We start from the raw sequence: 72,089 nt of genomic DNA on the forward strand, positions 1-72,089 counted from the left end.
TGTGCTCCAAGCACACCATACTTGTGATGAGTATACTACAATGAACTAAAAGCTATATGCTTATGGTAATAGACCCTGAAAGACCAAGAATAAGGTGCTCATAGATATAATATCTGATAAGAATTCCTTTTCCCTTCCAAAATGACTAGTTAAAAACTCTTATCCTCCAAGAAGAGGGAACACTGAACTGTGGATGGGAGATAGTAGGGAGAGATAGACATCCATACAGAGAGATATGTCATTTCCTATCCCTACTGTGTTCTGCATGGAGTATTGACTCTGTGACTGAAAGGGGCATTTTCCAACATAGCATGGAAATCTGAAGCACATGAAGTTTATTGAATTTGCTTGTCACTTCTTAATATGAGAAAAATGTTCAATTTCAATCCCAAGAAATCCAATTTGTCAAGTTTGTAATTAAATCACAACTATTACTTTATTTGAAATCAACCCAAGTTGAAGGATCGATATTATAATATGAAAAGTTAAAACATTTCAAGTTGTTTTCATGAGCTTTGGTAGTGTCTTCCTGGCTAAAGAACAGCGTGGTGAACTAAAACAAGCTGGCTTTTCACTCCAAAATTTTAAATAGTTAACATTTAAAGACAGAGTTCTTCATTCTTTACAGTTTAGTATATTTTACAGATCCTTAAAGCTTTGTCCTTTCTTTGATATAACCCCAGAAACAAGCCACATTTTATTGTGGACAAATTAGTTCCAATACCTTGAGACAATTATTTTTAACATTAAATCAGATGATTGTAAAGTTGAAACAAATTTTTGACTTCTAGGAAAAGTTATATGGTAGAAATATCATTTTGAAATATTGTACACCTAAAATTCTGATCAGTATGAATGATAGAAATGTATAAATTGAAGGTCACAAATTTGTAGGAAATAAACACACTGTACATGGAATAGTGTGGGAGCCTGTTTTTGGGTGCCTCTTGGCTTTACTCAGCATGTCCGCATAGAGGATGATTAGGACCACGAGCCTGCGTGCAGGTGTCTGAGATGGTCTGCACTTGACTGTTCTGGGGGAGGAGGTCTTTTGCTCCACCCCTTGGCGTTTCTATAAATACCCTGGGGCAGAGACAGTCGGGGCCATTGGAAAAGGTTCCAGGCCCTCTCAAGGCTTATCCTTTATTTTCTATCTGTTTATACCCACAATATTCTTTGCAATAAATCCTTCTATCTAATATTTCCTGCTACTCATACTCAAGAAAACTCTGGGGAACTGTGGAGTTGGTGGGTAAACACCCCACAGAGAATAGGGATAGAACGTTTTCAGGTTAAGCTTTTTTTGTTGTTTCCTTTGTTTCATGGAGAATTCCAGATGGTGAAGTTCACTTATGAGACCTACTATAATTTTGTATCATAGATGAGGGAGATGCAGAGACACTGGGGGCTTTCCAAGGTCATTTGGGGAATCATTATTAAATTCAGAGAGAGAGAGAGAGAGAGAGAGAGAGAGAGAGAGAGAGAGAGAGAGAGAGAGAGAGAGAGAGAGAGAGAGAGAGAGAGAGAGAGAGAGAGAGAATAGAATGGAAACGCAGAAAAAAGTGTGGGGGTCCATGTCTGACTTTTTAAGGTGGAGATTGCTCAACCAAGCGGTTGTATACAGTCGCCTGTGCCTATTAGATGTTAAGATGTTAGACACAAGACCCGGAGCTGCGCAGGTACAGAATTTTAGCAGTTTCCTATTCATACCTAGAGCAGGATACTCTTGGAGTTGGAGGTATGATGGGAAGACAACATCTTGCAAATAGAATACAGTAAGGCAGAGAACTGTCTGGAGAGAGAGGGATTGGAAAGCTGGAGCGCCCTGGGTCTGAACCAAGATTTGGAGTCCCTAGTGAATGGAGTTGAGGTGGGAGAAGAGATGCCTTTTAGAAGTTTGTTAATGGGTTGAGGTTAAGGATGGAGATGTCACAATGGAGACCAGAAATTATAGTGTGATACACTTACCCGAGTCCCTGTAGGATGTGGCTGCTTGGGGACCAGGGTATAAAATATTTCTAAGTATTAGGGGCAGACTCTGTGGAACTGGGAGGATCGACAAGGAGAAGCAAAACCGGATCCACAACAAGACTTGGCAGAATCCCTGAGATATAAAGTCTGAGTGAGAGGATAGCCCCCTACAAGCAATGTACTACAGATCTGGGGACGAGACTGGAGAAATAGGGCAGAAAGTAGCTCTGTGTGGCCACTGGGGGTCCCACGTAGTAATTCTCCTTAATTTTATCTGGCACAAAGAGATGACGGAGAAAAAATGGGTCCATTGCAAAGTTTGTTGAGGTTCCCCGGGAAATCAATGAAGGGAGGGAGAGAGGGGGAGCCCCTGAAAGCTGTCTGCTACAGGGCTTTGGAGTAGACTGGGGAGATTACATTGGAGGACAGAAAGAAGAGTACACATTGTCTACCTAAGTCCCAGTCCAGTGTGATCACTGAATTCCACATAGTGTTTCAAGATACCAGCAGCTAATACACCCAAGTTCTTAATCAATTTATCCTTTGATTATTTCTGGTTGTCTATTTGCACCATAAATGATTGCAAAGTTTAAGAAAACTGAAAAGATTGGAACTAATAGCAGTAATGGTAATGGTCTTAAATTTCTCATATAAAGTTATTAGTATTAGTAGACTTTGGAAACTAAGGAAACACACATTACATTAGTTGTTTGAAGCTATTTTTTTATTTTCTCCTTGTTTTAGAGAGCCATTTTTTAATTGCTCAAGCAATATTTCATCCCAAACGCCAAAACATTATAGCAATATTTTATTAAAGAATTGGGGTTTTGTTTACTTTTACACAAAGCAAAAATATTAGGAGTCTTTCTCACTAACAGTGAAGCATGCTGAGAAATCCTTCAAGAGAGGGAAATTCTTGTGTAAAATGCTGCAACATTTTTTCTTCTCTGAAAAAAATCATTCTACAAAACTTACTAGGAACATAACCTTTCTCCAAGAGAAAATAAATTCCACTGATCAGATATATGTATTGCATACTGAGTTTAAAAGAATCAAAAGATTCGGTATCAAGAGGACCTTCTGGGGGGTACAAGGATTCCTGTTGTTTCTAAATCTCCAGTGCATCTGACTAAGCTTCCTAGGCTTTTTACTTCACTTGTTTTAGACTTAAAATGAAAAATTATGGGAATTGTTAATTTTATTCATAGCTTTTATCTATTATGTTTTCTTGATTACAAGGAGACTAAAATTCCATTGAAGGTTAGGTTAAATGTTCTTAGAGGGGAACCTGACAAAGAGAAGAATAGGAAAGTTATCAGAAAAATGAAGGAAACATTGAAAATGTCTTCGATTAAAAGACAGTAAAAATTCCCAGTACCCATTATTTAGTATTTTATATGGAACATTCCTATGTAAGTGAATATACTTGAAAAATTCTAAATATGAAAGCAAAATCTTTAGTAGCCTAACTTAAAGTACAAGGCACAAGCTGCAGAATGACCCCATCCTCACCCCCCAAAACACAATTCCATTCTCTTTTCCTTAAGTCATTTCCTAACTATATTATAGTTTCTGTACATTCTATAGAATCACAATCAAAATATAAGCAGGTTCTTTTATGCACAAAATATAACAGAAAATCACTAAATTATGTGCATATGCAAATGGACTAGAGAAGCATATTAACACTATCAAGAAGATAAGTGCAGGATTGTACATATCGTCTCAAAACTAGAGATGAAGTTATATAAAAAGTAATAGCAGGAAGTTCCAAAATGGAAAAATAAATAATGATTTATTTTCAAGAGACTACACAGAAAGTTCTCTAGCAAAAAGAAGACAAGTGAATTTTTCTTATATTTAGCATAAAACAACTGCACAAAATAAGTTTTCGTCATGACACGTCTATGAAATACATGCTAACGCACTTTTATCATGTTCAGTCATCTGTTCCTCTCAGGGTTGCCCTCCTCTTTATCATCCCATTCTCTTTCCACAGCCATTCTCCATTTTATTCCTTGGCCTTCATTCTTTGATGGTCTAGATTCCATGTATGTGAGTCAGGACATGATAGCATCATTTTGGGACAGGCTGCTTTCCTGCTATGAGATAATTTTATTTTTTAGGTGGCATAACACTCTGTTGTGTATGTATATCATATTTTCTTTATCAGTTCATCAGTTGACAAGAACCTCTTTTAATTCTGTACCTTGTCTACTGAAAAAATAGTGCTGCAGTGAGTATGGATGTGCAAGCATTTCTGTGGCACACTGACTTTTATTCTTTTGGGTCTGTGCTCAAAAGTTCTCTAGGGGATAATATTGTGGTTTTGCTTTAAATATTTTGAGGAATTTCCTTATTAATTCCCAAAGCAGCTGAACTAATTTAAATTCTTCATATTTAACATATGCCAATCATTCTAAAATATGTGTTTGATCTATTTCTAAAAGTTAAAAATATAAAATAAACTCCACATAAAAGTGAGTCATAAATATCTTAAGGAGTAAGATGAGCAAGTATCTCATACATAGAAGAGAAAGAAAATGATATGAATACAGTGTTGTGTCATATGTATACCACAAACATATTCACATGTATTTTCACATGTATATGTGGTATAAGAGGAAGAGAAATGAGGAAGGAACTAAAGTCATCTGAGAGAAGGGAGCCTAAACTGAGAAAACGCCTGCGTGAGATTGGGGTGTGGTACATTTTTATTTAGTTATTGATGTGAGATCACCTAGTACATTGTGGATACCACTGGAATGGTGGAGCTGGCTTCTCTAAGAAAGCAAGCTGAGCAATCCATAGGAGCAAGCTAGTGAGTAGCATTCTTCCACAGCCTTTGCATCAGCTCCTCTCTCCTCCATACTCTTGCCATGTGTAAATTCTTGTCATTACTTTTGCAGCAATGTACTGCAGTCTAAGTCTAAGGCAAACAAACCCCTTTCCTCCCCAACTTGCTTTTGGTCATGATGATTCATTATAGGAATAGTAATCCTAATGAGAACAGGTGCCTATATCCAATGGACACATTCACAATACAAGACCTCAATCTCAGGCTCAGGAAACATCTATGAATGGGGACAACAAGTTTGTAACTGCAAGTACATCAAGAAATATGCTGTGAGATTATATCTCCTAAAAATTGCTGAGACACCATACCTAGCTTACCTAAATTATAAAGTTGTTGAAACAAAACCTGAAAAATTACACCACCATGCTGAAGGGGAAAAGAGACCAGAAGGGAAGGTGGTAGTATAACACATGTTACATACAAGCAGAGAGGGTGAATACTGGACTTGTAAACCTTTCAGTAGGATGGATGGATAGAGGAGAGGAAGATTAGAGATAAGGTTTAAATAAAACTAAACATTTATGAAAAGTCCATATGAAGACTGTGCCATCTAGTTTTTATGTCAACTTCACGCAAGCTAGAGTCATCTGATAGGACATAATCCTAATCAAGTAAATTCGTCCATAAGATGAGGCTAGAGCAATTCTGTAAGGGGTCCTTTATTACTGATTGATCCTGGATAGTGCCACTCCATGGTTGCTGATCTTAGGTTCTATAAGAAAGAAAGCAATCTGACCAAGTCATAGGGACTAAGTCAGTGGGAAGCAATTCTCCATGGCTTTTGCATCAGCTCCTACCTGTAGGTCCCTAACCAGTCTGAGTTCCTTCAGAAATTATCTCCAGTAACTAACTGTGATATGGAAGAATAAGTGGAACAAAACTCTTCCTCCTTCAATTTCTTTTGTTTGGTGCTGTTTCAGCAATAGCTATATAATCCCCAAGGAAGACAGAATTTAGTACCAGAAGTGGAATATTGCTATGAAACAGACTTGACCATGTTTTCATGAGAATGGTGGGGAGGACTTTGGAAATTTGGGCTAGAAAACTCAATGAGCATTAAAATCTTGTTGAGCTCTTGTGAGGACTTAGATGACAAACAGGAAGTTTGCAGGTGATAGAAGCCTGGTTGTTGGAATTTCAGAGAGAAGCAAAGACTCTATAGGGGTCATTTGATATTTCAAATTAAGAAATTTGGTTTGGGTCAGCTGAGGCTGATGAAAAAGCCACTATTAACAAAAGACTAGAACTGTGGAGCAATTGAAACCTTTGCTTTATGGGGACAGCAGAAGCTAGTTAGCAGGAGCTGAGAAATTAGCAGTGAGTAAGAAAAGTCGAGTGAGAGTTGGGGATAGAGCTCAGTGGTAGAGAACTTGCCTAGCAAGTGCAAGACACTGGATTCAGTCCTCAACTCTGGGAAAAAAAAGGGAAAAGTCGAGTGTCAATAAGGATCATAAACCTGGGATTACTTCCTCACACTCAGCACATGGAAGCTGTGGGCTAGAGGCAGCTGTCGCTTTTGCACTTCTAACAGTCACACTTCGAAGCCTAAGAGTCACCAGGTAGCATTGGTTTTCAAGACATGAAGGCATTGTGGAGAGCACCCGAGTCTTGGAACTGTGAGGCAGACTTGATATTTGGAAGAGAGCCCAGAAGAGGCTACTGATGAAAGTTCAGCCCATTTGTAACAGAAGGTTTAAACATTTGTAGATGCCAGTACCATAGGATGACCTCCAAGGACAATATCATGGAATGGAGCTTGCCTGAGCCTAGGAAACAAGCCATGTGTGCTGCAGAAGGTGGAGCCAAAGAACTGATTGATCCAAGATCATTCAAAGAGTTGAAAGAGCACAGGTAAATCCCAGACAACATAGTGTGCTGCTTACACTGATAATTTGGGTTTTGTTTTGATTGTCACTTTGCTCTGGTTCTTCCCTCTTGGAATAAGAAAGTATTATTTTGAATTTACAGAAATCTAGGATTGAGAGAGTTTTAACTTTTAAAGAGATTTTGCATTTTCAAGAAGACTCGACTTTTATATAGTTTTTTTGCATTGAAAATTATTTTTACATATAATATTCTGATTATGGTTTCCTATACCTCATCTCTTCCCAGAACCTCCCCACCTACCCAATTCCAGTTCTTCTTTCTCTCTTTCTTTAGAAAACAAACAGGCAAACAAATAAATCATAATAAAAACAAAACAAAACAAAGAATTAGCACAAGAAACACACACATACATACCAAAGACACACACACACACACACACACACACACACACACACACACAAATAAACATGTACAAAGAAAACAAAACACATACAAAACATAATCATAATATACAAGCTAAATAAAGATGAATAAGATAAAGTATGGCCAAACAAAGCAATATTAGATGAAGTTTCTTCAAAAATGACATTGAGTTCATTTGGCATTGACCATCTACTGCTTGACATGGAGTTTGTCGTTCGGTGTAGTTAATATATACAGTAAGATTTCACTGGAGAAAACTAATTTTTCCATAGCAGGAGACGTCAATTACAAATAGCTTCTTGGTTAAGGTTGCCTTCATCACACTCCTCACATCAGGATTCAGGAAGATATAGGGAAGAGGAGGCAGAAAGTTTGTAAGAGCTAGAAGATATGTGTGGCACCAAGGAAACTGTCTTGGAGGAACAACAGTACTGATGCACATTTAAACTCACAAGGACCATGTCAACATGCACAGGACCTGCACAAGCTCTAGTTCGGCCTGCTATCGAGCCAGCTATCAATGCAGAGAAGGTTAAATGGACATGAGCTTCTATCCCTAACTCAGTGAGATTTTGGATATTTAAAGAGACTAAATATTAAAGTGTTTTAATTTGTAAAGACTAGGATTTTTAAGTTTCTAGTATGTTTTGTCTTGTGATATTAATTTTAATATGAGATCCTGAGGACAGCAAGAAAAGACAGTTTCTGCTTTTAAGTGATATATTTGTGTGACAAGTTGACAAGAGGTCAATTTGCTAGCTAGTTTTTATGTTAACTTTGCAGAAGCTGGAGTATTCTGAGAGAAGAGACATCAACTGAGTATATGTTTAAGATGGGACTGCAGACAAGTCTGTAGGGCATTTTCTAAATTAGTGATGGATGCAGGAGAGTTCAGCCCATTATGGGTGGTGTCACCCCTGGGCCAGTGGTCTTGGATTCCATCTGAAAACAGTCTGAACAAGCCATCAGGAGCAAACTGGCAAGCAGCACTTCTCAATGGCCACTGCATCAACTCCTGCCTCCAGGTCCTTCCTCTGTTTGGGTTCCTGCCCTGAATGCCTTCAACAATGAACTTCAATAAGGAAGAGTCTGTGAAATGATGCCTTTCCTCTGCTAGTTTAATTTGTTTCATCTACAGAAATAGAAGCCCTCACTAAGACAGAGACCAACTGTTTTGTAAGCTTATTAAAAATATAATTTTTAAAGATTTCTAACAATGGTATTCAGTGTGCTCCATTAATGTTTCCCTTAGAAGCTCCTGGTTACTGAGCAAAAATTACAAAATCAATTGCAAAGTATTTCCCTATGAGTCTTCCACGGCGGGTATCGAGGCCTTTACAGCTTTCAATGTATTGACACCACATTTTATTTCCCACCAGAGCCAAGTGGCACAACCCTGTTAATGAAGATACTGTATATGATAGATGCAGAATGGAAAGACATCAGGCTGGGATAGAACTAAGATTTTCCTCCATGACAGGCAGTTTTCAAAGTTCTGGAAGGTGCTACACATGCTTCCAGGAAGGAAAAGACATTGGCAGTCTTATGCAGAAATGAGCTCTGCGAGCTGCAATAGTTACCTACCAGATAGTGTGTGCCTACTGGTGAAAAATTATCGTGGGTATTCTGGGAGCAACCAACTGTTTTCTAATTGGATTTGAGGCCTCCTTCTCAGAAGGGAACTCATGCCTGTTCCTCTGTTCCATCAAAAGAGCTCAGGGCTGGGGATTTAAGATGGCCCACAGGAATCTTATTACTGTTCTGTTCTTAAGTAAATATGTCTCCTAGTTATCACCTAAATAGTTACAAGTTACATTTACAGACGCAAGTGAGTGTTTCTTTTTGCCTCCATCAGTGAACTTTCTTTTGGAGGTGAGAGTGTTTAATGCAGAGATTATCAACTTCTCAAAATAATAGAATAAGTGCCATGAATGTTCAGCCATGCTTTGTATATTTGTGTAAAACCTCCTTGATGCTCATAGAATATCACAGAAGAAAGTACAGCATAAGAATATACGACAGAAAGAGTAGAGGGAGAGTATTAAGTGTTGTCTGTTTCACATAACAACTCATTACAGGCACGTAATCACAGAGATGTGTTTACCTGAACAAGTGCTGAGGAACTTTGGACCCATAAATATCTCAACACGGATAGGGGTTGATAATGAAGCCATACACTTCCCTAAAGACTATGTCTAATTACGAGCTGTTGATCGTACAATGCTGTTTTCTTCAATGGTGTACCCACTAATAAGTAACCAGTAAATAACCTCTAACTCATACTCATACTAGTGACACTAATAAAACTCAAGAAGGTGAGTCAAAATTACACACACACACACACACACACACACACACACACACACACACACATACACACACGCACTGTTTTGGAACAGTTTTCTCTGAGATAAAACATTTCGTATTGGAAGTTCTTTAAAACACAGGGTTTCTTAAAGTGATAAGAAAAATTTTACCCTCTAAGAAAGCTCCTTAAATTCAAGAAGTAAATAGCTCAAAAAGAGTCAGGAGGTCCATGATATAGACCGGGTTCTCTTGACCCTCTCCTTCTCCAAGCATATATAAGCAGTAAGGCATGCTGAGAGAGACGCTCTTCTGACAAGCCTAGAGGCCTCGAAAGGGTCAGACAAATGAGCTGCTGGAAGAGAGATTCTCAGACCTGTTGAGGGGCCTGCAAGTTGTGCAGTGTGTTCTGGATTTCCAGCTTCTGTGAACCATTCCTGGTGCAGAGGACTTTGGGACACAGCTGCTTCTGAGGGACTTCTGGTTCTTTAAGGAACCCCTCCCCCACACTCCTGCAAGCAGTATTAATAAACTCTTCTGTTCACCAGGAAGACTCCAGTGGTAACCTTATTTGGCCAATCACGGTTCCCCACCTGGAGAAGCAGGTTTTTTTTTTTTTTTTTTTTTTTTGTTTGTTTGTTTTAATGTCTCCCGAATAGTTAGCATAAGCCATGAAAGGAAGAGGGGGTGTTGTTAGGAAGAAGTGTGTCAGTAAGAATGGAAGTGCAATTAAAGGGGGTAATGGGGTGGGGGTGTGAAAATGATTGAATTTTATTAGACATACGTATAACACTGTGAAACATCGAAAATAAATGCATGACTAAGATGTATTTCATTTTCACTTTTCTTTGAATTTTTTTTTCCTTTGACTGGTTTCTTGGATGCAGCAATATTTCAAGCAGGTGCGGAAAATCATTTAAACATTACCTTAATAAGTGAATTTTTGCGCTTTCATTTTTGAGGGCTGAACTTCAATTAGTTTTGATGATTTGACAATGTCCAATGGGTCAGTGACCTCTTCCTTTATTTCTTTTTCTTGTGTGTGTGTGTGTGTGTGTGTGTGTGTGTGTGTGTGTGTGTGTGTGTGTGTACACATACAAACAACATAAATGTACATTGAGAAGGTAAAAGGGGTTTCATCAGTTCACTGCAACAGCTGTCCTCTTGACAACCAATACATTGCTCAGCTCCTCCCCTTTTCTTGGAGCAGATGCTAGAAGATCCCAGACTCTTAGTGATGAACTTTAGCACAGTCTTATCCTTGGAGATGCCGAGCTGGTCAACAGCTCACTTTTCTTAGGGCACAAAGCTACACACTTTTGGGAGATAAGCCTATAGGAATTTGGTGATAGTGAGGTGCCCAGTGCACCAACTATGTCTGGATGTGTTGACTTCCTTATTGACCCTGTGGCCCTTGTTGGGGCTTATGGCCATTCAGTAGCACTGTACCATGCTGCTGCTCTCCAGTGGTGACCACACAGGAAGAACCCCTGTCTCCTGTGTTCCTGATAAATACTCCTTTTGTTAGTCCTAATAATAGAGATGTTACCTATGGCTCAAGAGAAATCCCTACCTTTATAGCACTAGATATGGCCTGAATTCCCATAGCGAGTTACATTTTACAAGCTGACTTTCTACCTGTCTCTTAGCTCTCCTTAAAGGTGTCATTTGCATGAAGGAATTGATATTTCAAACATTTTAGGTTTTAGATAATTCTACATGTTATGGGGAATTACCAACAAGGGTGTGTTTATGGAGACATAACTGGAGAATTGTGTGTGTCCTTGTGTAATGATTTTCTTTTTATTATTCCATTTTATTCACTCACAAATTGGAAAGTGATTTTTATTATATGTTATATTTCAATATTTAATGACAAATATTTAGATGGTTACAGAATACAAAGAAACCTATTAAATATACTGTTATAAATGTTATATTTGATAAAATATGAAAGAATCATGTTTATCACCGTTAATGAAATTTCTTGTAGTTGTGCACAGTGTATCACTGTTAGTTAGAAAACTAGTTTAAATTACTTTTACAACTCCTAGTTTCACTTTTTACACAAGTCTATATCTGTCTTTATAGACACTTAAGTGTTTCATTTGCTGTAATTATCTCAAGAATTCATTCTGTTATTAGACCAACCCACTCATCTCCAGAAATGTTTTATTTTACAATACTGTAAATGTAAACGTGTAATGTGAAGACGGCACGCTTTATAATACTCTAGCGTTGAATTGTCCTAGTGTTCGTGGCCAATTCAATAACAAAAGTTGTAGGGGATGATTTTTTCTTTTAAGAATGTAGCCTTGACCATGTAGGGAGATCTCAGAGGTTAGGGACTATTTCTGCTCTTGAAGAAGGCTGGAATTCAGGTATCATTGCCATGAAGAACTGTTCATAGCTGCCTGTAGAACACTCTCTTCTGGACTTAGCAGGCACATTCACACCAAGTTCAAACACACACACACTCGCACGCACGCACGCACGCACGCACGCACACACGCATGCACGCACACATGCATACACACAACCATATTAGTCAAAATAACCTGTAAGATATTAAAATATGCTTTGCTGAACACATTTGATTCTTTTTGATGTCTGCATTACACACATTATATGGGCATATAAGAGTATGATGCTTTTCAAAACATTATTTTTAAAAAAAATTTTGTCATGTTTTGTTTTTCTTCCAACACAGAAGGAGTAAACACTGATTTTCTCTTGGTCTTTCATGCTATCACTAACTGTATCAAATGCTATTACATATACTGGACAATTATTATCTATAGTCTCACTTTTAAATATAGATAAATTTCTTGTCAATGTGCCAAGTATATAAATGTTTCCCTTTGGTGTTTCTTTTAATCAATTGGGAATTTTAGCATACATAGACAATAAGTATATCAGATTTTGATATGAGTTACCTGTATTTTTTTTTGATTTTCAAAAAGGCAGTATTCTAATTTGTAATTATATAAAACACATATCCCATATAATTGGCATATGCTCAGTACTGGGTTCTATGATGGCATAGAAACCACTTGTTTTTTAGCTGTCATGATAGAGAGGAAAATTGAAATAAAATATCAAATTGCCTATAATTCTTTACTTCTTGCTATGTGATAAAAACATTGTTTTGCATGATGTTTCAGTTCCAAAATATTTTTTAAAAATAAACATTAGACACATTTTTCTTGGCAAAATGAAGATTGTGTTATTTCTTTGAAATGGACATTTGCTTAGAAATTTTTATAAATTATCATTATGAAAGTTTAACTGATGAATCAGAATACATGGTTCTAGTAACACTGTTAAATTCTTTATTCCTTACTATCTTCAAAACTTTTGATAACACTGCATTAAAAACATGCACAAAATAATAAATAAGATGCATACATGACATAGAAGTCTTTCTCAAATCTTACTGTTATAAAATTTTTGGTGTAATTATGTAACCGCTGGTTATGTAAATACTGTATAAAAAAAGGAAAACAAAGGACACTACCAAATTTCTACACCTCATACTCTTTCATGATTTCTATGGATAGTTGTTTCTATAGAAAACAATTCAGTTTCCAATTTTATTTAAAAAGATCACACAGCCATAGCCTGTGAACACTTTTAGTTTTCACAGTTTGTTATAAGCTTACATTGAAATAATGTTAGGCATCTTTTCCAGGGAATCACAAAGGGATCATTCAACCATCTAGTTGAATCTGTATTCATGTATAGGCTTCTTGAGGGCACCATCCATCATGCTCGTGGGTTTACTACTACATTTATGCTGACATCTTCTAAATCTACTTTCAGTATCTGCTGACCCTGTGCTGACTCTCCCTTGGAGCCATTGTCTTTACGACATTTGACTGTGGGATAGATGTCACCTGCAGTAATTCTTCCAACCTGAACACTCGGAACAACGGCTCGCAGGCATTTTCTGGCACGCTGCTCTGATCCTTTCTTGATAGTGGTTGTGGATAGCAATATGAATTTTTTGGTTTCTTCCTCTTCTACTTGTGTACAAAAATACAGTTAAAGTACACATTTCTTACGTTACACTGCAATATGTCAGGCTGTTTGTGATAAATTCTTCTTGATTCCTTAGTTTACTAATACTTATTTGATTCTAGGATGCTCTTCTAAATTAAAGTAAAAAAATGTGTTGGAATCAAATTTTTATAAAATGATTAATTTTGAAAAGAAATATATTTTAATAAATAACAAATAATTCCAAGCTTATAAACATAAACTGTTCCTGATAAAATATTTATGTAATAATTAAGTGAATCTTAAGTTAAAATCTATGCAAACTTGTGTTTAAATCTGGTTTTCCTAAAATTTCATATATATAATATATATATAAATACTATATATATAGTTTTCCTAAAATTTCATACACCTATATCTATATCCAGGTTCTTTGTTAATTTTGTACATTTTTGTCATATTCACTTCTCAACTTTTCTCATTTCATTCCCTTCCATGCCCATTGAAATTTACGTCTTTTTCCTCCCCTTCAAGCCTGATATATGATTGGAGGTGTTACAGCATGGTTGACTTACTGAGCTTTATACTGTTAGAGTAAACTGATTCTCCTTTTCTCAGCAATTGGCAGGAGCTCCTCTGCAAGAAATGAGACCTCATGACCAATTCCTTGCTCCATGCTGGGAATTTGTCTGGCTTGTGCTTGGACTACTCAGGTTTCTACAACTGATGTGAGTTCATACATGTAGCTGCCTTTTGTGTCCAGAAAACAGGTTTTGTAGTTTTATACCTCTTCTCACCCAGTACAACTTCTCCTCTCTTCCACCATGATCCATGACTTTTCTACCAAGTAAATTTAGACAACTAATCTGTTTGGTAACTCAATGTTATAAGTCTATTAATATGTTGAATAAGTTGTCTATGCATCTTTTTTTCAGAATTTAATTAATTCTACCTGTTTTACTTTAATTATTATAGTAATTGTATTATATAATTCATTATTAATGAATCAATATGCTTCATTAATAACAACAACTAATTTTTAGAGCTCTAAAATATTTGAAATATAACTTTTGTTAAGCATTTGTAATATGTAAAGAGACATTTAATATGTTCATAAACATACAATTTTAAAATATGATTTCTAGCTCTTCCAAAGACATAAATATTCAAATATTTTCCCAAACTTAATAGCACTCTTTTTAATGTACTTGTATGAAATTAACTAAAGCAAATGTTGTTTTAAAGTTAACCCTGTATTTCAACAATTAATTAAACGTGGTACCTATTTTCAATGGTTCCTATTTTCAATCCCATAATTATAATCTAGGATGTCATGTGTTCTAGAAATAGTGCTCTATCACTGAAAGAAATCTTCACACAATAAACTTAGCCTTTAATTTAAAAATAAACATACCAATATTTGTTTCAAGATTTTTGCATCTATTTCAAATCTAGATCAAAGTTGTACCTCTAATTTTCAACAGTAATGCTATGTCTTGATTTATAAGTTTTCCACATTTCAGAAAGGTAATGTTGTTTATGCTAAGGACTACAATTTTCTTATGATTTGACTTCTAAACATGAAACAATTAGTAATATCAGTATGAGAAAAATATTTCTTCTAAAAGTAGAAACAATGCTTCAAGTTTGTGATTTCATTACTCAGAGCAATGAGTCAGGAGAATTGTCACAATTTAGCCTCATTGTGGTCTATGGAGTGAATCATTGGCAGCGTAAAGCTACAACACATGACAGCCTGCTTTTAATAGTCAAGGGTAATGTGGGGTGGGAGGAGAGGGAGAAGAGTAGAAGAAAGAGAATGAAAGAGAGGAGAAAGAAAAGCATAGAAGCAGCAGAAATAAATGTATTTTATATAAGTTATATACATTAAATATGGCAGAAAATATAATATAATAAATATAATATCCTTAAAATAAAATAGTCTTAAGAGTTAGAAAAGCCATGTTTTAGGCAAACTTCTTAAACATTTATGAAATTTGCTTTTTCAAAATTTCTCCACTCATATGTTCAGCCTAAGGTGATTCTTTTAATGTATATAGAAATTTCATTACATTAATGATTTATTATGTTAACACATGAAATAGGTACCACGTTTTCATCTGCTAAGGATGTCTATAGTTTAAATAACAGATCACAATCCTATGAACAAAAAACATGGACTCGCTTGCTTATGACTGGGTTATCATGCATACATATTTCCATATAGTATACATTCATAACCTTCATGAATTTCATTATAAAGCTAATGTAATTATCTTTTCGAATAGAAGCATGTTTCACAATTTTCTTTATCTATTGTATTTTTCTCAGATGGAAGAAAATGTTATAAGCTCCATGCTTGATTCCACAGAGAATTTCAAAACAATTTTGATAAAACTATAAATCTATAAAATAAACAATAAAGAACATTTTTGTTTTCTCACCAAGATGGTGATAACTATTATCCCTCCAGAAACATAATCCTAAATAAACCTTTCCTTCTATAATTGGTTTTGGTCATAGTGTTTTATCAGAGCAATAGAAAAATGACTAATGCAGACAGGTATACCTATCTGCTTTAGACTTAGATACATTCACAGACTCTACTCTACAGTGGTATGTAGTAAATAAATCATGTTTTAGCCATATATATATATATATATATATATATATATGTGTGTGTGTGTGTGTGTATGCTTGAATGTGTGTATGAATGTTTATATACATTATATTTTATAAAAATCTTTTATCTTCACTTAATAAATTAGAACATATTTTTGTGTATATGTTTAATAAATTTAAAATAGTGGTATCTCACTTTAAGTAGTAAAAAATCAAATTAAATTTTTACATTTTGGCTTAGATTATGCATAAACAGTATCTACAGAAAGCATTTTATAAACAATTTGAATTATAACACATATCATATTCATCTACCCATCCAGAAGTTGCCTCAATTTTTTTAATAATATTACTAAATAATAGATGTGTCATCTAAGCAAATACATTTCTACTTTTAACGTGATGTTTATACTAAGCAATGTTATATACAATTAGTATCAAAGTATGCTTACTATTGTTTCTAAGGTTTATTTTTCCAAAACTGCTTTTCATTGGGGATTTAGAGAAAAATATATATGTATAGTCATCTATTTATTACATATATTGCTATGTTATATATTTTCTAGTGGTATTAGTTTCTTATGTCATTATTTTGTTGTTTTCTTTCAAGATGGGTATTGAACCTAGTAACTTGTGTGTGGTAGACAAACTGTTGCTATCAATCTAAATTTGCAATCTCCAAAAGTTTGTATTTTCAAAATGAAGTATTAGCAAAAGTCATTGATAAGATATAGATGTTGAAATTAGCAGATAGGCTTAAACTAAATATGATTGGTTTGGGTGTCTTATATATTTTTTATTAAGCCATTATCAAATATGTGGTTTAAATTCTTTCAAGGATAGATTTCACACTAAAGTTTGTTTCCTCAGATCTGCATAATATTCTCAGTTTTCTATCTTTTATGTTGGCTATGATTTTGGAATAGAGTATAATAATCAAAAATAATATATTTTTAAAATTTTTTTCCAAGACAATGGATGAATTTTCCCTCTATTTTTACTTTTTCAAATTTTTCTTTAAATTTTCCATCCATTTTAGTTGGTTTTGATGTAAGTTTTGAAATAAATATGCAGTTTCCTTGCTAGGTCCATCCTGACCTTTGGACAGTACTTGATATATGGGGTTGTGGATTGAGAAGTAATAGAAATGAAAAATATAGACATAGACAAAGAAAAAGGCAGAGATACAGGGTACCTTTGCAAGGGCTCTGGGCCAATAACACAGTTGCCTTAAATTTATTCTTAATGGGATTTTGATACACCAACAAGGGGAGAGGGAGAAGTCCTCTCCCTTTCAGGATCAAGGTAGAAAGTACGAACAAGAGTAGACCTTTCCTTAATTTTCACAACACCTGGTAACCACGCCTTATGGCAAACCATCTTGTAATTAGACCTTGAAGTATAAGATGCCTGGTAACCACACCTCTGGCCAAAACATCCTATTATGCAGCCTCATGGGGTAAAGCAAGCTTGGACTCTCTGACCTTGAACCACGATGGAATAAGGCCTCACTATGGAGTCTCTGTGGGCCCCCATATTTCCTCTTTGGGTTATATTCAGCCCGGTTTCCCAACATCATCTATGAATTTTCTGTTCCCATTCCGTGTCCATGTCAACTTTACTAAAGCCGAGCCTATGGTGAGTTTGCTTTTCAATTCCATTTTGTAATCGATTTGCCATCACTATTTTGTTTTTATAATAATTGCTTTTTGAAATGATTTGAAAGCAGTCACACTGTGCTACACAGGGAAGAAAATACTATGACCTGACAGATTACTAGGAACTTCCTTAAACTCAAAAGAAACAAGATCAAGTGAAAGGTTAGAACAGGTTAGAATAGGGACTAAAATCTGTGGGGAAATATTTATTAGGATATCACCCCTGTCATTCTAGCCATCATTTTGGCTACCTGGAAAACTTGCTTTCATTCTTTTAGCACTGAAAACATTATGCCTTGTTTATTGTAAATTTCTACTCAATAACCTAGGCATTTCAAACCTAACCTGCACATTTCAAATGTTTTAATTTCCTAAACAAAGCTGAAAAAAGTAGTTATTGAGACAGTAGACCACAGGCAGTAGACCACAGACACCTCTAAATGCATGTGACAAATAGACTGTTAACTCTGAACTGATCATTGAAAGTGCTTGAGATAATAATTGCCCCTCCATATTCTGAAAGTCTAATCACTTGCATGCTTTAACACTTCCTATCCTTCCATAAGTCTTTCATGTTTTAATCAGTTTTGCAGCTACCTTTTCCCCACTTTGTTTCCCTCCTCACTTTATACATATTTTATCAACACTCAGTTCTCTTTTGCTTCATGAAAAGGTGCTGTGGCTACTAGATCTGCCCACCTCAGCCTCCCAACATGGCGGTGGTACTTTTTCCACCAGCTCTGGGAACCATCAACTCTCAGAAATAATGGGTCTATGCTTCTATCAAAGCAGCGTGTAGTCCAAAAAACCTTTTTGTTTTGTACTAGCAAAGGCTAAATCACTATTCAGCTTAATGTGCTACTTTTAGAGGCCTCATTCCCACCATACTGCAGGTCTAGCACACACACCAGGAACCCACCATAGTAGGTCAAACATGCAAGATGCCACAAACTTGAGAAAGACAACTAGGAACTGTTTTTAGCTCTGTTTTAGAATTTTTTTAAGGTTTTAGGTAGAAACTCTTGCCAACCCCCTGGGTGCCATTTATAGCTGGAGAGTTTTCTCTCAGGATCCCACCAAGCCCTGGCAGTCCCATAACCCACTTATAAAATAAACACACCAACTCTTACATTATTTAAATTGCTTGGCTATTAGCTCAGGCCTATCATTGTCTAGCTCTTAGTCTTATATTTAGCCCATTTCTATTAAACTGTACTTTGTCATGTGGCTCGTCGCTTATTGGTACTTTATATCTTCCTTGTCCTGGCAGCGACTCCAGGCAGTCTCCCTCTCTGCCTTCCTGTTCCTCAATTCTCCTCTCTGTTAGTCCCGCCTATACTTCCTGTCTGGCTACTGGCCAATCAGTGTTTTATTTATATAAAGTGATATCCACAGCAGAAAATCACATCTGATATCTTCTAATTATCTATTTCACTCTTTTTTTTTTTTAAGTGTAGGATGCCAATTTGTGCTATGCATTTGTTTTTCTCTCTGGATAGGTTTTAGTATTCTAATTTACTAACATATTATTTTAATGTTTGTATATATAACACATATACTCAACGTACTCATGAATGTGTTTGTATGACTTACATTTCTTCTTGATTATCCAATAATCAAATAACTATAAATTCTCTCTGTGATGATTTCTTTTTCCATAGATGTGTAGTTTTCTCTTACTTTGTGTATATTAGTTTACTTTAGAAATGACACATGCCCTTTTATTACAGATGTTTAAGAATATTTATAAAATATTTGTTAGAAAATGTTTCTGTCAGAGGCTTCTTTATTGCTGAATCCTAAAAAAACCTGGCTACTTTCCTTCCATCATTCATTTTCCCCCTCCCTTCCTTACTCCCATTTCCTCTGCTCTTTTCTCTCTTCTCCCTTTCTCCCCTTCTTTCTTTCTTTGTTCTATTATTTCATTTTTATTTTTAAAATATGGTGCACATGCTTGCTTTCTTAATTTGGTGAAATAATTACAAATTTTAGTTTGTGTTATTCAGTGTAGTTATTCCTGCAGAAACCAGAACAACTTCAAGCAATGAGCTACAATTATATGTAAAGTTACCTCTTTAAGGACCATCTGCCATAGTGATCCACACATGCATTTAAATATAAGGCACATAGTTTTTTAATGCATTGATATTTCTACCTATAAAATTCACAACTTCTCCTGGGAGGAAATTTATTTTCAGTCCAAGTTTTCTATTAGAGTCAGGAGTAACAATTTTTCTCCTTTGTTTTTATAGAATGATGTAATTGAAATTAAATATCTCCTTTCAGTAGTATGTTAAAACTCTTTCAGCAGGAATCCAGCCATAAAGTAACACTAATACATGTCCTAGAAGATGTTTCTTGGATTGCACCTTTTACAAATTATACTCCCATTAAACAAGATATAAGCAAATGTACATGTTATAGTAGATTAATTTTATAGATTGCTTCAATTACATTTGGCACATCTGTGCACACTGTGTGCAATTCTGTAAGTGATGCTTTCTTTGCATCCACTACTCGGATAGTCTAAGCTTATATTATCTTCAGATATGCTCAGAAGAAAGATTTTATAAACGTATGTGTATATATGCATATATATGTGTGTATTGCTTGTTTTACCTATCACAATGCTAATGGTATTGTAACATGAAGATGATGTGACATGCGTGATTAAACACTTTGAATAGTACAAATAATGTTCTTCATTTATTATGTTTTTTACATACTTTTCTATTGGACATTGCCTCAAACTTTCAAGTTCATTATCTGTTGATCCTGAGTTTCCCTCTCAGTATATTGTATGGACATTATTTCAGACTTAATATCTCATCATTTCCTAACTTCTTTCAATGATAATAACAGGAATCTATGTGCACCATGACATCAGAATTCCTTGTCATCATTGTAAAGATTGGGTTATATGGATAGAAAAGCCCATTCCCACCCAGCACAGAGTCATGATAGGGAAAGGACCTCAAGTTGAAAACCAGTTCTTAGACTGTTACTATATCAAAATTCCAGCAGAAACTGCTTATATGATAACAGGGCTTCTTTTGTAAAATTGCTCATTAAACAAATTTCAAATCAAAAGAGAGTTTCTGATAAATAACTTTGTTCCAGTGATTCATAGAAAATTCAGACTTAGAATGAGTGGAGATGTGTTTTATCTAAAGCAAAACACTGAGATTTAGAGAATATTTCTTACATATGTAGAAAATGTAATCCCAGAAAATCATACTCCATATTTTATATGTTTACAGGCCATATCTTGCATCCATAACATGGACTGAGTATAGAAATTAAAAATTGTGTTTAAAGCCAGGTGGTGGTGGGGCATGCCTCTAATCCCAGCACTTTGGAGGCAGAACCAGGCAGATCTCTGTGAGTTGGAGGCCAGCCTGGTCTACAGAGTGAGATCTAGAACAAGCACCAAAACTACACAGAGAAACCCTATCTCAAAAAAAAAAAAAAAAAAGAAATTGTGTTCAAAGTTTAAAGCACCTGTGCTGCTTTGGTTTTGGTCTTGGTATGCTCATTATAATAAAAATAATTTTTGAGAAAATATAAAAAAAATCATATTCAGTTTAATGTTTCCTCATATAAATATCACCATTACTAAAATATATATTGTTAATAAGAGATGTGTCATATCAACTATAAAATTATTAAATTTCTACAAATGATTCAAATGATCAAAACATGTCAGAAAAAATATAATTCAAAAACCATGAAAGATTTAATGTTATATCAAAAATAACTGCTTTGGCTCTAACTTATAGGACTAGCCGCATTTACCAGAAAGATTTTAATGCTGAAAGGAAGAGGAAAAGTATTTTATTCATCTTGAATTACAAAGTTTGAATCTTCTTACTGTTAACAGAAATGTTCCTCCAAATGAAGTGAGAAACCCATGGCTTGGGACTGACATATGTTTATTTTTTGCATCATTAATTTGACAATGCTTTCTAATGGGTCAAGCAAGTTATTACATATATGCAATTATCTCTGGAGCACTGCAGCAATTGTCAAAGTGCTAAAATGTAGCATATGCTTTCTTTCTTTCTTTTACAATAAAGAGCGAATATTTTCTAAAAGATCCAACAGCACCAAGTGATGAGAAAACACGATTCTAAGGACTGCAGTGAAAGAGGCCTTACTCAGCACGCTGAACCTCACATTGCTTCTAAGGAAGAAGTTACTTCCCATTAAATTTAAAAAGCATGTGATTAGAGCATGTATTATTAAATGTAAAATATTAAAGTTCATTTTTTTCTTCAAATGTAAGAAAACAAATATGTTAAATTTTAAAAGCTTTAGGATTTTTTTAAATTAGGTCTCTGTCTTTGGGAATTTCATAGAGCTTTGGTCATTTGTTTGCCGTCTTCCCATTCTTCCCAACCACCATTCTTCTCTACTCACCTTACTCTGTGTCCTGTTTTGGTTTTAAAAATATAAAATAAAATAATATCTTCAAGACCAATTTTTGCTGCCCAAATACTCTTGGATGTGTGGTCTTCTATTGGCTCATGGTCAACTTATCAAAGAATACACACTCAGAGAAAAACTGCAGCTATTTCTTAATTTACCCCGTCTTCTTTTAACAAATAATAAATAAGCCCCAAAGCTATGGGTTAGACTCCTTCCATGTTGAAATTATATCTGTCTTTGGAAATACATTCAGTCACAACCAGTTTAGTTTATTTGCCTGTTCAACGAAACAGCTGTATCCAGATGTTTTCTCGTCATTACCCACATTAGGATCTTAAACTTCTTCTGTCCTCTCCTTAAAAATAATCTCAGAGTCATGGGGGAAAGATTGTAATAGATATATTCCTTTTAGGGCTGAGAGGTTTTTAGTAGATTTTATTATTTCAGTGATTAAATTAGAAAATTTTAGGGTCATGAAAATTCAAGAACTCTGCTAACACAAAACAGAAAGTGCATCAAAAAATTGAATACACAATAATTCTATTTCTTCAGGTATTCACTTTTTCTCTTTTTGGAATAAAAGACATACTGTCTTTAATTCATTATGTTGCTATATGTTTCTCAGTTACAGGTGAGAAAGAAAATATTTATGTTTATTAACATGTCAGCTCACACATCTCTCTGAAAAGTTTTAATAGTGAATGATTCTCACAAGTAGCTGATTATTTGATTCACCTCTCACAAGTCCATGTTGAATAATTGGAGTGGACAGATTGTTTTATAATTTTAAATCAATTTGTAAATAAGTTGAATAAGTTTTAATGTACTTTTCTAAGTTAAACATAATGTTCACCTGCTGAATATATTTGAAGTATATTAGCATCATAATGAATTACAAACATTTGAAAAGACATTGATAAACTCATTACTAATATATTTTGAGTTTATTTTTAAATTCTAATAATTATGTATAAAATAAGCATTAAAATATCTTTAAAATATTTTTGATTAACATTAACCATCTAGAAATGTTTATTTGAATGGTAAGAAAATTTCACTGAAGTTGTATTCAAATATATAAGCACACAAATAGGCAGATACACTTATGAGCATGGTTTAAAATATAAGCTGCCTTAATACGAGGAGTTTAATTTTGACAAATGACATTAAGTATAGCATTTAATGTTTTTAAAATGGCTCTAATGAAAATAAATTCAATATGATTGAATTATTTTATTTTTAAACAAACTAGTTATAATGTCATTTGTTTAAATGATAATGAATAATAATAAATAAATTAGCCTATTCAAATATGATTTAATGGAGATAAAGAAACTATTCATGTCTTAACTGAAAACATAATGTAGCTTTTGGAGCTATTGTACACAGTGCAATTATCAGTGATATCTAATGTCTTTGAGCAAAGTACCTGCAGATTAATTTTGATAAATGCCACTTGAAAATTGTTCCTTCAATACAACTCAGGAAATTTTAACCCTTGATATTATACTGAAATATTAAGCAAATTACTTTGCTGAATTCTAGTACATTGCACATTTGTTTCCTGACAGTTCTGGTTGTTTACCATAGTCAGTGAAGGCAAGGTCCTCAGAGCAATGAGTAGTGTCCTCTATATAAATTGCATGTAACACCCTGGTTGCTTATGATATTGCCTTAATTCACATATTTTATTTTTTTCTTTCTTTTTTTTTTCAAGACAGGGTTTCTCTGTGTAGCTTTGTGCCTTTCCTGGGACTCACTCGGTAGCCCAGGCTGGCCTTGAATTCACAGAGATCCGCCTGGCTCTGCCTCCTGAGTGCTGGGATTAAAGGCGTGCACCACCACCACCCGGCAAATTCACATATTTTAACTTTGCTCAATTAAAAAGGCAAACATTTTACCCTAATTTTGTAAGTTATTTTTATTTTTTTTCATTTTTCTTTATTAAGAAATTTTCTACTCACTCTACATACCCCTCATAGATCCCACCTCCTCCCCCTCTCACCCCCTAGCCCTCTCTTCCAAGCCACCCCACATCCCCACATCTCTGTGTTATTTAGAATTTGCTTTTTTATGGGACCAAGTTTTTATTAAATATCAAAACATAAATGAAGTACATACTGGGCAGGTCATAGTTATGAATAACTATGAATACACATACATAAATTCAAAAACACTTATATACACACATACATATATGCAAATAACAACAATTAATAAAAGAGGCCATGAGTATGAAAGAGAAAGAGGTATATTGGAGGATTTAGAGGGAGTAAAGGGAAGAGTAGAGTACTGCAAATATATATATATATATATATATATATCTTAAATAAATAAATCTTAAATATAAAACAATAATCTTCACAAACATTTTCAATCGTCCTTGGAGGCAATTCAACATCAGTCTACAGGGTATCCTCAAGAATATTCTGTGTTTGGCTAATTGCTTAAGATGCTATAGCAGTAGTTAAGAAGACAGTGGGTGTATCATTAAGTATCCTAGATTTTGATTCTCTCTCATACAGAACACTCACCTTTGTAATGAACACACAGTCTCTCTCTCTCTCTCTCCTCTCTCTCTCTCTCTCTCTCTCTCTCTCTCTCTCTCTCTCTCTCTCTCTCCCTCTCTCCATTTATTTTTAGATGTGAAGACACATAGTCAGGATATATATATATATATATATATATATATATATATATATATATATATATGAAAAATGCTAGTGTAATAAAACAAACCAGAAAATGAAGAGAAAACAAGTGCTATACTAAATATATGTGATACACACAAACACACACACACACACACACACACACACACACACACACACATACATATATATGTGTGTGTGTATGTATATAAAACCTGCTCAATTTGTATAATATTGCTAGAGTATATATGGTTTCAAGGTTAATGAGTTGTCATTGGAAAATAGATTGGTGGGGAAGATATTCCCTGGTGGAAACTTTTTCCTTCGCTCTCAGCAGTTTTTGATTGCTTTTGTTTTTTGTTTACGGTAAGGCTTCCTTATCATTTTGATTCAGACATGACGACTTATGCCTGCGTCACCAGTACTTGGAAGGTTGACTAAGGAGAACTTCTGGTAGTTCAGTGCCATCTGGGACTGTATAATGTGCTCCAGGTCGTCATAGGCTATAGAGCAAAATGTTCAAAAACTTAAAAGAACATACTGTTTTGATGGAATACTTTGCTTCCAATTAAATAAAATAATTACAGTGAATGCAATCATAAACAGAAGAACTCATTAAAATAGGTTAATCATAAAGTAGAATTGATTTTAACAATTTAATGTACATGACCTCACTATTTCACTGGAATCATCTTTCTTAACTTCTCTACTTCAAAACCAACATTACTTAAGGGTGACAATCAAGAGCATGACATTTTTTTCTTTTATAATTTAATGTAATTTTACATATCAGTGATGATTCCCTTGTTCTTCCCCATCCCCGCCTTCCTTTCAGCCCACCCCCCCCATTCCCATCTCCTCCAGGGCAAAGATTCTGAACCAAGTACATGGTATTACAAAGTTAAAAATAGCACAAAGTCCTGTTTATCACAGCATTGTATGGCAATGACTTAAAAATACCGCAGCTCTCTACAAAGACACATGCAGAGAAAAGTGAAGCTAATGTCATGCTGGCTGTTGGTAAGAAAAAGTTTAACTGAACTGTGTCACATCATGTGACATGATGTCATGTTTTGTTTTGCTAAAATATTGTGAATTCTTTTGTACAAACACTTTTTTCTAATGCACAGTGCCATAAGCTGTATGCTTTCTGAAAATACACATTTATTAATGTAAGGATGAGTGAGTACTTTTGAGAGCAATTGAAAAGGCTTCTGATTCTATGCCCTCCATTTCCCATCAGGCCTTTCATCTTGCTGGGGCTGAGGATCAGGACTCTAGGTGGGTGAGAAAGGAAAGCACTTCACTGATAGTCCATGTGCCATTTTTGGGTGGTGTTCGGCCAATATATTTGCTAGAGTTATACGTGTCAACGTGTCATCAAAACTTCATATTACCCCAGGGAAATTTCCTAGAGGTATTTTTATAGATATTAAATTATACTGACCTTTCGTGATTAAGTTATTTAAAATAAAAAATTCCGTATTCAGTTTTCAAGATTTTGTTAGAATTCTTTTTCAGACATAAAATAAGAAAGAATCTACAAAGAATGTCTTAAGATGTCAAACATTTACCCCAATACTTAAGCATTATGTGTTGACACTGTTGCCATGTGTTGCTGCCCATCTTTTTGCTTGTCTTCCTGGATATACTGAGTAGCACATTGTTTGCAATAGTAGTCCAGATAAAAAGTCTTAATCATATAGTTATTTTAATCACACTAATATTTAACATTATGAATTGAATTTTGAAAAACATAAAACTATCTGAAACAAAAGTGTGTTTTACATTTTGTGATACATATATTAATCCTAATCATGGCATGTCTTTATTTCTGCTGTAATAAAGGGAACATGTTTTTTCTTATAACAACTTGATCTCTTTTACTTATTAATTCTTAACTAGAATGCAGCGAACACCGAGATGCACATACATAACAGATTTATTTTGTAATTTAATACTTTCCATCTTTAGATATTATTATTCTTTTAGAAGAATGGGAAGAAACCAGTAAATTACATTTGTTTTAGCCATTGAAATGACTGAGGAAAATAATATACTAATTGACCATTAGCAGTAAACATTATCTTGTTTATTAATTCTGAGATTTATAGCTTAATAATGTAGTCCTTGTACTTTCATAGCAACAGAACCTTTTAATTTAATGTCTAGAACACATTTGCCTGCTATAAAGTAAAATTATTTCCACTATAAATGTTCCAAAATAATATGTCCATAAGAAACTATGCCTGTATACTTCTCCTTAGAAAATTTAACCTATAAAAGAAGGGACATAATTGTCCAAATCTAAAATAGGAAGAAAAATCTGAAATTTTGGTGCAGCTATAAAAAGAAAGGACATATTGGGGGCAGTATGGCACTGGGAAGAGGAGGGCATAACACCTGGGAAAACAAAAATAATTTTTAATGTATACCATATCTAGAGAGACCAATACGCAATTAAAACTGCAAAGAAAATCCCTTATAATCCCAGCAGCCACTTGGATATGAAATCTATAAATCCTTAATAAAAGTATCAGTAAAATACAGAAAGAAATAAACATAAGAAGATTCTCTTTTGAGGCATTTGTGGACTATCAGAGACATAAATTTCCAGTTTAAACTGAGAGATAAAAGTGTCTAGAGTGATAAAGAAATACTCAACACCCTTAGCCATCAAGGACATGCAAATCAAATGAGTTTGAGATTTTATCTTACATCTACAAAATGGCTGAGATCAAGGAAAGAAATGACAGCTTATGTGGTTGAGAGTGTAGAGTAAGAGGAGTACTCATCCACTGCTTGTTGGCGGACAAACTTATACAGTCACTGTGAAAATAAATCAGTAGCAATAAAACGCCTTCTGATGGCATTCTGCTGTTCTCACAGATCAGTGCCTTGCACATCCAGCATCAGAGAAGCTTCTTCCTGCTGCAGGAGATGGGAACAAATACAGTGACTCTAACAGACAATATGCAGAAAGTGAGAGACCTTGGAATACTTTGCTCTGGACCAGATATCTGCATCAAATTACTCACTCAGGGCTCAGCGAATCCTATGGAAGAGGAGGCTTAAAGAGTATAAGAGTCAGAAGGGATGAAAAACACCAAATAAACAAGACCCTCTTTTTTGTTGTTTGTTTGTTTGTTTGGTTGATTGGTTTTTCGAGATAGGGTTTCTGTGTGTAGCTTTAGTGCCTGTCCTAGATCTTGCTCTATAGACCAGGCTGACCTTGAATTCACAGAGATCTGCCTAGATCTGCCTCCTGGACTGCTGAGATTAAAGACATGCACCAACCCCCGCCTGGCTAATACCCTCTTAATCAACAGAATCAAAACACATATAAATCCACAGAGACTGAGAAGGGCCTTCATTGGTCTGCCCCAGATGAGGTCCTAGAACTGAAAGAAGTGGATACAAGCCCCAACCCCTAATCTAGAAATGCTATCCAATTGATAACCACTTGCAAATAAAAAAAATTAGTCTTTTCCAAGGAAGACTCACTAGGGAAACAAACTAATTTTGGAGTAGGCCACATGCCCAGCAGGAAATTGACAACAGGAAATGAACTCAAAGTTATCTTTGGAGGTTTCTTGTCACATAATATCATGCAGGGTTTTTTTTTTTCTTTCGTAAAATATTACTTTACTTTTTTAGTTTTAGTTTTTCTTCTATCTTTTTATCCTATGGGTCCTTTGCCTTCCAACTTGGTGTTTTTATGTGATTCTTTTTTCTCTCTTTCTTTTTTTTTTTATTATTTCTATGTGTCTTTTACATCATGTATCTTGATGCCATTTATTTCCCTGTCCCTGTACATCTGCCTCCACCCCTGCATCCACTCTCCCAAAATAAAACAAAATTTAAGAGAAGAAAGGTAAAAACCAAAAAATCTCATCATAGAAGCTGGAGTGTGACACAGTTAGTCATGCAGCAAACCCTTATATCCCTGTATCTTTACTTCCAAGTGTTGAGTCATTCGTCTGATTGGAGGCCCTTGACTTCTATTACACTGTCGATGCTGGGCATTCACTGGGCCTCCTCTTGGATATCCAGTTGTTGCCCTGTGTTGGGGAGGTCCTCCAGGTTTGGGTCTGCAGATCAGGTTCCTTCACATGCTCCAGCAGATCATAGATGGGGGGATGTTGGGGTGGGTAAACTCATAACCCTTGTTCTGTGCCTAGGCTGCTGCAGGGTTTGGTGCCCACAAGTTCTCCTGAGGGTTAAATGACAGTTTTTTGTTTTTTTGTTTGTTTGTTGTGCCTTTTCTTAGGGTCTTTTCCGTTTGTTTGTTTTGGCCGATGCCAATGTGTTAGCTTTTTTATCTTTTATATTGTATTATTATATTAATTATCCTTAGAAGCTTGTTTGTTTTCTTATAATAGAAAGGAGGTAAATTTGGGCCAGAGTGGAAATAGGGAGGAACTGGGAAGAATGAGGAGGGGGACTGTAATTAGGATATATTATGAGAGGAAATAATCTAATTTCAATAAAAGGAAAAACTGAATGTATTGTTATGTGCAATACAATGAGGGGAGCCAGTCTCACATACACAGTATCTGTTGGACTTTACATAGAGTAAACACCATAGACTATGTTCACAGAAAATATAAAACACTTGGGAATTTTAAACTAATGTCTGGAGTGATAGCTCAGTGGAAAAAGTGCCTGACATAGAACTTGAGAATATAAATATAGTTTCCCTGGAACTATATTGAAATCTTGACATCATATCACATATCTATATTCATAGGCCTGGAGTAACAGGAACAGTAGAATCTCAGAAAGACCATGGTCCAACACAGTAGCTCCAAGACCCTGTTTCAAATTATAAGGTGGAAAGAAATGGAAGAAGGCACTTGATATCAACATTGAATTCAACATTCTCATTCTTATATACTTAAGCATACTCACTGGAATGTGTTCATATACCACAGCCACATACGTTAAACAAAGGAAAATATTTAAATACTTTAAAATGACAATTCATCCAACCTAAACTATAGAATTATAGGAAATACCGAAATGAATCAATTGAAAAGAATACAGTGATAGTCACAGAATAATGTGATAGTCACAGAGGTGATAGACCAAAACAGATATTACAGAAGCAGATAAAGATGAACATAATCAAGAAATGTTTGACAATGGTTAAAAGGCTTTTCAATGGAATAAAGAACGGTCTTTTATATATTCTTTTAGGAGTATTTGCATGCTCATAAGCAAAAAAAAAAAAAAAACAAAAAAAAAACAAAAAACAAAGAGCCTCTGTACAGCACATAGTTTGTGGAAAATGTGCTCATGTTGTTTATTTGTATATAAAGGACAAAGCTCTTGCATGTCTTTGAAAATGACAGTGGAGAAAGTCTATGTGACCTCACATTTGGTTACTGATTTCTAGATTCAATACCTAAAGTATTTTCAGCACATGAGAAAACTGACTTATTTTATTTCATTACAGTTATAAATTCTGCTTTAGAAGGGTGAAGTGTAAAAAAAAAAGCAACAGAATGAGATAATATTTCCTGAGTAAATATTCAGTAAAAAAAACTATATGTGAATATAAAAGCAAGTAAGTAAAAATGTAAGAAAACAACCCAATAAGATGGATAATTATATAAAAGTTGATGCTACTAAAGAAAACAAACTTGTGAAAATGGCCTATTATTAATATTCAACACATGTCCTCACCAAGGCTGCCTTAGCAAGTATTAAATGCTCATTTGCTTACATCACAGAACTTCACAGATGTACCCTGTCTTGCTTCACTTTTTATGGTTTTAGTTGCTTCATTTCACAAGTACAAATAAATTAAATGGAAAACTAATGAAACTATTCATGAATTTTAATTTATTAATCTTCCTTAGCTACATATTGACATCTTTACTATCTCTAGTTTTCTGTGGCACATTAGATTTCCTTTGCAGAGAGCATCACCATGTCTCTGGATATGCACACTGCCATAGTGATTATGATCACATAATCCTATTTTACTTAATATTGGCTATAAAACATAGGATTAGTGATGCTAGAAATTCAACTATCAGAATGTGAAGATGTAAATTGGTTTAAAAAGTTGAAAGCTCTTAAATTCATAAGCAAAGAAAACATATCATATAAAGTGATTGCTTAGGTTTGTGGAAAGAACAAATCTTTGATCTGGGAAACTTTGAAGAAATAATAATTAATGGCTTGTTATACCTGCAACACTAAAACTACAGACATCATGAACCATAATGTGATAACCATTAGTTATTGTGGAAAATGTATAATTATGTATATTATCTATATGCCAAATTATAATGTATATTGGATGCCTTATTATTTACCTTGATATATAACTACTATATACTTTCATAGTGAACTACTACTATATAATTAAAAGTCAAGAATCCCAAGGTCAAGTAAGGTTTAAGACAGCTTCCAGATAATGACTGCTCATGGATTTTAGATTTATGTCTTTTGTCTCCTTTGTAAAACAATTGAAATGAAGACACCAAGTTTCTTGTTGTTTCTTCTTGTAAAAGATCAATGCCTTCATGCTTCTCTGACTCATGATCTCATCTCTTCCTAATTACACCATTTTAAGAGCTAAGACCTGTTACATAAATGTTTTCAGAGGACACAGATACTCATGCCATAAACACCAGTTGCAATTAGATAAATGTGAAATAGGACAGAAGTGAAATAGCATTACACAAATATTAGAGTGTTTAAAATACAATGGAAGCTCAAGTATGAATGCTAAAACTCTCAGTGATATAGAACATGGTATCTAAATTAATTTTACATGGATATTCAAAATCATGACTATATATAATCAGTAGTCTTAAAAATTTTGTTTGGCAGATTCTCATTAAGTAAATATTAATACCTGGCTTAGCAATCTGTTAAGTAATGCTGATTTGATAATACATATCACCAGAATATATCCTATTGACTATTTACTGGAGCTATTTATATCACCTTTGAAAATAGAAACAATCAAAATACCATTATTAGGTTACTGGGCAAACAAATTTATGTAACATACAGTAGAATACAATTTAATGGTAAATACATAAAATGTAATGGCATAGATGAATCTTAAATATATACACTAAGGTATAAAACCAATTTAATAAAAGATCATATAAGACAACCATTGTACAGTGCCACGCCCGTGCAGCGGGAGCAAGAAATCTGGCGAGGGAAGCCGAGGTTAAACAGCACTCTAGACACCCAGTTTCAGTTTGTCAGGGAAGCAGCTCTCTTTATTTGTAGCAACATGGGCTTATATGCCCCTCTAATAGCAGGAGTCAAGGAATGGTTACTCTCTATCTTGAGGCAAGCCAGACACTGTCTTCCAAATAGGAAAAACCACAGGGGAACTGATCCCCAGCACCCTCCGGAACCCAACTGCACATTTTCACACAAACAACTTAACTGGGACAGGACAAAAAAGGGCATTTAAAATTAAGGCAGCAAACTTATTGCTGCGGACAATACAGTATCAGTAGGAAAATAGAAAATACTATACAGAGTGAAAGTAAATAACTCAGTGGCTGCTAAAATTAGGTAATAAAGGATTTACATAGTAAAGTGCATGCTATTTTGATGAACTATGAAGCTTTTGTAAGAACTGATACATGATGTTATATATGAGACAACATTCATGAAATCTTGTAGGTGAGAGCGAACATAACTTTATCATTATTAAACACACACACCACATTGATTTGAAGTGATTAAGAGATTATGGGATGTAATTCTTATAAAACAGTAAAGGCATAATGCAAGAGAATGAACAGGGTTTGAAGGGATGGAAGCAAAACCAGTCTTTTACAATATATTGTATACATACAGTTTGTAAGCAAAGAAAATTCTGAATATAAGCATTCTGTATTGTTTGTCCAGACCCTAGTTGATTCCAAGCATAACTCTACCAGTCTTTGAGAGAATTATAACCAGTCTTTCTTTTTTTACTTTTAATTCACATTTTAATGTTTGAAAACTATGTTAACACTGCATTTATAGAACATAACTTCTTACACTTTCTTATTTATACCACACCCTGAAAAAAAAAAAAAGAACCCAACTTTATACAATGGACAGTGAACAGCAAAGTTTTGTCACTTGTGACTCACTCTGGATGCCCACCCCAAATAATTTACAAAGTTTTTCCATTAATAAAACAGTGGTGTGCTACATGTACTGAGTCAGAGGAAGTCTAGGACACACTGGACTTTAGAGACTGCATTTCGTACCAATGGTTAAGATTCAAGTGATGGTGGTGGGCACAGACACGACAGTCTGTGCTGGCATTGACATTAAAAGGCAAACATGCAAGACCTTCGAAAGCTTAACTGACAGGATGTCTTCCTTCAAATCTGTGCTCATGAGAATATTCAGCCCTCCCCTCAAGGATCCTGAAGTTTGGGAAAGGATAATTTCATTTTGGAAACAAAACAAAACAAACCCTCCCTAACTTCTGTTTTCTTAAATTCTGTGCAGTAGCATCAATGTTAACCATGAAAGAAAGAACGTTAGGAAGAAACAACTTCTCATTTGGGGGCATGTCTGTCGCTATAGGACAATGGTTTGCTTCTAAATCGTTCTTATTTGTATCAACTTTCTTAGACTCAAAACAAAAAAGAAAAAATAAAGAACAAAAAGAAAAAAGAAGGATCATTCCAAAAGCAAGTATTGCTCCAATACACAAATAGGTAAAGATACAAAAAACAACATAATTGTTGATCAATATCCCTAGTGAACACATATACTTTGAAGCTTTACTTGGCTTTGGGTCTGTAATAATTATTATAATTAACAATAATTGATGTTTAAGTCTTTTATTTACATTTTATGTGATTTCCATGTCTTATTAGATCTGGATAGATAGTTTTGTTCTCTATTATATATGGTTCTTTCCTAAACCATTAACAAGTAATGTATTTTTATTTGAATCATATTTATTCATCACACTCTTTTCAAATTGTGTTAATTATATTCCTGTGGTGATATTTTATTTGTACTGAAATGTTATTTTAATTTTATGTTAATAAATAAAGTTGCCCTGGGGTCAGAGCTATTAGAGCCATAGTGAGAGCGTGGTGGTTAGAAGAGCTAGGTAGATTTCTGTGTGTTCAGGGATACAGCCAGTATTGGAGACATACACCTTTAAGACCTGGAGGGCGGTACTTACAGGCAGTGATGAGGCAGTCATGTGGTTGGGTTTACAACCAATGAGAAGGCAGAACAGAAAGATTATTTAAACAGGGACACAGGAAGTACCTCCCTCTCTCGGGGAAGCTAGGAGCACTGCAGGAGGTAAGATTTTATCTCTGAGCTCTGACCTCTCGGCTTTTCTCTTTTACCTTGGCTCTGTGTTTCTTATTTTAATAATACGATTGGTTACATCTACATCTGGCGCCCAACGTGACAAGAATCCATTAAAATCTGCTTGGGGCCGGCTCCCTAGCCGGAGCAGCCGGCTCCCTAGCCCCAGCCCAGGTCTGCTTGGGCTCAGGCCGGACTGTGAGCTGCTTGCTTAAAGCCAGTGCTACAAACAGCTCAGGCCTGCCCTGCTAAACAGGGCCCCTGGCTGTAAAGCCAAGCCTTGACTCGGCTCAGAGGGAACAAGTGGCTGGCTTTAAGCTTTAGCCGGCTACCCCTTCGCTTTCACTTTCACTTTCACTTTCACTTTCACTTTCGCTTTTGCTTTCTCTCTTGCTTTCTCTCTGTCTCTCTGTTTCTCTCTCTCTCTCTCTCTCTCTCTCTCTCTCTCTCTCTCTCTCTCTCTGGATTTACACCTAGGACTCTAGGTGGCTGTTTTGAAATTCGCTCGGATTTCTACTGTTCTACGCAGATTTGGTAAGTCATAAAGGAAATTATTTAAAAGACAAATTTTTTCCACATTTAAAAAAAATGGGTTTCCTGTGTACATTGGAAGAAAATTGGGTTTTGTTTGAAATTTTAGGCAGTCTGACAATGGAACAACTATATGAAAAGATTAGTATTATGGGAATTATGCAGTTAATCACCATGCTTATTCTCATTTTACTATTTAAAAAGATAGTCGATTTAAGTGCCAGGATAACAGCTTTAGAAAAACCTGTTAATTTTAACAGTGAAGTTGGTTCAAGTTTGGATCATAAGGTTACAGAAAGAAAGCCTGTTTTCACACAATCATCCTTAATTTATCCTGTAACCGTACAGCAGATGCCTGATCAAATGGCTACACAAAATATCTGGGCTCCAATTGAACTGATGGATTTTAAAAGGTTTAAGGAGGCAATAGTATCTTATGGCATGCATTCCCCATATGTAAAGCAAATGTTAAACTCTTGGTCAACATATAATAGGATTATACCACAGGACTGGCGGGACCTTGCACAAGCTGTTCTGGAACCCAGCCAGAGAATTCAATTTCTGACTTGGTTTAAGGAGGAAGCTAGAAACGTAGAAACACAATGGAGGGATAAAGGAATACAAGTTTGTCAGGATCAGCTTATTGGAGAAGGCCAATATGCTTCAATACAAACACAATGTTTATATGATGTTCAAACCGTAATTTTATGTCGAATGGCAGCCTTGAATGCATGGGACAGAGTTGATGAACCAGGAAAAAAACATGAGTCATTCACAAAGGTTATGCAAGGCCCTAAAGAATCTTTCACAGATTTTTTAGAAAGACTGGCTTCAGCAGTAAACAGAATGGTCTCAGGATCAGAAGCTAGTAAGGCAATAATTGAAGCTTTGGCATTTGAGAATGCGAATGCAGCATGCAAAAGAATAATCAGGCCGTTAAGGGCAAGATCTGCACCTTTGGAAGATTGGATTAGAGAAACAATTAATGTTGAGGTTGATGAGCATGATACGTGGGTAGGAGAAGTAATTTCAAAAGGTTCGAGGAGTGTTAGATGTTTTGGGTGTGGAAAGCAAGGACATTTTAAAAGGGACTGTAAACAGGTCAATCCTAGAAGCAATGTTTCTTCAAGGAACAATGGCAACAGAATGCCCCTTCCTTCTGGAGTATGCAGAAGGTGTGGTAAGGGAAAACACTGGACCAACGAATGTAGATCAACAAAGGACAGACAGGGTAATCCTTTGCCTCAGTTTTCGGGAAACTCCCGGAGGGGCCTCATGCAGGCCCCCATAGCAAAAACAGTTCAAACCTTTCCTGCAGCTGTAGAGGAAATCCCTGCTCTGAGCGATTAAATAACCAAATGACTATTGGAATAAATCAGGCTGGTCAGGATGATGAAAAAGAGAGAATAGAAAATTCAGGAGAAAACATAAAGAAAATTTTTTGGCAAACTTCTATTAATGAACAGAGACCAAAATTAACGATAAAAATAAATGGTGTTTTGTTGTCTGGTCTGGTAGACACAGGTGCGGACATTACCATAATTGCACCAGAATTTTGGCATCCAGCTTGGCCTCTTCAGGAGGTAAACGTTCAACTGTTAGGAATTGGGACATTATCTGGAGTGAAACAGAGTGCAAGATGGCTGGAATGTATAGGTCCAGAAGGACAGAGAGGAAAAAAAAAACCATATGTCGCTAACATAGCTATGAACCTGTGGGGTCGAGACTTGTTGCAACAATGGAATACTCAGATTAAAATCCCTCCAATCTCAGAAACAAATCATAAACTAGCACATGTTTCTGAGAGAAATATTAGAAGGCATTATTTTGAGTGGTCACCAGCCATCCATATTATACAGGAACAGGGCACAACAACTGATAATCTTCCAAAAATACCAACAGCTCTACCTTTAAAATGGTTAACAGACAAGCCTGTATGGGTTCAGCAATGGCCTTTAACAACAGAGAAACTCCAGGCTTTAGAAGAGCTGGTAGAAGAACAGTTAAATGCTCAGCATATTGAACAGTCAACCAGCCCTTGGAATTCTCCTGTATTTGTTATTAAAAAGAAATCTGGTAAATGGAGAATGGTAACAGACCTTAGAGCAATTAACAAAGTAATTCAGCCGATGGGCTCTCTACAATCTGGAATTCCTTTGCCTACTCTGTTACCAAAAGGATGGCCTCTCATAGTTATTGATTTAAAAGACTGTTTCTTTTCAATACCCTTACAAGAAAAGGACAAAGAAAGATTTGCTTTCACAGTGCCTACTTATAATAATTCTCAACCGGTTAAAAGATTTCAATGGAGGGTCCTCCCACAGGGAATGTTAAATAGCCCAACTCTGTGCCAATATTTTGTACAACAGCCATTGGAAGTGATACGTAAAAAATTTCCTAAATCTATAATTTATCATTATATGGATGATATTTTACTAGCTGACTCAAATGCAGATACTTTAGAAAGAATGTTTGAAGAAGTAAAGAAAATTTTGCCTTGCTGGGGATTACAAATTGCTCCTGAAAAAATACAAAGAGGAGATTCTATTAATTATTTAGGATATAAAATAGAGCTACAAAAAATTAGACCCCAAAAGGTGCAAATTAGGAGAGATAGACTACAGACTCTTAATGACTTTCAAAGATTATTTGGAGATATTTCTCATCTACGAACTATTGTTGGGGTAAAAAATGATGAACTGACTAATTTGTTCAAAACCTTAGAAGGTGACAAGGACTTAAATAGTCCAAGAGAATTATCACCTGAAGCTGAGAAAGAATTGGCCTTGGTAGAAAAGAAAGTACATGAAGGGCACGTGGATCGTATTGATCCAAAGCTGGATTGCATTTTGGTTATTTTACCTTCTAGGCATTCCCCTACTGGAATATTAATGCAGAGGGAAGATATTATATTGGAATGGATATTTTTACCAAATAAACCAAATAAAAAATTAAAAACTTATGGGGAAAAAATCTCTGACTTGATTTGGAAAGGAAAATTGAGACTTCGTCAATTAGCAGGAATAGACCCAGCAGAAATTGTCGTACCTTTAACTAAGGAGGACATTGAAAAATTATGGACAGAAAGTGAACCTTGGCAAAGAGCTTGCAGTAATTTTTTGGGAGAAATTAACAGCAAATATCCCAAAAGCAACAGAATTGATTTTATAAAGAGAGCTGATTGGATCTTGCCTCGAATTGTACGGCAAAAACCCATATCTGGAGTTCGTACATTTTATACAGATGCCAACAAACAAGGAAAGGCAGGTTACAAATCAGAAAATTTAAGTAAAGTGGTACAAAGTCCTTATAATTCAGTGCAAAAATCAGAATTGTATGCTATTCTGTTGGTATTAATGGATTCTTCAGAACCTCTCAACATAGTAACTGACTCTCAGTATGCTGAAAGAGTGGTATTACATATTGAGACTGCAGAATTTATCCCTGATGCTTCAGAATTAACTTCACTATTTATTCAATTACAAGATACAATCAGGAAAAGGAGTCATCCTTTATATATAACTCACATCCGATCTCATACTGGTCTGCCAGGCCCTCTAGCACAAGGCAATGATGAGATTGATAAATTATTGATAGGAAATGTGCTGGAGGCCTCAGAATTTCATAAAAAACATCATGTCAATAGTAAAGGTTTAAAAAAGGATTTTCCCATAACCTGGCAACAAGCCAAAGAAATAGTAAAGAAATGTCCTACTTGTTCCTTCTATAATCAAACACCATTACCAGCAGGATGTAACCCAAAGGGTACTCAGAGGAATGAAATCTGGCAGATGGACGTGTTTCACTTTGCAGAATTTGGAAAACTGAAATATGTACACCACACTATCGATACTTATTCAGGATTTCAATGGGCAACTGCTTTGAGTTCTGAAAAAGCTGATTCTGTAATCACTCATTTGCTAGAAGTTATGGCCATTATGGGTATACCTGCACAAATCAAAACTGACAATGCTCCATCATATGTCTCTGTTAAAATGAAACAGTTTTTTGCTTATTACAATATAAAGCATATTACAGGTATACCACATAATCCTACAGGTCAAGCAGTTATAGAAAGGTCAAACAGAACTCTAAAGGATATGCTAAATAAACAGAAAGGAGTAACAAAAACCCCCAGAAATAGACTGCATAATGCTCTATTAACTTTGAATTTTCTGAATGCCAATGAGAAAGGAACAACAGCTGCAGAGAGACATTGGGTAATAGAAAAAACTACAGAATTAAATCAGCCTATATACTTTAAGGATGTGCTGACCTCAGAATGGAAGCCAGGGTATGTATTACGTTGGGGACGAGGTTTTGCTTTTGTTTCTACAGGAGAAGATAAGCTGTGGATACCATCAAAATTGATAAAGGTTCGATTTGAACAAGAAAAACCTCTTAATTAGAGGAGGTGATAGTTCATCAACCAGCTTGAACATCCAATTTAAACTAACTTGTACCTGTAACACATGTCTTTTCATTTAATCAGATAATAACTTGCCAAAAAGGAACATCCCCAAAATTAGTCTTGGGGGAAGGTTTTTGTTTTTGTCTTTTAGGAGAATGAAGGTTAAGGAATCTGAAGGACACAAGACAAATGAGACAACTGAAGAAAAGGGACAAATCATCTATCCCAGGAAACAGAGTATATTGGAGTATATGGCATATGGGTATATATTATCTAAAAAATTTTATGTCTTCTTAAATGTTTGTTTCTGCTTTTCTCTAAAGATTTAACACTATTGGTTTTCTAATAGTCCCAGTTCAATTAAAATTTAAAGCTGACTTTGGAGTTGGAGAATGGCTCTCTCCTTCTTTAAACTCAAGCATGTTGTTAAAATGAAAATACAAACTCCCTGTATCATGACAGAATAAAAGAGCCATTTTCTGCTATGGGACAGGACAAAAGCCAAATTAATTAAGGGACTATTCTATTACTAATCTCAACTCTTTGATTCTATTCTGATTCTTTAAACTTTTCTTAAAGTATAAATTTTATATCAAAATTTACAAGATTAATATATATATACATTTTAAACTTTGTTAAGATATGAATGGTCATATAGAGTACTAACTAATTCTAGAAAAAAGGCTTCAGTTAGCTGCATATATATGTCTTTGTGTTCGAGTCTCTTATCAGTTTTCTGCAGGAAATCACGGCCAGGCCTAACATCAACTGAAGTCTCCGGAAAGAAGATGGGGCCCCACAACAACAACAACAACAACAATTCCACGTGGACAATAATAATATCACTAAGCTGACAAACATCATCTACAGATCAGCTTTGAACTACAAGGTGCTCAGAACAATTTTGAGATGACTAGCTGAGATGATCCAGTCTCAAAGACTACTTGAATAAGGACTTGAGATAAACCCTGAACTTTGGCTTTATACACAGACTGGATAATAATGAAGGATATAGTTACCTTTCCTAGAATTTGACAATTAACCTAAATTTTTCTTTCAGGATAAAGATAACTTCACCCATACCCAGCAGGAAGCAATTTTAAGAATATGACACCCACATTGCCAAAGAAGTGGTGTGGGGCGGGTGGTTTTTTGGTTCTTTTAATGGGTTTTGGGTCTGGGATAATTTTCAATTGTTTAGGGGGGTTGGTTACAAGTTGTTGTCAAGGGTTAGGAAAAAGGCTAAGCAAAGGAGATTAGATTTAAGGTTCTTGTTTAAAAAAAAAAAAAAAGAAAGAAAAGAAAAAGACAATTACTAGTTTTAAATACTTTACATTATTACCAACTATTAGGATATAAAGAAATGAAAGTTAGTAGTTAGACATTACAATAGAAATTGTAGTCATATTAGATATGTTTTAAAAATTGAGCAGATATATTTTAGACAGGTCATCTTCAAACCCTTCAGAGATCTAACGAATATGGCATTTAAAATATTTTAATAACTTAGAAATTTTTCTTTTTTGAGACATGTCAGCTCCTGGCAGTACCAATCTACTTCAGAGAAAATATGGGCATTGAAGAAACTGCATATGGAGTTAATTTTCATTGTGGCAAAAGTTAGCCACTGGACAACAAAGTATCCTCAAATCAACAGGACAAAATGGACAGACAGAACACGAAACAAAGGACTACCGATTCCTGCCAAAACAAGTATGGTTATGGCTTTATCAGAAGGCATCTTCTGAGGCCAGGACAATATGGCACCATCCCTGAAGTGGCCTTCACAATCTGGAAAAGGTACAGTGCCCTTTTCTTTGAAGGCAGCTGAACAGGCAGTGGGCCGATGGCTTCTGTTGTGCAATGGAACAGCAACTGAAAGCTCACGCCTCTCAATAGTAGACTGGCATTTAATAGAGGGATGTGGAGAAGGGCATGCTTAGATGAAGCCATATATACACAGCCAAGAAGAATGGACAGCTGAATTCAAAAACCATCAACAATTTCCAGAATTTAAAATCCTGAATCATGACATGACACTAGTGGAATTCAGGTGTTTCTGGTACATGGACTGCTCTCACCCAGTGTGAGGTTGAACTGTTGACCTTGTGTACAACCTACTTCACAAATGAGTCTGTCAGATACGCTAAGCCTATAGGCTGAAGATGATGCCCCAACACTGTGGAGAAACCTCAGGTGACTGTCCAGGCAGCTGGCTGTTTCTGTCAACTCACAAAATTTTTGGAAGTTGCTTTTGTGCACTTCCTGTTTTTATTTTTGTTAGCTAATATTATTTCCTTCTTGGGTCTCTGAGGGAGTTGAAGATTAGTTAGTTATAGTTGAAGATTAATTAGGATAGAAAGTGAATTAGATACATTTTGGACTTACTAAAATAGGATAGATAAGGGAATTATTTTCTCTGATTTGTCAAATACAAATGGACTAGACATCGTTTAGGTATTTGTTACTTGTATATATTGTATATAGTTATTGTACTTTTGTATATAGTTTTTCTTTTGTTAGTTATAACCTTTTGCCTTTTTTCTTTTTATTAAAATAGAAAAGGGGAAATGTGGTGATATTTTATTTGTACTGAAATGTTATTTTAATTTTATGTTAATAAATAAAGTTGCCCTGGGGTCAGAGCTATTAGAGCCATAGTGAGAGCGTGGTGGTTAGAAGAGCTAGGTAGATTTCTGTGTGTTCAGGGATACAGCCAGTATTGGAGACATACGCCTTTAAGACCTGGAGGGCGGTACTTACAGGCAGTGATGAGGCAGTCATGTGGTTGGGTTTACAACCAATGAGAAGGCAGAACAGAAAGATTATTTAAACAGGGACACAGGAAGTACCTCCCTCTCTCGGGGAAGCTAGGAGCACTGCAGGAGGTAAGATTTTATCTCTGAGCTCTGACCTCTCGGCTTTTCTCTTTTACCTTGGCTCTGTGTTTCTTATTTTAATAATACGATTGGTTACATCTACATATTCCCACTTTATTTTTTCTCAATACATATGGTTTACATGTATATGCTTACCATTATGACATAGCTCTCTAAATGTATTCTGTATAAAGAATCATTTTCTTCATAATTTTTCTAGAACAAAAATATGCTAACAGTACAAATACTTATTTTTCATACTTACCTTTTATATACTGGCTCAGTATTTATTATTTCTTGCATAAGACTTTTCCAAAAGTAAAGCATGAAACACATAACAATACTTCCACAGATTTTTGTCCATTATATGGTCAGGGGCCATTACAATTTTTATATCTGATAGTAAATTATGCTTAAGAAATGCAATTGATAGACTATATTCATTCTGTGATAATTTTAATTCTATAAGTATAATTCTTTTTCTAAAGCTAGAACTGTTTCTAATTTGAACATACTGACTCAAGTCACCCATCTAAATTTTGTAAAGCATAAGGAGCCTCTATTTATTGAACTCTGATATCTTAGTGCTGGGTATCCTTAAGTAATAATCAAATTAATTAATTCCTGCATGGTTTTAAAAAAAATCTTTTCATGAAGTATGTTTTTCAAGAAGCTGTTCTTTAAATGTTCCTGTGAGGTATTATATTTTAGTCTTGCTTTTGTGCTTCAAATTTATAAATATTAGTCTTATATGCAAACAATTATATAAATTATTCATTTTGATTTTTCTTCAAAATTGTAAGTTTTTTTAATCAACTGCCAATTTGTATAAAGGTTGAGACTATGTTGTACTGTTCTACAATTCAATCACGAATCTTTGTTTCAATTAATTGCAGGTGGTGTTAAATCTATATTATTATCTTTAGCATTTGTATTTATGTTACATTGCTTGAGATTGGTCTAGTGAGCCTCTTCTAAATGGCAAATAATTAGAATTCTCCAAAGACACTGAAAGAGGCTAATCAATATTACCAAGATACAATGTATAATAAACTTCAGATTTGATTTTTAAGGTAGCTCAAAAATCTAATGAGGCATGTTATACTTGCATATTAAAATACTGCAAGCATATATTTGATATATTTGAACTTTAATAGAAAGAACCTGATATTTGTTTTCTCAAGGAAAGAAGAGGAAACTTTGTAGCTGTTGGGTTTCCTCTATTGTATCTTCCTTTCTTGAAGTGAATTTAACTTAGAATGTTACAAATTAACAGAAAAAGATGATATGGATGGGGGAGACTTGAGTTTCTGTGATGCCCGATTGAGAGGCCATGAAAAGTTTGGCTCTTGTCAGCAAGAGGTAGCAGCCACTTTCCCTCAAGACTTCCATTACATTGTGTTGAGCCCTGGGTACTTACAACTGGAAAGGGATTGTTCATGTAGAGCAAAAGAATGAGACTTTTTTTTTTTTTTTTGACATGAACATCTTTGAAGATGGGCCCTATGAAGTTGGTGGAGAGACTGACCATGGTCAAAGTCTTGTGCCCGTTCCTTCAAACAGTTGTCTAGGCATTTCATTGGACTCAGGGATGTTTCTAAAGGTGACATCACTCCAAGAGCCAAACACAGCGGGCCTGTAGTTTTGCTAAAAAGAGACTTGAAGTTCGCCCATCTTCTCCCTTCCATGAAGAAGGCCTGGCTTCTTCATTTAGCTGTGGTGTGGCAGTGGTGGACCTCAACGCACATGGGTAGCAAGACATAGTTATTGGAACCCCACAGTATTTTGACAGGGATTGTGAAGTTGGGAGTCGTGTATGTCTATATTAACCAGCAAGGCAGATGGAGTGATCTTAAAGGGACCAAAGATTCTATGTTTGGAATTTCGATAAAAAAAATATTGGAGATATTAATCAAGATGGCTATCCAGATATTGCTGTTGAAGCTCCCTATGATGATCTGGGGAAGGTTTTTATCTATCATGCATCCCCCAACTGGCATAAATACCAAACCAACACAGGTTCTTGAGGGTACGTCGCCTTCCTTTGGCTATTCAATCGCTGGGAACATGGACCTGGATAGGAATGTCCTACGCTGACGTTGCTGTTGGCTCTCTCTCAGTCCCAGTTACTATTTTCAGATTCCTGCCAGTGATTAACATTCTGTAAACTATCACAGTGACTCCTAACAGAATTGACCTCTGCCAGAAATCCCTGTGCACCTAGCAGGATATGCCTCAAGGTTAAAGCCTGTTTTGAATATACTGCAAGACCCTCTGGTTATAATTCTCCAATATCGATTTTGTGTAAAGTTTAAGCTAAAAAGGAAAGAAGAAATTCTGGGTTGTTGTCATGAGTTCAGTTTCGAAACCAAGGTTCTGAGCCAAATTATACTCAGGAGCTAACTCTGAACAGGCAGAATCAGCAGGTGTGCATGGAGGAGACCCTTTGGCTGCAGGAGAACATTAGAGACAAGCTGTACCCTATCCCCAACACTGCTTCTGTAGAGATCCAGGAGATGCCAGCCCACCATCCAGGGGGCAGCATGTAACCACAAACAGGTAAAGCCACGGAACACGTGGTAACATATAAATTAATAGAACTGGACTGAGTTTAAATGTAAGAGCTAGTCAGTAGTTAGCCTGAGCTAACTGCCAAGCAGTTTTGCTTCTGAGTGATTATTTCATACATGGTTGTGGGGTCCATGATGCTGGGCAGGTTCAGAGAAAACTTCAGCTACAGAATGTGGTCATTTCTTGAGCATAATCTCTTTTTCTGGAGCTGTGGTGGGTATAGTGCTCTCTTCCCAGGCTGGGTGGTTGGTCTGTGGAATTCATGGAAGGAACAGCATTATGACTTGCAGAACATATCAGTGAATCTTTAGAAGAAACATCCAGATGGGAAACAAATAAGTCTATGTTGGCATTTACTGAGGAAACTAATGGAGCAACATTTGAAAACTCCAAGTAAAATAAAATAAAATAGTGTAGAAACCTTCCTGATGACTGCACTCCATCTGTTTTTGGTTCACTGGATGTGAACTTCATGTGTTAACTTAAGCACTTTTATTGTAACTTTTTCTTATTTTTCTGATGGTTATAGAGGATGGTAATTGAGAATTTTCCAGAAAACTCTTTCCTCTCCATTATTTTTTATTCATATTAGTTCTTGGTCAGCTACTCCTCTAGCATCTGTATGCCTTCAGGAATCTGTCAACCATTCTGTATGTCCTATGTGGATATAGAGTTGATTTATAACTAAGCTGAAATAGCTTTATCTTTATCTCTAGGAAAGCCTGGGTGACTGAAGTTTGATTATTGGCAAAGATAAGTGCAAGAATTATGATGTGAAGTTTAAAGTTTAAAACTCTCTACTGCTTTCCAAATCAGTTTCTTCACTGATAGTTTTCTCTGGGTCCAATCTGTTAAGTCAGGTTTACTTACTAATGACAAGAGAGTGTTTACAATCTTCACTTAAACTTCTCCTTTGAACTCCTTAGGAGCTAAGACCCCTCACACAGATTCTGTTGGATCAAGCTGCTCTCCCCGGGTGAATAAGGATTCTGAAACTGTCTGTGAAGGATATTGGATGACTTTAGATTGTTTTCCGTACTGCCCCTTTCTGGGTCATATTGTGTATCTTTAAACGACATACTCTTTGTAATGTCTGTTTAATTATTTCAAATACCCAAGCCATGGGGATCTTCCTGTTTACAATACTGGAAGTCAGAAAACTTAAAATATGGAGCTTAGAGCAACAGTTATTTTCCAGATCCAAACATATATCTTCTTACCACATCAAGACTTCTGAAAAAGGGCAAGGAAACGCCCTCTGAGATAGCTATTAATCACTGAATGCTTGAGCTTGAGTATGTTTACACCATCCTTATGAGCCAGTTAGACTCCCAAAGATCTAGGTCCTAATATCACTTTGCAGGTAAGATTTCAACCAATCAATGTGGAATGACACAGATAATAGTGGAAACCTACTGCAAGCAACAAAACCTCCTTGCTTACTTCAAATTTAAAGAGTTCAATAATACAATGGGTATTTTAGAAAATTAATTGTTAATGTTCATTCATGAAACACGTTTTCTTGATTAAGTATCCTACCTATAGTTAAATTAATATAATACTAATGATATTTCAAATGAGCCTAGAAATGATTTTTAAATTTTTTTACCTCACATAACATGTAGTGTCTTTAACTTTTTAAGTTGCATTTAACAATGGAAATTGTTACACTATTATTTTAGTTCGTTTTCATTTTTATATTAATTTAAAAAATATTTAATTTTCAGTTTTATACATTTATGTTTGTCTGTATCAGTGCATATGCACTTTAACTCCAGTGACTTTGGAAGTGAGAGTTGTCATATCTTCTGGAGCTGGGATTGCATAGTGTGTTGTGAGTCACTGGACATGGATCCTAGGACCCAAAGTAGCATCCTCCATAGGAACAGAATTTGTTCTTAACTGTTGAGGCATCTCTACAATCCCTATCACTTCCCCAAAGAACAAAAAAATAAATCTTATGCTAATTGCATTGCACACCTTAAACCAGGACTATTTCATTATGTTACAAAAGTAGAAACAGAAACTGATAGCAGGGATGTTCTCTAAAGCCTTTAAGAAGTCACATTCAATGAATTGCTAAGCTTCAATTTTAATCAGAAGTGAATCAGAAATTGCTACTTTTATGATGGGCTCCTTACAGGTTTCTCTTTTCACTGACAGCTATACCTCAGTAATCACGCAGCTATTTGCTACCACCATAAAGTTCTTGCTTAGCTGGAATCATGCTGTTTCAATTTTCCAGCACAAAAGCAGATGTAATGTGTCTATTCAGTCATCACAGCAATTCTTGTGAGGACCGGGGAAAGAGAAAGTTGATAGGTTTCAAGGGTGAAACAACACATAGTTTTTATTATTAAATAATAAAAATTATATATATATATATGTATATATATACATATATATATATATATATAATCAATCTCACTCTAATTAGCCTTTGAAGGTAGCTGAGAATATTCTTCAGATTTGCAGCATAATGGAATCTTTGACTGAATTATTAAAATGAGATACCTTTGTGATATTTTCTTTTGAACTGCTGCACTTTAAGGAACTTCTGAAAAGCAATGAAACACTAGCCATGCTTTGTACTTGAGAATGCTGAATATTTTTACAAAACTCAATTTCATATTTATTTACGAAGCTTATTTCAAATACCTTAGTGAATTGATTCTAACATGTGAAGCAGTGCAATTGGAGAAATTTATATATAAATAAACATTGCGCTATTTCCATAGGTTTGCCGTATTTGTAAGTTAGACAATGCATTTAGGTAGTATAAAGTCTATTCTTAATACATGGGCATAAAGAAAAACACCAGAAAGTTTTATGCCAGCATTAGTACTTTCTGGTAAGACTACTGTTCTATGACCAGGAAACGTCTCTTCAATAGTTCCAGAATTTGAAACATAGAGAGAGTTCTATAAACATGCAGTGATCTATTTGTATTAGTGTGGTTCTATCCAGTTTAATTCTTCTTGTTCATTTTTCTTATAGTTTTGTCTAAGCACCTTTTGTACTCTGTAGATTTACCAGCATAGGCTGGTTTTATTTTTCTTTCTTGATTGTTCCTCATTTTCCCTTTATTTTTATCATGCTTATAATTTCTCTATTCTTTCTACATCCTGCATCCGCCTCCCCCATTCCTTTTGGGATAAAGGAATGGGAAAGAAGCAGTTCAATTTCATGAGTGACTATGAAGTATATTGATGACATTGAAATGGGAAATAGGATTTCATACATCATTGAACTGTTTATCCATTTAAGAAACATAGTTACTTAAAAATAGTTGAAACCTACTGTTGTCATTGAAAACTGACATAACAAAACTGTCTTAGCAAAACAGAGATTGTGGTTATATGTATTGTGAGAAAATGGAAAATATAAAATTGCTTCCATTTAATATATATGGCTTGGATAGGTCACTGCCTATTCATAGGCTTATTATTTTTAACTGTAACATGAAGGTTTTAAAACAAATTTCTTAACTTGAATATAAAAGATCACATATGCAAGACTACATTTTTAATCTAAAAATAAATTGTTAAATGATTTAATAGTATTTAATAACTTTTAAACATTTAACCATTTAATGATACATAGTAATAGAAAAGTCTGGCCATCAACCCAGTTCAGAGGCATTCTTGTTTTTTTTTTATTTTATAATTAATTTAATTTTACATATCAGCCACGGATTCTCCTGTCCTCCCTTCCCCCAATCCACCCCCCATTCCCACCTGCTCCTAGGCAAGGACTCCCCTGGGGATTCTGCTCAGCCTAGTAGATTCAGTTGAGGCAGGTCCAGTCACCTCCTCCCTTCACCTAGGCTGAACAAAGTGTCCCAGCATAGGCTCTAGGTTCCAAAAAGCCAGCTCATGCACTAAGGACAGGTCCCGGTCCTACTGCCTGGGGGCATCCTAAATAGTTCTAGCTAATTGACTGTCTCGCTTATCCAGAGGGCCTGATCCAGTTCCATGGGGGCTCCTCAGCTATTGGTTTATAGTTCATATGTTTCCACTAGTTTGGCAGAGATCCACAGCTAAGCCCCAAGTGGAGCTCCAGGAGTCCAATCAGCTAGAGAGAGGAGTGATTATATGAGCAAGAGATATTGAGACCATGATTGGAAAAATGACAAGACTACTTTTAATATGTTTTAATACTAAGTAACATCAGGTAATAAACAAAGAGTTTTGGTTGCCTGAAACAGACACATGAAACCCAGAATTCTACCCATTGCTATCCCTGTGAATCAATATACATAGGTACCATATAACTGAATAAAAATTAGTCAGTGTGGTAAATGAACAAATAAATGTATACAGACACCTGAAATTCATCAGTTAAATATTTAAGTGGAAAACTACAATCATTGAAGTAATGAAAACTATAGTGCGAGTTGTTTACTTTCTTGCTTAATTATCAAAATAGGTGACATTAGAAAAAGTTAAGATTGATAGGTGTGTGAAGAAGAGAACTCATGTTGGAAAATTTTATTTAAAATATGCATGCATAGTTATACACCAGCTTATTTCAATATGTGTATTTCAGGTATACAGTTAATATTATGATTCCTTATGATGTTTTTGGATATCCTTACTATTATTTTACCCTCCATCCTTATTATTCTATATTTATCTCACATTCTTTCCAATTAGAGACCCTCATTATTCCCATTTCCTGTCAAATTACATGTGCAATGCCAATCCCATCTGTATTGCCCCCACTCCCATCTCCTCAATGGTCTTAGGAATCATTATTGAAGAGGGCACAAAAGATTTTAAGAGCCAGAAGAACAAAGAGTTTGCTGTGTCCTTTTGTCCCCAAAGTAATGTCAGAAAGTATATCCCTAAAGTCTTATCATCCTGACAGACTAAACTTGAACGGAACAATAGATATGCTGACCTAGTATTGGTGGAGTTGGACCAGCATGGGAAGGATGGTTTAAGAGCTCATGGTGCCTCAGCCCTACACAAATAAAAGCAAGCAACTAAGGTATGCCAAAAGAGGGAGAAATGAATTTCCTCAGAGAAGAGCATACTGATCAATTATCCAGTAACAAATGGCCAGTATGAGAAACATACATACAAGTAACATTATAAAGAGTGAGCAGGATGTTTTGTCTAGTTATGTGACTGTGTGTGTGTATGTATATATATATGTGTGTGTGTATGTTTGTGTGTGTATATATATATATATGTGTGTGTGTGTGTGTGTGTGTGTATGTATGTATATAACAAAATTTAGTGATAGTTGGTCGATAAAAAGGTCTTGAATTTGAATGAGTACAAAGAGAGATGTATATGGAAGGGTGTGAAGGAGGAAAGAAAAGGGGAAGTCTAATTATATTACATTCTCAAAAATGAAGAAAATACAACAAACAAACAAAAAGAAACAAACAAAGAGCACAAACTGACCATGCTAATAAAAGGTGTAAACCTGTTCCAGTGCTTCATAAGGTAAGTCAAAATTACATTAACATAAAACTCAAATGAACTACATCAACTTTGGTACCGTTCTATCAGGAACTAAACTGTCTTCAGAATAGAGACAGAGTAGAAATTAAAAACTGTTCTCATTTATATTTAATATGTGAAAATGTAAATTATTTAACAAGATAGTGTTATTAATTTAAATAGAGTCTCAGAGAATTTCTATTAATGTAATATAAATTTCCACGAAGGCTTTGCTTCTTAATAAATATATGAACTTCATTTCACTCTTGTATGTTTTACTGTGGAGTTATATTCTGTATAAGTCCAGACCAACTAAATTGAGCTTGATGGACTATGATGTCTTTCTATATTTATTACTGGTCATTTTGGAGTTTGCTGTGAGTTTTTATTAATTCTGCCTAAGATAAGAGTAATTTAAGCACTAAATTTAATTGCCCTATCCCCACTACCTACCCAATGGGGGAAATACCACAGTTTCTGACAAGATGTAATCATAAATGATGATATCCTTTGGCTTAATTATCATGACTGTTGCTTGCTGGGAGGCAAATTAGAGAAATCTATTTTAGCAACATGCTGAGTCTGTCTTTAATGATTCTTTATATCATAAAATGAAGCTACACATCAAAATATTCACAGACAAACTGAAACATTTATCCGTTCTATTTGATGTCTTAGTTAAAAATCATTTGTTATCTGTCAAATAATTTTAAACACAATTACTTTTTCTTTGCTGACTTTCTGAAATCTAAGTTATATAAATGAACAATCATTCTCAGTGTACTCATTTTTTGCCTTTTTAATAACATTTTTATTGTTTGGATATTTCATATTCAGTTAATGCTCTGTTTATGCTTTTTCAGATAGTTTTAAAAATACTCTATGTTAAATTTGTGTTATAATTCAAATTATATTTCAACTTACATGCTCCACTGTATTTGAAATAAGAAGTGTGATTATTCTCATCAAATTGAGGAGTAACAGGAAAGTAAGGTGACTTCTATATAGTCACCTGGGATACAAACACAGATTTTTTAAAAATTTCACACCAATGTTTATTTCTAATGTAAAACACTTAACTATATACTTTAAAAATAAATATGAAATTAGCTATCACCATAAATGTATTCACTTAGAAAATTTTGATTACATATCAAAATATCACTCATCAGTATAACTCTCAACCTATATAGTAGAAACTGAATGCACAACAAATATATTTTACATTTGTCATAATTTTGATTACATTGTCTAGAGCGCCAGTTGGTGAAAATGGCATCCAACTGCCTGAAGGCTCCCTCTGCTTGATGTTAAAATAGTGTACATTCTGGTTTATTTTGGTGACATTGTATATTTTCTTTCCAAATTCCTATAGGGCTACATTTTGCTATCTCTAAGAAAACCTGCTTAGTAGTGGACTTGATTTTTGATAAGCCCTTTCTTTCATCACAACCTTGAAAGAAATTAAACTTTTTATGTTCATCTTAAAAAATTACCACCATGATCATAGTTAAGATTGCTAGAACCCATGCAAATGACATCCCAACTGTAATTTCTGTAAGTTCAGAAAGTAGGAACAGAAAATTCCTCAAGCAATTCCACAAACCAGAATAGCCATAAAATTGAGCTCTGTATTCAACTGGAGACCTTGGTTTGATGAGCAAGGCAAAGAGAAATCAATGGAGACTTGTAAATGCAACCTTAGCCCTCACAGGCATGCATATCCATGTGTACAAACACATATGCGAACATACATACATACACACATGCATACATGCACAATACACATGTATACAAGCATATAACAAAATAATATAGAGAACACTGACTATAGGGTCCAGATCCATGTAGTTGTAGTCAAGGAGAATCCATTACAATGTGACATGATGTAAAGATTGACAGACAGACCTGGGTTACTAGGTCCACTGTATTAAAGAGTCACTCACTGGCAGGAAACAAAGTGGATTCTCGAACTTTAGGTCAGAATACATGGTTTGTTAGAATAGGCAAGAATCAATTGTGGTGCTCTTAAAATAGTATCATGCCTAGAAATCTTTTTGTCAACAGGTTCCCATGGTGAAGCTCTCCCTAATGTCTCTAGTGACCTGATGTGAGGGAAGAGAGGAAACTATGCAGAGAAAACAAAAGTACCTACTCTGGGTACTTATACAAATATAATATATTTGCACTTTTAAATTATCTGTCTTGTGTGAAAATCACCAGATTTTAACTAGAAGAATGAAGAAATAATTTGAGCACATTTTTCTTTCACATGACAATCTTGGTTCGGGGTTCTCTTCTGAGAAACAATATGGAGAAGTAACAAAAGTTTGAGAGTGGGAAATCTCAAAACAAGAAAGCTTAAGATTCCAAAATTGTGTCATACAGTCTAAGAATTGTAACTAAATAAGGCCCTGTAGCAATATTTAGTATCAATTTGATATATATGACTTGAATTTTAGACCATGTTCCACAGCTGGATAGCTCACAATAGTGGATCTATTATTCCCAAGCAAAGAAAATACTAACTCTATCAGATGTACTTTTTTATTTTATTATGTTTTAAGAAATGGGTTTTGGATACTGGATATTTATAACATTTCTGTGTCATAAATTGAGCAAATTGAGAATTGACCATTAAATTTCACATTGCAAATATAACTAATTTTGAACTGGCCATCATTATATCATCATAGGAATTTCCACTTGTTTAAAATTCTGAGAAGTCTTCCTTAGGTATTTATGGTTGCAAAGCCACCTGGACAGGAATTTTCTATGTAGGTTGGCATCAAGGTGGCAGGAATTCACTTGTATCAGTTACCTGAGTTCTGAAATTAGAGATATATCCTGCATACCTAGCCAGGAAAAATACAAATATTTAATTGTGATGTCTACAAGGAAAGAAAGTGTGAAGAACTTTTCTCTCCTTTTCATTGGTATATGTATCAGTTCATCCTGAAAGGCATTTAAACTGATATAATTGCCAAGATGTAGTTGTTAGGAAACACTTGACAAAAATTAGTTTCCATAAAATTAGGATGGTGGAGCACTTAGTGAAGCAGAGAAAATATGAGCAAAATAAAGCATGACTTTATCAAAACATTAATAAAATATCTTCCCAAGTGTTGACCCTTTTGTTATTCTTTCCCCTTCCTAATGCATGTCTGTGCACAGAACACATAAGCACATTTGAAAACATGCACATATATTTCAAGTTCAACATCTGAACATTTAAACCATGAAAACTATTCTTAGCAACAAAAGACACAACAAACATTAAGTGTAATAGAAAATTGGAGCTAAAAGCTTTTCAGTTTACAGAAAACAACTGAAATATTAAACATATTGAAACATTTAATTGGTAATTGTTCACCTTCAGTACCGTAGCTTTTAATATTCTGTATTATTATTGGTAAACTGCTTTTACTATTATTTGCTGATTTTGTTTTATTTGTGATGCTAATATTCCACCCTTATGATAGTTTTTCAGTCAAATAGTTTTTACCATCATTTTTTAAGTAGTATAGAAGACAAGGGGTTACTCTCTTTATAACTAAAGTAAGTTAAGTAATATATGCTCGTGGATTCTTGGTGAATATTTTCAGGGGGAAAGTATTTTTCCAGTTTTCATTTTGAATGTGTTTGGACTTTGATGTCTTTAGTAAAAAAGAAAGTAAAAAAGAATAGGATTTATCATTTAAATAGCATAAAGAAGGCAATGAACATAACCAAGAATACAGATTTACAGATTCATCCTGAGAAAAATGAGGAGAAACAATAAACAATTCAAGTGATGCAACTGCTTTGAGTATTGAGGGAATTGTTTATATGAATACTACATAAATTTTTCATTGACAATTTTGAATACAACAACATCAACCCTCCTATAAAATGAGATTATGGCATTACATATTTTTTAGTTAAGTTCCAAATTAAAGCTTTTGAAATGGTGGTTCATCATTAACAAATGTTAAGGGGATTTCTGCAGGACACCAAAAGGTATTTTTACCTTTCATGGAAATTTATACAAAATCCCACAAAAAAAAAAAAAAAAAACAAAGAACAGCTGTGTACATATTAAGAAACTAGTGTGTAGGCAGCATGGTTAACACTGACTCTCTACTTTCCTACATTTAGATTTGGATACAGAGACATTCTGAGAATGACCATTAGGGTGTATGCAGAGAGTTTGAATTGAAGTCGGTTTACCAATCCTGAATGAGGCAGCAATATTTCACAAACTATAGGATTTCTTTCCCTGAAGAACAAAAAGAAAAAATGGAGAAAGTGAGTTGAGCATGCCTATTGAACTTTCTGTGCTTCCTGATAGTGAGCAAAGGTGACCAGTAACTTCTAGGTACGGAAGAATTGACTTCCCTAGCATTATGTAATATATCCTCTCAAACCAAAAAACTACCCACCGCACCTCTTGGGAATGTTCTTAAAAACACTTGCTGCTGTCTGGGGACAAAGGCATTTTTAGGGGATCCTGAAACAAAAAAATTTTTTGGGTTAATGGTCAAGTCCTGGGAGAGTTAGCTGTATCATATGTCCAGTCTCTGAATAATGCAGGGCTTCTCTCAAGTCCTTGCTTGAGTAGTCTGTGAGGCTGGATTGTCTCAGCTAGGCATCTCGAAATTGTCCTGAGCAGTTTGTAGTCCAAAGCCAATCACTAAGTGGTGTTTGTCAGCTTAGTGGTACTATCATTGCCCTGATGGAATAAGTGTTGTGGGGCCCCATTATCTTTTTTCCCCCATCATCTTTTGGAGACTTCAAAGTTGCTGATAGGCATGTTTGAGGTTCACTGCAGAAATTTTTTTTAAATTGGGACATATTTTTCTGGATGATTTGTTCTCTTTCTTCAGATGTCTTATTTGTCCAGTGTTCTTCAGATTCCTTAGCCTTCATTCTCCTGAAAGACAAAAGCAAAACCCTTTCCCAACGCTAACTTTTGGGAGTTTCCAAATCTAATCTTTATCAGTTTTTATTTATGGTTTCTCCTTAAATTTTGTTTTATATTCTAAAGCTATTCTATCATCCAGAGCAATATGTTTTTTTATAATAGGCATTGAGTTCTTTAAATGCTTTGAGAAGGAGTTTCTTCCATGGTGACAGGGAAGGACTGAACCAAATTTGTCATGGTGGCCAGTGAGAGGCCCCTCAGGGAGTTTGCTGATGGCAAATGCAAAGAATTATCTTGACTGTCCCTTGTTGATCTACATTCATTAGTCCAATGTTTGCCTTTGCCACACCTTCTGCATAATCCAGAAGGGAGGGGTATTCTGTTGGAATTATTCCTTGAAAAAACATTGTTTCTAGGAACACCCTGTATACAGTCCCTTTTTATATGACCTTATTTACCTCACTTGAAACATCTGTCATTACTGACATTACTGACATCTGACATTACTATTTTTCTTCCAATCTCCGGAAATCACCTCTCCTATACAAGGATCATCATGGTCATGAAATTCAGTATTTGCTATATCTCAGATCCATTCCTTCAAGGGTGCTGATCTTGCTTGTAAAGGCCTCATTACCCTTTTGCATTGTGCAATAGCATTTTCAAAAGCCAGAGCTCAATTATTAACTCTCTAGCTTCTGAATTTGGTATCATTCTATTTACTGCTGAAGACAGCCTTTGTAAGAAGTCAGTGAAGGTTTCTTTTGGGCTCTGTAGAACTTTTGTAAATGATTCAGTTTTCTTTCCTACTTCATCAATTCTGTCTCAAGCAACCAAGGCTGCCATGTGGCATATAATTAGGGTGTGGTCATCATATAGAGATTGTCTTTCTGTATTAGCATAATCTTCCTTTCCAAGAGGTTGATCTTGGGAGATTTCCACGTCTTTAACCCTATTCCATTGTTCAATAGTCTTAGCTTCATCTTTCCATGAGGTCCTCCATTGTAATTGGGGACCAGCTTATAAGACAACTGTAACCAAATCTCTCCAGTGTTGAGAGATAATTGTATTACAAGTTGACCACAAATTTAATATCTGCTTCACAAATGGGGAATGCATACCATATGGCACTATAGCCTCTTTGAATCTCCTAAAATCTAACTTTGCACAAGAGTCCCATCAGTTCTTACACAGCCTTGGGCATTGAGCAGTTCCTGCATGGTTACTGGATAAATTAAGGTTGGCTGTTTGAAAGTCTTAGGCTGTTTCTCTGTAATCGTTTAATGCAATACTGAGATTAGTTTACCTTTAAATTCCTTTGTCTGGGTCTGAATATCTCTATGATCTGTTTTAACAAATTTTTCTAAAATTTTTATCTTGGCACTCATATTAACCTACTTTTTAAATAATAAAACAAAAATGATCAAACAAATAATATTTATAATTGACATTACATAAATCCCATCCACATTAATAATCCTCTCATTTAATTGTTCCATTTTCAGACCATCAGTCGTATTATCAAATAGAGACCATATACTCTCCATGATAAAAATGTTTCCCATTTTTTAATGTGGGAAAAAAACTAAAAACAACTTTTCTTTAACTAATGCTTCCCTTTAAGAAATCTTAATTGACTCACCAAATCTGCCGATAAGACAGATGATGATGTGGCAGCAGCCCAAGGAGGGGGGCCCAAGGAAAGCCAGGAGCCCCTGGGAGAGGGGAGAAGCCAAAGAGCCAGCAGTCTGCACAGGGGGAATGGCAAAAGCAGCTAATTCCAGGGGGTTTGGAGTTTGGGCCTGGCGAGTTTGCTTCAGAGAGTCTGCAATAGCAGGGTAGGAAATCCTGGCCCAGGCAGGGTGGAGATTCGGCCAATGTGTAGCTCTGCCCTGAGCCTCAGGCAAGTGGGTTTTTCATGAATTCATGCACCAGAGATTGGATGCCACATGTTGTTTGAATCTTAGATGATCTTTTAATAAAAATCCCAGAGCCAGATATCAGGGTGAAAGCTGAAAGATCAGAGAAACAGAATAGTCAGGCACTAGTTCTTACCTCTAGAAAATCCTAAGTCTAAAAAGAGTGAGTTCCTGTTTCCTCGCGCCTTATATACCTTTCTCTGCCCAGACATCACTTCCCGGGATTAAAGACACGTGTGCTTGCCAGTACTGGGATTAAAGGTGTGTGCCACCACTGCCTGACCTCTATGTCTAATCTAGTGGCTGACTCTGTCCTCTGATCCTCAGGCAAGTTTATTAGGGTACATAATGTAATACTACAATCAATACACTAGACAATATAGATAAAATCTTGTATCTGCCTATCAATTTTCTCTGAAAGTGACTTTTGTGATATAAATTTCTCACTATGAATAAATGGAAATCTGATTTCAAAAAGAAATAGGAGTATTTCTATGTTCCTTTTATTGAGAGCTTTGAAATAAATACTAATAAAGACCATTCATAAATGCAGAGAAGTTGGACATAATTGAAAGATGAGAAATTGTAGTTGGTATTTTCTTTGGGCCACCCACCAGCTCCCAAATAAAGAGAGCTTTGAAATAAATACTAATAAAGACCATTCATAAATGCAGAGAAGTTGGACATAATTGAAAGATGAGAAATTGTAGTTGGAATTTTCTTTGGGCCACCCACCAGTTCCCAAATAAAGATACAGAGATTATTAGTTGTGAATGTTCTGCCTTAGCTTAAGCTTGTCCCGGTAGCTCTTTTAACTTAATTTAACCTGTTTCTATTCAGCTACATTTTTCTTGGGGATTTTTATCTTCCTTCCTTCCTTCCTTCCTTCCTTCCTTCCTTCCTTCCTTCCTTCCTTCCTTCCTTCCTTCCTTCCTTCCTTCCTCCCTCCCTCCCTCCCTCCCTCCCTCCCTCCCTTCCTTCCTTCCTTCCTTCGTTCCTTTCTTCCTGTCTATCTTTCTGTCCTACTTTCCTGCTTCCCTATTGTATGGCTGTCTGGCCCCTGGCATCTCCCTGTGGTTTCATTTTCTTTCTTCCCCAAGACTAAATTCCTACTCCTACTTATTCTCCCTGTAGAAGTTCTGGCTATATTTACTCCCTTACTTTTGGCATTCAGCTTTTTATTAAACCAATCAGGTGCCTTAGGCAGGCAATGTAAAAGAGCAACAAATCTTTACATAATTAAACAAATGTAATACATCTTTACATAGTTAAACAAATATTCTGCAAAAAGAACTGAAGTAGATGAACACTCAGTTGAAAATTTTAGTGGTATGTTTATGGCTATGTAAGCTGATTAAGACTAGATAAATTGCATTCAATATATTTGGTAAAGCATATTGAAATTTAATTTTAAATAATTATTAAAGTCTGGATTATATTGATAACTTTTTACTTTTTCTTTAAAGAAGCTAGGAAATAGTGTATTCTGGAAGTTTTAGTATAGTTGATAATAATAAATTTCATAAAACAAAGTTGTAGGATCAAAGAATTATAATTATCAACTGCAAAAACACTAGAATGTACTCTCTTGGTTAAAGTTATTCATATGAACTCATTTCATACACACATATACACACATCCTGAAGTTAGTTCTCCATGGGTCTCTTGTGGGTTTGCTCATCTTCTGAGATAATGTATTTCAAGCATTTGCCCTAGACAGCATCCTAAGGATCTTTTTATAGCAAGCAGGCTGGAGGATAATCCCAGTGCTTCTCTCTTGCTCACTCTGGTGCTTCACACTTGTTTCCTGATCAGACAGCTAAAGTGAAAGTCTCAATCCAGAGAAACCGTGGGTGGATATTCTTGCAGTTTCTACACAGCACTGAGATTTTCCTTCATTCAAGTTTCTTCAATAGTGACATAATCTATTGAATAGGAAGCATCCACTTGGATTCATGTATAAAATAGCCCAGAGGGCATCTAGATCAAGAATATTTGACAGGAACATTGAATTCATGCTGCCTGCTGTGTCAGAAGTAAGAGGTTTGTAATGTGTGTGTGTCTTATTCTTGAGTGTGAACTTCTCTGAACTAGTTCATTAGTTTTCAGGCACAATAAATATCAGAAAGAACTCATAATTCATGACCAACTATATCTGTGTTTTCTAGATCATTCTAGTGATATAGACTAAAACCTGGAAAATGTAACTTTCTAGTGTATTACTCACTGGCAGATTTTCATCCTGAAATACCATTTTACTTCCTTTTTTAAATGTTATTTTACTTTATTTATTCTCTCCCGGTGTCTTTCCCTTTCTTTCTGTCTCCTTGTCTCTCTCTTTCTGTCTCTCTGTGTGTCTCTGTCTGTCTCTGTCTCTGTCACTCTCTCTCTAACACATGACACTGCAAATGTGGAAACAGAGGGCATTGTGTGTTTCAATTCTTTCTTTCTGTCATGTGAATCCCAGGAATATAAATCAGGTTCCCAGTTTTGAATGAAGATACTTTTTATTTTCTGAGCCATCTCAATGTACATAATTTCACTTCTTTCAGGAAATGACCAATCCATTCCTGGTAAAGCTCAGAGGAAGGAATGAAGAATGCCAGTATTAAATTTTAGCCCAAAGATATTTAATATCACCAATTAGAGACCCATCAAAGTCACTTGCTTTTCTTTCAGCACACGAAGGGGGGCATTGCTTTGCCTACACTCTTAGCTAAAGTGAATAACCTAAATCTTTTGGGGAATGTACCCATCTACTCACCTAAGATTCTATGATATAAACGACCTCTATTTCAGAAAAATGAGCTTACAAAACACAAAGAAGCTTGCAAGACTCACTCCAAGTAGAATGACAACCTGCCATAATTATACATTAGGACCTGATACTGGTTACCTGCTGAGTCAAAATGTACAGTAAGCCTAATAGGAGATTGAAATAATATAAGATGGAATAGGCATGCACGGCACCAAAGGACATAGGCCAGCTGCATGTGTTTATGGCAATTTTCTTCACATATTTTATCAGCAACTTGGACTTCTTCCTATTGGACATATTAAATGCCAGACTGAATTTTACAAATGAGTAGTTTGTATATGTGTGAGAAAGGTGAAAATAGACACCAGTTTTCTTAGAGCCACATTAAGATTGGTCCAGAGAGACATAGGAGAACAATCAAATCAACATTATTAGCTAATTGACATGAATGTATTTTTGTTTTCTTTTGTATTGCTTTAAAAAGAATAGCTTCTTGCATTTATATTGCATCAAGAAATGTAAACACCAAATTTGTTTCTGATACTTTGAACAAGAGTGTCTAAATTTTAATTCCTCACTCCTCTGCCTGCATTTTTTGGTTACTCTCCAGGCTTAGATATCTAATGTGTATGTCTGTTCTGTCTGTCCATGCCCCCTGGATTTTGTGCCCGTGTCTGTTGTGTCTGTGCCTGCATGTTTGTCTGTGTCTGTCCCCAATGCCAATGTGATTGTGTGTCTGTCCAGTCTGTCTCCGACAAAACGCTTTACTCCTTGTTTGTTGAACAGTACAGAAAATGCAGGATGCAAAGAATTGAGAAATTTTATATAGAAATAATTAACTGAGTTTTACAAGAGAAGTTATTTTACTTACACCAGCTGATCCAGAATAGCACTGATGACTTCAAACAGATGCTATAAATATGTAACCTGATTTTGTTTCAACATGTATGGTATATTTGTTTCTCATCTCCATTCTTCTCCATTTTTTGTCCTTTCATGTGTTCCCCCCTGACCCATCTCAGTAGCCTCAGATCCTGTGTAATGCCACATGTTTCTTTCTTCCTTATTAACATCTTCTGTTCCTATCTGGAAACTAGTTAAGTTTAATAGTTTATAACCATTCTCACATATCTATATTTAAATATATATGTAATGAGTATGTATATGTGAGAGATAATAAGTGATACTTTTGTTATTAGTGAGACTATCATCTAATTTGATATGGTATTTTCCATTTTAATTAGTTTTTTGGCATATTTTATAATTTTATTTTTTCTTAATGGCAAAGTAAAATTCTATTTTGCACTTATGCCATGTTTTTTTTTTCCATTCTTCTACTTATGGAGATCTAGTATGGTGTCATTTCCTTGCTACTGTGAATAGTGCAAGAAATAGGGACATGCAAGCCTTTCCATGGAAGGATATGGATTAACATTCATTGGGTATATAGCAAAGAGTAGCAGAGCTCAGTCACATGGTTGTTCCATTTTGATACATCCTCATTTCTGTAACAATTGTACTGCCATGCAATCCTTCCAAAAGTGAATAAAAGTGTACATTTCTCCACAGCTTTTCAGATATTAGCTGCCATTTGGTTTTGGATCACAGTCATTTTGACTGAAGAATGATTAGGGAAAAAACACCTTTAATATTAACCTCAAATAATGTTTACGATAAAAAAGCTTGAAGTCATTGAAGAAAGAAACTGAAAAAGATATCAAAAGATGGAAAGATCCCCCTGTTCATGGATTGGTAGGATTAACAGTAAATATGGCCATTCTGCCAAAACCAATCTACAAATTCAGTGCAATCCCCATCAAAATTCCAACACAATATTTCACAGATCTTGAAAGGATAATTTTCAAATCATATGGAAACACATGTACAAAACAATCAAACAAACAAACAAACAAAAACAAGCCAGCTATGTGGTGATATTTTATTTGTACTGAAATGTGGTGATATTTTATTTGTGCTTTAATAAATAAAGCTTGCCTGGAGATCAGAGGAAAAGGCCAGCCATTATAAGGAAACAAAGAAGTCAGGAAATAGTATCACATGCCTTTAATCTTATCACTTGGCAGGCAGAGATCTGTCTGAATCTCTGTGAGTTTAAAGTCACACTGGAAACAGAGCCAGATGTAGTGGCACATGATTTAAATTCTAACACTAGTTAACCATAGAGGTCTGGATTTCTATATAGACAAGTAGGAAGTGACAGTGCTGGGCAGGAAGAGCAAGTGATGGAGCTGAACAGAGAGAGCAAATCAGATGGCAGAACAGCAAGGCATATAGGCATGGGTAGACAGGAAGTATCTTGCTTTTGGAAGCTGCAGATTTGGTGAGGTAAGATTAGCTATGGCTGTTCCTATTCCTCTAATCTCTCTCAGGCTTTAACCCCAATATCTGGCTCAGTGTTTTCTATTAATAAGACCATGTAGAAATTCATCTACACAGCTAAAATATTTCTGAATAATAAAGAAGTGTCAGAATCACAATTTTCATGTTATACTAAAAAGCTATAGTAACAAAAACAGCATGATACTGGCACAAAAACAAACACATTTGTTAATGGAATCAAATTGAGACCTAGACATCAATCCACAACCCTTTTGGACACCTGATTTTTGAGAAAGAGGTAAGAAATACACAATAGGAAAAAAGACAGCATCTCTAACAAATGGTACTGGTCAATCTGGATGGCTGCATACAGAAGAATCTAAATAGATCCATACTTATCATCTTACACATAAATTAACTACAAATGGATTGATGATCCAAACATAAATCAGATACAATGACCTAATCAAAGAGAAGGAGGGGAATAGCAATGAACTCATTGACGAAAGAAAAGACTTGGTGAACAGAACACTATTAGGGCAGGAACAAAGTCAACAATTAATAAATGGGATCTCATGAAACTGAGAAGCTTATGACTGGCAAAGGACACAATAATTCAGACAAGGTGGCAGCTACAGAAGAGATAGGGGGCTAATATCCAAAATATAAAAGAATTTTAAAAAGCAGATATCAAGAAAATGATCTGATTTTAAAAATGGTCATAAATCTAGACAGAGAATTCTCAACAGATGAAAATCAAGTTGCTGAGAATCCCTTGAAAAATGTTCTAGGCCCTCTGCATAATTGTGACAGTTGTGTAGATTGATCTGCTTAAGGAGCCTCCTGGCTGTAGGATCAGAGTCCATTCCTGGTGCATGAGCAGGCATTTTGGAGCCCACTACCTATAGTGGGACACCTGACACAGCATTGAGACAGCAGGAGAAGCTTGGATCTGCCTCTACTGAATGTGCCAGGCTCTGATGACTCCCCGTGGGAAGCCTTACCTTCTTGTAGGAGGGAATGGGGGGTGGATTGGGGGAGGGGAGGCTGGAGGAGCAGGAGGAAGAAAGAGGGGGATCTGTGATTGGTATGCAAAATGAATAAAAATTTATTAATAAAAAACCCTTACAATAAAAACTGTTAAATATTCTTAGCCACCAGGGTAATGCAAATCAAAACTACTTTGACATTTTGTCTTATACCTGTCAGAATGGCTAAAGCAAAAAAGGCAAGTGGCAGCTCTGCTGGCACAGATGTAGAATAAGGGTAACATTCATACATTGCTAGTGGGAATGTAAACTCATACAGTCCCTATGGAAATCTATGTAATGGTTCCTCAGAAAGATGGGAATTGATCTACCTCAAAATCCAGCTATATCTTTTTGTGAACTCAAAAACTCCATCATTACTGAGGTATCCCAGACGTGCTTACTAATGGAAGCCCTTGAGTGCTGTTCTCAAGGACCTTCTCCCAGAGTTTAAAGAAGAATCTACAACCAGCTCTAAGTAAGCTTCTCTAAATCCACAGTTTCTTTTCAACTCCCATTCTAAGCTCCTTTCTTGCCTGACTATCCTTACAGTTCTAACAGGAGACTCCTTGCAATCCTGAGTAGGTTTCAAAACCCTCAAGGTCATAGCACATTCTTAGAACAGACAATAAGGAACAGAGCCATTACCATAGTAATGCAAGGTTCCAAGGTCTCACAACCAGAGGGTTGGGGCACAGTGCCCAATGTGACAAACTCTGAGACATAGCTTTTTGTCAGCAGACTTGGCAAGTGAAGACTTGGCAGGCTTTTCATAGGGTGTTTTGTGTTAGTTACCGTGGTAAGACATGTGAAACTCTGACCTTGTGCATAACTGTAAATTTTTAAATTTATGATCTCTTTACAAAGACCTTTAGTCTAGTTTGAACTTGCTCTCAGATAAGCTAAGCTAAATGTGTGCAGTTTTTGTTAGATTGAGGTGAGATTGTCATTTTCTGTGTTAGTCTGATTGAAAGGAACAAGATAGGCTTTAAATGTCTACAATCTCATGGGGCAGTAGATCTGGTTATGAAGCACATCCTACTATATTTTCTATATATGAAAATTATGCAGCTAAATATTATGTCATCCCACAGATATATGTGCCAGTAAGATTAAGATGTAATCATGAGATTACATATATACTTAATATGAAAATGCATGGTAATGGGGAGATATCATAGTGTAATTGCACAAGAAATCGACAACATGAAACAACCAATTCATTCAAAAGGCAATAACTCCAACACACCTAGTGTGATGGTTTAGTCCTCTACCAGAACGCTTGGTTCTGATAGGTTAACCTTTTGAACACTAATTGTCATCTACTCTATACTCCCATGGTCTTTTGTTACCAGCAGCTCTTAATAGATTACTTTGAATATTATCTGTGAAGTCAATGATAATCAACCTCAGTCCTTAGTACCACAGAGGGTAGGTATATAACAAAGCATTAGAAGGAATAAATATATCTCACTATGAAAGCAAAATAGAATAAGTAGTTTAGAAATAGAATAGGTATTTTGCCTTAACTTATATGAAGATATTTTAAGTGAAACCATCAAGTAGTAGAAGAGAGAGTTCTAAGTAGACATCTCTTTTCATCAAAGCTTCCACTACCAGAATTGGGTAATATCTAATTGAGCTATTGGCCCAAGTAGCCCTGTGAGAATCCCCCAAACGACCTAGGCTGTTGCCAAGTCTATAGCTATAGATCTCTTTCTGCAACTGACAGCAAGGTCTCTTGGCTAAAGAAAATGTTTATACATGTCATTGAAGAAGGAAATGTCGAGATGGTCACTACGTAGAGCCTTCACCCTTGCATTCAGCGTCTTTGGAACAGGTACATACTTTGCACACTGTCAAAATAAAAATATAAACAAGGCAGCCACAGGCCATTTATCTACAATGGTGTACTGCCCACAGTATATGCTGCGGCAATGGATGCACAAACCTTTGGGGAGTAACCAACCAATAGCTGATTTTACTTATGGCCCACTCCACAAGATGGACTCTGTATGTGACACTGCTTGGATGATCAAGAACCTGAGACTAGACAGTTCAGCAACATAGAGTAAAATCAGATCATACTGGTCTTAAAAGAAGAAAAAAGAAAAGAAAGGGAAAGTATAGTGATAATATGACTACTATTGATATTCTGCTATACTCATAGGTGACTGTTTTGTTCAGTTATCATCAAAGAAACCTCTTCTTGGAGCAGATGAGGATAAATATAGACACCCACAGCCAGACACTGCACAGAGAGTAAGAGACTTTGGAACAGTGGCCCCTAAATGGGATGTCTCCATCCAATACCTCCTCTCAGAGATCAAGTAACCCTGTGGAAGGGTAGATGAAGAGAATGTAAGAGCCAGTAGAGATGGAGGATACCCAAAAGGATACCAAAAATACAAGACCCTTTAAATCAACATGAGCAAAGCTCATATGAACTCACAGAGACTGAAGCAGCATGCACTGGGTCTGCACCAGGTCCTCTGTATATTGTGGTTTCTCTTTTAGTGTTTTCATGGGATTCCTGAGTGTGCAAGTGAGCAGGTATCTGATTCTTGTGCCTTCTCTTTGGCCTCTTTTCCTTCTGCTGTTTGTCTTGTCATAGTTTTTCTTGTCATAGATTTTCATTTATCTAATTATATTTTATTTTGTTACTTTTTTTGAAGAGTGAATGAATGAATGGGTAAATGAATGAAAACCTAGACACAAAGAAAAGGGTTAACAACTAAATTGTCACTAATACATGCTAGAAGAGATAAAACAGTTTTCTTCAATCAAGTGACATTGGGAATATCAGCCACTCCAAGACAGACCTCATGTTCAGGAGCAATTGACTAACATAATTAGACTCTGCTGTCTGTGTACTTTTATTTGGTTACAGTTTGGTAGTTTCTGTTTTTTTGTTTTTTTTTTTTTGTTTTGGTTTTGGTTTCTGGGGGGGGTGATGGTGTTTTTACTTATTTTTGTTTGTTTTTTTTTTTTTGGAGGGGATTGTTATATTGGAGTTTTGTTTGCTTTTTGAGAAAAAACTTAAAGTTTCGTGGGTAGGGAGACAGAGAGGATCAGGAATGACTTGAGGGAGGGGATGGAGGACACCATGGAATCAAAGATTTCTAGACCTGACAGGGTTGCTTCATATATGAAATCACAGAGACTGTGGCAGCATACACAGGGCCTGTATCCAGGTCAGGTATGGTCCTAGAACTGAAAGAAGAAGTGGACACACATTTTGTACTGTTAACACAGAAGCTATCTCCAGTTTATAGCTACTTGCTAATGAAATATTAGTTTTCTTCAAGGAAATCTCATCAGAGGAACAAACCATTCTGAAGCAAAGCTGTATACCTAGCAGTAGATGGTCAACACAGAATGAACTCAACTGCATCATGGGAAGTTTTATGTCTCATAATGTTAAGCCAAGATATTTTTGATTAACTTTTTGTTGTCTTCATTTCTACCTTACATGTTGTTTGCATATTTATTATGATTTTTTTATGGGATTCCTGGATGTGGAAATGTGTGTGCCTCAGCATCTATTTTCATTTCATATGCTTTTGCTTTGCATCTGTTTTTTTATATGGTTGTTTTTGTCATATATTGACTTATTTTATTTTATACAATTCCTGAGATGCTTGTTTGTTTTCTAACAAGAGACAGAAATGGTGTGAATCGAATGGGATGGGGCATGGAGAAGAACTTGGAGGAGGAGAGGAAAGAAGAAATTGTATGAATAAAAATATATTTTCAACCAAAAAATTAAGTAGAAGAAGATGTTGCAACAAAAGCAATGTTGATAAATGCAGGGATATTGAAAAGTACTATGAGGCATAAGTAGACATTCTGATATTTTTGGCCACTCGGTATGTTGTAGTAAGTTAACTCTCTAAAACTGTCATGTTATATCAGTAACATAGCACTTTAAATGCAAGATAATTTATGGGACCAAAGGAAAGGAATTGTTTATGTGATGATGTTTTGAAATAATTCAGAAAACATACTGAATAATAAATAGTCTAAAATGTTTGGAGTTTTATATTTGCTTTTTTGAAATTTGAATTATGCTAGACATTTTAAATTATTTATAGGTAGCATAAATTTAATCCATAAGGTAATAACTTTATTAATATTTAAAGTTATATGAATGTATGCAGTGCTGCAAATGTTTGTAAGTATACATGTGTATTTTATAGAACATGAATAGAATTAAAAGTTCAGTACAAATGAGATGAGATGAGTTAGTTTATGTGTGTAATGAATATGATCATCTTAAAATGTACAGAAAATTCTACTAAGATGTGTTTTTTGGTAAAATATTTTAAGTGACATTTCATATCTCAGTTATTGCTAAGTCAAGAAAATATCTCCTTCCCTTTATTACTCTATTATTAAATAGCATCTAAATGTCCCCAGAATCAGTTTAGCTACAAATGTCAAAAGGAAAAGAGGTAGCCAATAGAATAGCATGAAGTCATGGATGAAATGTTAATCAAGCAATTTTATCATAAGATATGTGCTGACAGGAAGAATATAGGACAATGGTATGAGAAAGTTAGGTACTCTGGAGAAATAATGAGATTTCTGTGGAGGAAAATAGTCCTAATTATAATAAAATAGAGATAACCCATCATCTCATCTCAACATGAGAAGAAAGCTTAAAGTGTGGTTTGGAGATGAGGATAAGGTATAGGAAAGAATATGGGGAGATAAACAACATCAAAGGCTTTTCAAGTCTCATATTGAAAACTACTACTGTAGAAGTTCTCCCCTACAAATACACACCACACAAGTACACACAAAAAGATTTAAAAATGAAATTGCTCTATGATGGGCCAAAAATGTCCTGATTATAAAAGGTCTAGCAAATAAAAGTCTAATTCCAGTAATGAGTTGTTGGCCAATGAGACCCCTTGGGTCTCTCCAACATTACAGGCTATATCCAAGGCTTGATATGTTTTTTTAAAGGTGGACACACAGTTGGGTGTATAAGAAATGGAGTGGGTCTGGAATAACATAAGGAAGGGAGGTCATTATGACAAGACACATTTAAAATTCTGAAAGAACTGATCAAAAATTAGAGAAAAATAAAATAGTAATAAAGAAAATAAGCAGATAACTTACTACTGAATACCTCAACCTGTTTTGTCCAGATTAATCTTTAATCTGATATATTCAAAGAAACCTAGTTAATTGTACAGGCTGAATGACTGTACAATTTAATGTCTTTGTGTTCTTCTTTCTATATTGAAGTTAATCTGTATTCGATAACACTGTCTAGAGTGAAATAACAATTAATATGGTGGAAACTATTTTGAAAATGATGTCTTTTATAAAGCTTTTATTTTCTATGTACATATACTCTACATAATCTAGTCACTAATTAAGTTGCTATGGCCCCTGATATCATATAATTTATGCAGAAGCATGTAGATTCAGTTGTGCCTTGAGATTCACATTCTTAGTGACATTTATAAAGTCTCTGAAAAAATAAACTTAGTCAAACATATTGGCTTACAGTCATTTTATGTCTTCTATCATATTTTTATCATAATATAAATTTTATTTATTCATTCTTTTTAATATTTGTCTTTGTTTTCAAAATTTGAATCACCTTTCACCAGACATAATAAATAAATAATAATAAATAAATAATAATAAATAAATTCTTGCAACTGAGTATGTAGATTCAGACTACAGTGGTGAAGAGAACAAGAAAGAAGATTTATGAGTATGATGGAACTTGGCAAGGCCATGTTTGACAACAAAGCAAAGTCTGTTGGAGAGCTCTGAAGGAGAAGAGGAGAAAACTATTTGGTATGGGAAAGAATAGAGTATACACTACCTCAATAATGGTTATAAAAGAAAGGACCTGGCTATTTTAAAGGTGAATAGTGTTGATACAGAATAAAAATATCTCTTCAAATTTGATAAGAGTCAAAATCGATGAGAACCTTTCTGTTGTCATGAAATTAGAAGAAGTTACTGTTGCCAGTGATGACAACTCCTGACTTTGTGTGTCAGAGAGACTTTCTAACAGTTATAGTTACAGTTGTCACAGAGCAAACTGCAAATACCTAAGATACAAAGAACTGTTTGGAGAATGAAAATCTTGCTAAGTTGATTTTTGTCTTTTAAGTTGAAATCATCAAATCAATTGATTATGCCCAAGTAACATTGCTTATATATTTAGAAAAAATGATGTGAATGAAGTAATCTACAGTTTAGAGGTTATCAACTATTTCTCAGTGTCTTGTTATTTTCAATGTTTAATTTTGTTAGCCATGAAGGTTATTGTATACATTAGCATAAAAGTACTAAGAAAAAAAGCTAATTTGAAGCATGGAGTCATATTTATATTGCTCAGATGCTCCAGAGCATGGGACCTGCCTGGTATGTGGTTGATATGTACAGTGCTACTCCACTGAAGAAAACTGATTTTCACTCTCCCAGCAATTAAGTATTTACAAATATCTTCTTGCCTAGGAGTATTTTTTTTTTACCCACTTAGTCTGGGTGGGTACAGATGGGGAGGATCTGGGAGAAGCTAAGGGACAGGGAAGTATATGCTAAAATTATACTGTATGAAACTCTCAAGCAATAGATTTTTTTAAATTTTCAAATGAAAAAAAAAGTAAAGGTAGTACTAAATTAGCTGTATATGCATTGAAATAGCTTTAATTAATTAGATATAAATGCTATGTCTAAACTAAATTGTAGTAGACTGAATAACAAAATTTGTGTAAGTTAAGATATTTATGCAATATGTTTATAAAACCTTAAATATAGGGGCCAGAGAGATAGTTCAAAATTAAGGGCACTGTCTGTTTTTTTGAGATCACCTGGGGTCATCTTTCAACATGCACATGAAAAATCACAGTTGTGTATAACTTCAGTGCCAGGGATTGTATCATTTCCTCCTGGCCTCCACTAGCATGTGGTGCACAAATTTACATGCAGATAAAACATTCATACAAATATTATCAAATAAATAAACTTTCCAAATATGAAAATAATTAATTATTGGTTAATGTTGAAAGTTAGTATTTACCTAGTAAAAATATAATTGTTATAACATAAGCAAAAGAAAATTGATTTTTCTTTTATGATAGTTGACTATATTTAATATTAAGAAATATTAAAAGTTAACAAACAGCATTGAGAAATCAGCACAGATGGCCATTCAAGAAATTTATTCTCTGTCCATTGTTTATCCAGCTATAATTCGTTACGTGATACATCTGATAGACTGACTTAAATGAGAAAGCTTTTTTTTTTTGTTTACAAAATGTCTTGTGTTTTGCTTATAAGAAGATCTTTTGATTACAAACAGGATCAAGGGCTGATATCCAGAATATATAAAGAACTCAAGAAATTAGACATCAAAATGCCCAACAGTCCAATTAAGGAATGGGCTACAGAGCTAAAGAGAGAATTCTCAACAGAGGAAGCCCAAATAACTGAAAGATATTTAAGGAATTGTTCAACATCCCTAATCATCAGGGAAATGCAAATCAAAGTGATGCTGAGATACCACCTTATGCATGTAAGAATGGCTAAGACCAAAACACTGAAGACACCTTATGCTGGAGAGGATGTCGAGCTAGGGGAAATCTCATTCACTGTTGGTGGGAATGCAAGCTTGTACAGACACGTGGGAAATCAATACAGTGCTTTCTTAGAAAATTGGGAATCAATCTCCCCCATGACCCAGCTATACCACTCTTGGGCATATACCCAAGGAATGCTCAATCATACCACAAGGGCACATGCTCAGCTAAGTTCATAGCAGCATTGTTTGTAATAGCCAGAAGCTGGGAAAAACCTAGATGCCCTTCAACTGAAGATGGATAAATAAAATGTGGTACTTATACACAATGGAATACTACTCAGCAGAGAAAACAATGACATCATGAGGTTTGTAGGCAAAAGAATGTATCTAGAAAAAATCATCCTGAGTGAGGTAACACAGACTCAGAAAGACAAACATGGAATGTACTCACTCATAGGAGGATACTAGATGTAAAACAAAGGATAACTAGACTGCTATTCACAACTCCAGGGAGGCTACCTAGAAAACAGGATCCTAAGAAAGACACAGGGATCACCCAACGATAAATAGATGAGATCTACATGAGAAACCTGGATGTGAGTGGGGGTAATGAAGGGCAAGGGTCGGGTGAAAGAGAGCTTAGGAGAGCAGGAGAACCCAGTTGGATCAAGAACAGTGAGGGAGAACAAGGAATAACAGACCATGATAAATGAAGACCACATGAGAATAGGAAGAAGCAAAGTGCTAGAGAGGTCCTCAGAAATCCACAAAGATGTCTCCACAATAGACTACTGGCAATGGTTGAAAGAAAGCCCGAACTGACCTACTCTGGTGATAGGATGGCCAAACACCCTAATTGTCATGCTAGAAATCTCATTCTATGACTGATGGAAGTGGATGCAGAGATCCACGGCCAGGCCCCAGGTGGAGCTCCAGGAATCCATTCAGTGAGAAAGAAGAGAGATTGTATGAGCAAGAATTGTTGAGACCAAGATTGGAAAAAGCACAGGGACAAATAGCCAAACTAGTGGAAACACATGAACTATGAACCAATAGCTGAGGAGCCCCCAACTGGATCATGCCCTCTGGATAAGTGAGACAGCTGATTAGCTTGAACTGTTTTGGAGGCACCCAGGCAGTGAGACCAGGACATGTCCTTAGTACATGAGCTTGCTGTTTGGAACATGAAGCCTATGCAGGGACACTATGCTCAGCCTGGGAGGAGGGGACTGGACCTGCCTGGACTTAATCTACCAGCTTGAGCTGAATCCCCAGGGGAGTCCTTGCTCTGGTGAAGATGGGAATGGGGGGTGGATTGGAGGCAGAGCGGGGGGGGGGGGATGGGAGGAGGGAGGACAGAGGAATCAGTGGCTGATATGTAAAATTAAATCAAATTATAAAATTAAAGAAAAGAAGGTCTTTGATTACAAACAGGATCATTTTTATTGCTCCCAGTTGTTTGTGACAAAGAATATTGTATATATAGATGCTTTCAAATATATGACAACATAATTAAAAATCATATTAATATTGAACAATTAATATAAACTTTTCTTCATGAGGATTGAGAACTATATTTATCTATGTATAAAAAAATATTTAAAATGTAGTTAGTGATTTTAGTAGGTCAGCGAGGTGGAAGTTGTAGGTTCTTTCCAAGATACATGGCTTCGTAATTTCTAGGTA

The 72,089-nt window shown here is 35.3% G+C and overlaps 1 pseudogene; it reads left to right on the forward strand.

Moving 5' to 3' along the window:
- Positions 1-6,551: 6,551 nt before the first annotated feature.
- Positions 6,552-44,425, forward strand: LOC102911869 (integrin alpha-6 pseudogene; annotated as a pseudogene).
- The last annotated feature ends 27,664 nt before the right edge of the window (positions 44,426-72,089 follow it).

This window comes from Peromyscus maniculatus, chromosome 6, assembly GCF_049852395.1.
Source record: "Peromyscus maniculatus bairdii isolate BWxNUB_F1_BW_parent chromosome 6, HU_Pman_BW_mat_3.1, whole genome shotgun sequence".
In the NCBI taxonomy this organism is placed as follows: domain Eukaryota; kingdom Metazoa; phylum Chordata; class Mammalia; order Rodentia; family Cricetidae; genus Peromyscus; species Peromyscus maniculatus.